This window comes from Diceros bicornis, chromosome 1, assembly GCF_020826845.1.
Source record: "Diceros bicornis minor isolate mBicDic1 chromosome 1, mDicBic1.mat.cur, whole genome shotgun sequence".
NCBI classification, from domain to species: Eukaryota; Metazoa; Chordata; class Mammalia; order Perissodactyla; family Rhinocerotidae; genus Diceros; species Diceros bicornis.
Window position 1 is genome coordinate 68,053,964 of NC_080740.1, and position 71,173 is coordinate 68,125,136.

A 71,173-nucleotide genomic window follows, 5' to 3' on the forward strand; every position below is an offset into this window, starting at 1 on the left:
ATGTGGTTTGTTCTGCAGGCACCTGGGTCTTAGTGGGATTGTTACAATAGTCTCCCAACTGGCCCCCCTCCTTCGTGCGTCTTTCTTTTTTTTTTTTTTATAATTTTATTTATTTATTTTTTCCCCCAACTATCTTTTGCAAGTAGATAGTTGTATGTCATAGCTGCACATCCTTCTAGTTGCTCTATGTGGGACGCGGCCTCAGCATGGCCGGAGAAGCGGTGCGTCAGTGCGCGCCTGGGATCCGAACCCAGGCCGCCAGCAGCAGAGCGCGCTCACTTAACCGCTAAGCCATGGGGCCGGCCCTCGTGCGTCTTTCTTAAATGCATGGCTGGATGCGTACCTTCCCCATCCAAGAACATCCAAAGGCTCCTGGGATATGAGATAAAATCCTGACAATCAAGGTCCTCTATAATTGGATGCAAACTCCCATCTCTAATCTTGTCTACCTCACCTCACAAACCCTGAGGGTCTCCCTCCTACTACTGACCAATCCCAGAACACAGCCCACCTGAAGTGAAAATTAAGTAAAAACTGCATGTTGATGGATTAGATCAGTGTCTTGTACATTGCAAGTGCTCAGTTTGAGCTATGCTCGTTCCTGGTTTCCAGGAATTATGGAAATTCCTGGTTTCTCCGCTTGTGTGTTCCCCTCAGCCTCAGGGGGCCACCCTACTCTATTCCCTCAGATTCTGTCACTCTTTCCTTTCCACTCCCGGCCTGTTTTCTTTTGGTACATATTTTTGTCTGTGGATGCCTGTGTGATCTGCAGCTGATTAACTCGAAAACAAAGCTCGGAAAACATCTTGGGAGCCACCTTTCAGCTCCTACAGTGGGGCCCGGCTCAGGGCAGGTGTTGCCTCCAAGCCGGGCGGGCCCGGCTGAGCACTTCCGTGCATCATCTCCTTTACCCCACAAAGGCCACGAGACAGGTAGAACAGGGGCCCTGCTTTTACAGATAAGGAGACTGAGGCCAGAGAGACAGCACGCTCACGGTTAGTTAATCGCAAAAGTCTGACTCCTCAGCTCTCAACCATTTGGTTAATTTATCTTTCGGTTAATAGTTAAGTTGGGCAAATACCCAAAAAAAACTCTCAGCTGACCCTCATGGGGTTTGTGCTCACAGCCTGGAGGAAGGAAGGAAGTGGGGAAGACACAACAAGGTAAATTATCTTACTTTCAGACTCATTATGTCAGAGATGAAGACAGGGCTCTTCAAAACTGTTGGGTCCAACCCCTCACTGTACAAATGGAGAAACTGAGGCCCAGCAAGGGCAGTGGCCGGTCCAAGGTCACACAAGACCAGACCCAGCCAGCAGCACCCCCTGCCCCATGTTCCCTGCACAGCTACTACAATAACACCTGGTGAACTGCCAGGATAGGTCAGGTCAGCCGGGATAGGGAGCAGAGTCCTCCAGCCAGCAGGCACCCTCAGGCCAGGGTCACTGGACAACTCTAGATCTAGGTATCAGAGCAGAAACAGAGCTGGGGGAAGGGAGAGAGAGAAACTGCAGTTGAGTCTACTGCTTATCAGTGATCTTCACGAAGTGGAAACTTTCCACAGGCCTCCCCAGATCACGATCGCATCTGGTGCCCTTGAAGAGTTCAAAAGAGGAAGTCTGGGTTTGGTTGTAATGGATGAAGACCACACAGAGAAACATCCAGGCAGCAGACGGAAGAGAGGGGACCTGAGACCCAGAGCAGGCTGGGCCAGCCTTCCCAGGCTGGATGTGAGCTCTGACTCTCATTCGGAATTCCCGGGAAAGAGTATGAAGATAGTCGTCACTCCTGGGCAGGTTAACACCCCATGGGGACAATCCAGGCTGCAGGTTCTAGGTCAAAAACACAGATCCCCATTGGAAATGTGCTTATGTGTTTGTATGTCTCTTTTTATTTAAAGAGAGAAGTGGAAAGGAATGATTCAGAGGCACATCCTAGAGTCAATGTTAGAAGAGAAAGCCAAGATCTTTTTGACCAGCTCTCTCATTTTGTAGATGAGACAATAGACTCGGGGAGGGAAAGAGACTGGCCCAAGGCCAGAAAGCAAGCCTGTGGCAGATGCAAATCTGAAGCCAGGTATCTGGACTCCCGGTTCAGTGCTCTAGCACAACAACCTGGATGGAGGTGGGTGGTGAAATGGCAGGAGGATTGTCAGTTGGCCGGAAGACACTTACTCCTCCCTCCCCTCCCCCAGAACATTCAACTGGCACCTGCCACCACACCCCGCCATTCAAAGCACATACATCACTCACTTCACAGACAAAAGGCTCAGTATGTTTTTGGATTTGACAAAGCCCAAACCAGGGCAGGGGCTGTTGCAAGGGAAGGAAGCCGGAGAGGGCTAAGGAGGAAGATGGGGAGTGGAGGTGGACGGGATCTATGGCTACGGTTCTTCGGCTGCTCAGACGTGAGCAGGAGTGACCGCACTGGGCCCTCAGCGGCCCGTGGTAGGTAGTGAGAGCCTTTTCTAAACCCCAGTGGAAGCCAAAAGCCCACTCCCTCCCCCTCCCCCCACCCCATCCCTTCCTTAGTCTCCGGAGCTGGAGCAGTCAGGCTTGGTCATGGCGGCTGGTGCTGCTGACTTTCTCGGCAGAGGTGCCCGCCAAAGCCGGTGCCCTAGTCCTCGCCCCCACAGACAGCCAGCAAGGCCTTCATGAAGTCTCCGGAGGTGTCTCCCTGGTGGGGGCAGAGGGAGAGCAGAGTGAGTAAAAACAGTCCTGATGGCCTCCAAGTCCCCTCCTCCCAGCTGCCGTCAGCCTGGATGTCTCCCTAACACATACATGTGGCTACGTCCCTGCCGTGCTCCCCATTACCCTCAGGAAAACATCCAGGCTCTCAGCCTGGCTTCAAGGCCTTCTGTGGTCTGACGCCCGTGAAGCTCTGTGGCTTCACCTCCCCGCTTCCTTCTGGGAGCATCTTGGTCATCTTTCTACTTACCATTCCTTCGTCCAGTACACCCTCTACACTGCCCCCAAATCCTGTCCCATCAGGTGCCCCCTCCTCTGTGAAGTGTTCTTGCCCTCTATTCTTGCCTCAAGCATAGTGAATTCCTACCTCCCTTGACTCCCTTCACTCTGTTATTACCCTCCCCCCACGACCATTAATACATGTGTTACCGGATTCCTCATTCGAACAAACATTATTGAGCACTTACTGGGTACCAGGCCCTTGCAGGAATTAATGTGAACATCATTGCATTTATGACACATCATAATGTCTGGCATATGGTAGGGCTTGGGGAGCAGCCAGACTTTCTCCTTCCTCTTAGAGGTGCTCCTGTCATTTTTATGATACATGGTTTTTAAAATTTTTTTTGTTTTTGTAATTTTTGACATTTGACTAAAAAAATACTGTATCATCATTATAAGCAATTCAAACCAAAGGAAAGATTATACAATAAAAGTCTCCCTCTCATCCCTGACCCCTAATTACTCAAATCAAGAGGTAGCCACTGTTACTACAGTCATGTGTCGCTTAACGATGGGGATACGTTCTGAGAAACATGTTGTTAGGTGATTTCATCGCTGTGTGAACATGACAGAATCTACTCACAGACAGGTAGATGGTATAGCCTGCTACGTACCTAGGCTATATGGTATTAATCTGATAGGACCATCATTGTATATGTGGTCCATCATTGACCAAAAACGTTGTTATGTAGCATATGACTGTATTTTCTTGTATGGTTTTCCAGCAATAGTCTCTGCATACACAAATATGTCTATGTGTATAATATCCCTTTTCTACACAAATGGACACACAGCATTCACACTATCCTGAGCTGTACTTTTTTGACTTAGAGAAGATCCCAAATCAGCACATAGAGGCTCCTCATGCTTTTTCATGGCTGTATTGTATTCTATCATATGGATGTACCGTAATTTATTTAACCAGTTCTACATGGAGAGCTTCCAATCTTTTGCTACTGTAAACAATGCTGGCATAAATATTCTCTTATATGTTTTTGGGAACACGTGTGGCTATGTCTGTAGGATAAATTCCTATAAGTAAAATTACCAAGTCCAAAGTGTACACATTTTAAATTTTGAAACTACCAAACTAGCCTTTAAAGATGTGCTACACTTTACATCCCTTCTAAGTCTGTGTGAGACTGCCTGTGAGATTTCCCACAGTCTTGTCAACCAAGCACAGTATCAAACTTTAAGATCTTGGCCACTCTCAAAGATTAAAAAATGGGCTCCAAGTGAAAAAAGTCAGACATGCAAGATTACATATTACATGATTCCATTTATATAAAATATCCAGAAAAGGCAAATCTATAAAGACAAAAAGTCACTTGATGGTTGCCTAGGGCTGGGGGTAGAAATGGGTAAACAGGTACAAGGGATCTTAATGGGGTGATGGAAATGTTCTAAAACTGGGTTGTGGTGATGGTTGCACAACTCATTTCATTTACTAAAAATTATTGAATTATACCCTTACAACAGGTGAATTTTATGATATGTAAATTATACTTCAATAAAATTGTTTTAGAGACTAGGCTCTTGTTTTATTTGGAAATCTTTAATTATAAACCTTTGATCCATCTGGAATTTTTTTTAGCATAAACAATGAGACAGGTCTCCTTGCATTTAGCATATCCTGGCTGTTCTAACAGGTAACTCATTGAGAAGAAGACTGGGAATAAAAAGGACTTCTTATGGTTAGGGGTCTGACACTCACCCCCTTCCCCACTGACCTCTAACCCCTCCCCTTACCTCAATGGCTTGGTGGAGAGACTTGTCGTATTTCTCAATGAACTCCCGCCGGATGTTGAGAAGGTCGATCTCACTCCGGGAGACCATGATCCTGGTGAGGGTCTTCTCATCCGTGCCCGCACCCTGGTGGAGCCGGGTGAGAGGGAGACAGAGGACAGAAGGAGGAACAGGGCCAGGTCAGGCAAGACGTAGGTGTCCATCTGCCCCTTTCCCTTTTCCCGCCGAAACCAGGGTGGGATATTCTGCCTCTGTCTTCCACAGACAGTCCTGACCCAAATTCCCCTGTGCCTAGGACTGGCCAGAGAGAGGCAAAAACGGCCTGTATGAGTTGAACAGTATGCCCCCAAAATTCACGTCCCCCTGGAACCTTACAATGTGATCTAATTTGGAAATAGGGTCCTTGCACACGTAATTGGTTGAGGTCATACTGGATTAGAGTGGGCCCTAAATCCAACGACTGGTGTCCTTATAAGAAGAGGACATATGGACATACACACAGAGAAGGCCACATGAAGATACAGGCAGAGGCTGGAAGGATGTATCCACAAGCCAAGAAACACGGGATTTCTGGCAACCACCAGAAGCTAGGAGAGAGGCATGGGAGAGCTTCTCCCTCAGAGCCTCTAGAAGGAGCAAATCCTGCCAGCACCTTCATTTTGGACTTCTGGCCTCTAGGGCCATGAGAGAATAAATTTCTGTTGTCACTCAGTTTGTGGTACTTTGTTACAGCAGCCCTGGGAAACTAATACAGGGCACGAGGAACAGGCACGGGACATGGAACGTGTGGGCAGCCAGGGCCCACCTCTGCCCCCAGGGAGCTCGGACACCAGCTTAGGAGTCAGAGCTGGCACATGGTAAGTGCTCAGAAATGGCTGTCATGTTTGGGGACTGCAGGCTGAGAGGGGTGTCAGGCTTGCTCCCACCAACCAGCTGCCCAGGCTGTGTGAGAAGCTGAGACTCCACCTGCTGGGCTCAGAGGGTGGCCAGAGTGGCCTGGGCTTTCATGAAGCCAGGGCCAGTCCCAGAGCTGAGCACCTGCGACCTTTTGTGATCATTTGTCATAGGAGATACTGTGTCACCTACTAGAACGTGAGCTCCGAGAGGGCAGGGACTGTGTCCTACTCAGCCCTGCGTCCCCAGAGCAAGTTTCTCAACCTTGGCATGTGGGGCCAGATCATCCTTCATTGCATGGACTGTCCTGTGCATTGTAGCATGTTTAGCAGCATCCCTGCCCTCTACCCACCAAATGCCAGCAGCACACTCCCCACGTTGTGACAACCAAAACAATGTCTGAACATTCGCAAATGTTCCCTGGGGGCGATGTCACCCCTGGTGGAGAACTACTATCCGAGAGCCAGGCATGGGGCCGATGTTGATAAATATCAAATGGGTGGAAACAGCTGCACGAGTCCTGATCTGGGGGATGACGCACGTGTGCGTCTGTGGGTGGGCGGAAGTGTTTGGAAGGAAAGGACCAAACGAGCAAGTTTTCTTACCTTCATAGATTTGTAAAGTTTGTCGGCAAAGAAGAGAGGCTTGTTCTTGACACTTTGAACTGGTAGGAAGAGGAGAGAGATGCAGGGAACTTGGTCAGAGGAGGCGTGCCTAGACTATGGCCTGGGTTTCCTTCTCCCATGTCCTCTCCCCGCAGCCTAGGCCTGCAGGTCACTGCCAACCCCAGGGTCATACTCGGGGCCTGACACCTTGACTCTCCCTGACACCTTGACTCTTGCCTTCCCGAGGCCACCTCCTCTGGCTCTTCCCTAGGCCTGGCTCTCACTGGGCTGCAACTTACTTCCTGCTAAGGTGCTCGCAGCAAACCAAGAGGACTCATAGGGAAGAAATCCCCCATGAACCCAAGGCGGGGGGCCTCAAACTGCTAAGTGCATCAGAATCGCCAGAAAACTTGTTTAAAACTCAGGTTTTAGGCTCCACCCTAGAGACTCAGACGCAAGAAATATTTCGCGCAGCAGTTCTCAAAGTATGGTTTCTGGACAGCTGCATCAGCATCATCTGGTAACTTGGTAGAAATGCAAATTCTCACGCCCCGCCCCAGATGTGCTGAATCTGCAACTCTGAAGGTGGGTGATCAACTTGCTCCACTTTGCCTGGCACATTCCTGGTTTTAGCACATACCAGGATGGTTAGTCACCCGACTCTGGTGCAGCCTAATTTTTGAGAACTACTGATTTCGAGAAATACTACAGCAAAGAATGACTTGGGTATAATTTAAGGCACCGTGCCAATCCCTGGGGCTGAGGGTTGCCCCAGAGCCTGCACACGTGTGCTGCATTGGCAGCCCCTGCTCCCCTCTGCCCCCACCCCCGATAATGCCTGCCAGGCTGTACCAACCCCAGCCTTTCTCAAGGCCTGGGAGTTTTTAGCCCTGAGCAGCTGCTGGACTCCAGAGCCCACAGGGAGGTGTCTCAGACAGCTCGAGGAGGAGGAATGAGACACCAGGACCAGAAAGTCAGAATGTCTCTGGATATTAAAGTATCTCTATGAGGACAGCAGTGGGCAAGAGGCTGCAGCTGCGCCTGCCAAGGGCACAGTCATGCAGGAGACAGTCATGCACCCGCCCCTGCGCAGGCTCAGGAACCTGTGGGAAAGATCACATCATACACCAGCCTTCCCAGCTCCTTACGCAGCTCCCTTCCCCTCCCAAACAAATCCCAAGCTCCTTGGCCTGGAAGTCAAAGCTCCTGCCTCCCTTTGCTATCTCATCACCTTCGCTCCCCCATTTTTAACAGAATGTAAATTCCTTTGTCGTCCTGGTACAGAGCCTCCGCTACTTTACCTCCCCAAACCCCACCATCCTGCAAGGCTGTACTTGATGTGCACGTCCCCAGTCATGTCACCTCCTCCAAGAAGTCTGCCCCGACTCCAGGACTAGGGCTCCGTCAGTCTGGTTAAAGAGCAGACTGGGCATAAACTTCCATCCTCTGCAACCAATCCCGAAAGCCTTCTCCAGAACCTGAAGCCTGCCCATCTTCCTCAGAGGACCCCGGGGCCTGCCACGGATGAAGTGATGTGGAGTGGGGTGTGTGTGTGTGTGTGTGTGTGTGTGTGTGTGTGTGTGCGCGCGCGCGCGCGCGCGCATTCCAGATGGGAGGAGAGAGGAAAGAGGGAGAAACACGAGGGCAGGATCTGAGAGTGTCTCCAATTACCCTGGTGATGGCCAGCATGAGCTCTGGGCTCAGGCAGCCTCTGGGTTGAGTCCTGCCTCCACCACTGACACTTAACTCTCTGAACCTCAGTGTCCCACTTTGTAAAATAAGCTGATAAAGCACCTCGTGAGGATTCAACCAAAGCTGTGTGCAACTAACTTCACACAGGGCCTGGCAGGAAATCACAACAAAAGTTAACATTTATCCAGTGGGCTTTCTGTGCCAGGAGGTGGTGGTCTAAGTGCTTTATGTAAAATTAACTCATCTCTTACAAAACCACCCTACAGGCTGGGTACTATTATTATCTCCCTTTTAGAGACAAGAAAACTGAGGCACAGGGTTTTTGTAACTTGCCCAAGGACATACAGCTAGTAAGTGGCAGAGCAGGGATTCAACCTAGACTCACTAGGCTACACTGCCCCCTAGGTATTGTCCCATGTGGAAAAGGCCCTTGAATGCTAAATAACAACAGCAGCAACAATATCTCTATTTCATCTATTCTAAAACATCTTTTTAACATCCCTGAAATCAAGATTCATCTTATAATTGATGGCACTTTTGTGAAAACCTTTCATTGACACCTCTAGGTAAGATAAAAAAACATGTGCACCAAGGCAGTGCATTTTATAGTAATAAAATGAAATACTACTGATCATTAATACTAATAAGAATAAGTTGAACCTTGGCCCACATCTACTCTTCCATATTTACACATGGGGAAATTGGGATCCAAAAGTGGAAAGACTTTCTCCAAGTCAAGAACTCAAATTACGTAATAAGAGAGTAACCAAAGAGATCCTGGTGCTGGAGGAGGAAAGGGTGTGTGTGTGTAGTGTGAGTGTGTGTCTGTGTATAATGTGTATGTCTGTGTGTAGTGTATGTAGTGTGTGTACACACCCAGTCTTGCAGGACACTGTGCCGCTACCCAGCCCTGACATCGCCCTCCTGGTTACTTCCCCAGGGAGAGCTGTTTCCTCATCCTGCCCTGCAGCCTGGAATAAGCCCTCATGTTACCCCGCCAAGCACACACTGGCAGGGCCTGGAGTCAGTAAGTGGCAGTGTTTATTTTCCAGTTCTAGTAGCTTAGGAAGCTGTTAAGGCCACACTTGTCCAGGGAATCTGGCCATGTTCCCAGTGCTCCCAGCCCTTTCCCTTGACCTCCAGCCCTTCCCTTGGTCCCCACCAATTACCAATGGCCACAAACGCATCCCTGACATCCCCAGACATCTCCTTCTTGATGGTGTGCTCCACGTCATAGTTGGTCATCTTGACGAACTCCTGAAAGACTGGCCCCAAGAGAAGCCCAGAGGTGGGGGGTTAGCTTCAATTTAGGGGAGGGGGGAGACCACCCCTCCCCATCCCACCCAGCTCCGTCCACTGGCTGTGCCCCAGGAAAGTGGCAAGGGGCAGCAGGCATGGCCACAGCCCAGGCCTAAGTGCACTGGGCAGGATCATTGTGGGAGGGAAGTTCTGACCTCAAGGCTGCTTTGGGCTCAGAGCCAAATCTGTGTCAAGTCAGACACTGCCCCGGAGCCTCGGACAAGTTCTAGGAACCCAGGCGAGGGTGGCAGAAGGAGCATGGGTCCTAGTCACAGCTCTACCCCCAGCTCACTGAGTGACCCTGGGTGAGCCCCTCCCCATTGCTGGGCCTCCCCTTCCTCGAGTCAAGGTTGGGATAGGGATTAATGTCAGTAATCATAATGATAACACTGAGGATGTCACTATGTGCCAGGCATTGTGCTAAGTGTTTTCTGTGCACTATATGTTTTGTATCCTCACAACAATTATATGAGGTAGAACTAAAATCCCAATTTATAGATATGGGAATTAAGGCACAGATATTCAGTAACCTGCCCAAAGTCACAGGGCTGTTAGTGGGAGATTTGAATCAAGCCCATCCAGCTCCCAAGCCCACTCTTTCAGCCAGTAGGCTAAAACACCTTAAGTATTTTACTGAAAGGCGCCATGCAAATGCAAGTTAAAAGGTAATGTCCTAGTGGAAAGGGCACTTCATGATCAACTATGTCAGAGCCACACAATACAGTGTGCCCTGTGCACACGGCGGCCTGTGGCTCAAAGACGTGTGTGGTCCTTGTGCCGTCACCACCTTCATTGCTTCGTTCCTGGCAGACATCACCAAAGGACCGTGACACAGAACCTTCGAATCCTCAGCACAGCCTTCTAGGCAGCCACTACCCATCCAGCGGAGCTGGCCTTGGAGGTGAAGGGAGTTGGCCCAAGGCTGAATGACATGTTAGCGGTAGAGCCAGAACTAGACCCCAGGGTTGTCGAGGTAAGTAGATAGGTGGGCAACTGGCTCCTCCTGGAGCTCTCAAGAGAGGCTCTCATCGGACCTGGGGATCTTCCTGCTGAATTGGGAAGGGGAGGGTCAGGCCTCACCTCTCCGGAGGTGCTGATAGCTACGAGTGCACAGGATGGTCATAAAACGTGTCTCCAGAGAAGTTTTGTCTCCACCAGATGTGTCTGCTATTTCCTGCAAAGCCCAAGTGGAGGGAAGACACAAGAAAGCCTTGGGTATTATTCACTTGCATGTCGTTGCCTAGGCCGAGGGCCGTTAGAAGCTGGGCTGACCCAACCATCCAAGGAGGCTGACGCTGACCCTTCTTCCTTCCTTGGCCTCCACATTCCCCCTCCAGTTCCCAGGGACCCTGTGGACTGACACAGAGGGGCTTAGCCTGGGCACTTCCACCCTGACCTCAGGGCCACATCCTTAAACCCCCTGAAAGTCTCCTTCCATTTTTAAGCCCCCCAGAAAGCCCCTCTGGGGAAGCGTGTCTGTGCACATGTGCAGGGAAAAATAGCCTAGCCAGTGTCTCCCCAACTGTGGTAAACGGGCACACATATTTCAACACACCACGCATGTATGTTTCCACAGTCATCTTCTAACCAGCTACTAGTTCTATTTACACTGATACTAAATTTTCCTCTAAAATAACTCATTTCAGGTTTTAAAAAAAGAGTCGATTTAAAGAAAAATAGCCACAGCTGGTGGTATGTGGCACAAATCATGCAGAAGGTGAGTGGCTGAAGTTTGAGAAACACCTGCCTGGCCTGTTTTCCACCTAGCAGGGTTCTAAAGAGGCCCTGAAGGGGAGAGAGAGAACCTGCGGGGCGAGCCTCCCAGTCCCTGCCTGACTCTGCCCCACTCAGCCCCACCCAGAGGCACAGCCAGACTCTCACGCAGAGAGGCCGTTAGAATCCACGAGAAGAACAGGACGCTCACCAAGATCTCAGCAGCCACCTGAGAGCAGGGAGGAGAGAGAGGAGGAGAGAGGAGAGGCAAGAGTCAGAGGAGGCCGGGAGAGGGTAGCTCTGGGGGCCCTGGGGTGAGGGTGACGGGGCCCGGCTCAGGGTGGCAGAGGTCCCAAGAGGACCACATGGGGGACAGGCAGGAGGAAAACCTTTGGGCTGGAACTCGATATGGGGACAGGCCTGGGAATTAACTACAAAAGCCTTCACCCGAGGGGAAAGGGGGGACACAGAACAGGGCACTCTACCCATCGTCACCCCCGGCCACCTAGGGCGACTCCACACCTCAGTGTGCTCACTCGTCTCCACAGAGCCCGAGAAGTTAGAATGTGTGAAGTGCCGAGTTCCCCGCACCTTTGACCGCATTTAGACTTGGAGGGTCCTCGGGAGACCTGTCATTTTACCCTATCATGTTACAGACAGGAGAGCTGAGGCCTGGAGGGGAGGGGACTTGCAGGGGGCACACAGCCAATCAGGTGGGAAAACGCCAGCTGTTCAGTCATCTTACAAGGGTGAATTTTAATCACTGCCTTATGCCGAGCACAGAACTCTGTGGTTAGGATACTATATTGCAAGGTGAGTAGCTGTGACCTGGAGTGCCTGGGAACAAACACAGCCAGCCTGTGGACCCTAGACTGAGTTTCGCCTTTTGCCTGTTACCCTGAAACCCTGCTGACCACTTTATTCTATTGGGCAGACGGACACCATCCTCTTTATAAAGGCTGTCACAACAGCCTTATGCTTTAGAAACCTTCTTTTTGTTACATAAATTGGCAATGTCTATCAAAATTTAAAATGCAAGTGCTGTTTGATCAAGCAATTATGTTGTTAGGAATGTGCCTTACAGATATCCTGGCAAGTCTTTCGAAATAAAACACAAGGGTGTTACGTGCGGCATTCTTTGTAATAGAGAAAAACTGGAAGCCATTAGTAGATGGCTTGTTGAACAGGCTATGGTTCATCCAATAATGGAAATCCACGTAGCTATTAAAAAGAATAAGACTGGTCTACAGTGATAATAAGGAGAGTTTCCATTTAAACTAAGCAAAAAAGTAAAGTATAGCATATTGTGTATAATAGTGTTTCTTTTATCAAGATAAAAAAAGATAAATGCATACTTGCTCTTACATACTTACTGGGAAGTCATATGAGAGGGATAGTCAAGATACTGTTGACAGTGGTTACCTTTGAGGAAAAGGACTATAGGGGAAAGCTTTTGCATTTTATTTTATTTTTCCTGAAATTTTATGTTTACATTTTTTCAACATGCAAATACGTTATTTTTCTTTTTTATTTTAAGGCCAAATAAGAGTTATCAGGGCTACTAGGATTTTGGGATGCTTCTGATTTTCATTTATACTTTTTTTTTTGTGAGATCAGCCCTGTGCTAACATGTGCCAATCCTCCTCTTTTTTTGCTGAGGAAGACTGGCCCTGGGCTAACATCTATGCCCACCTTCCTCTACTTTATATGGGATGCTGCCACAGCATGGCTTGCCAAGCAGTGCGTCGGTGTGCTCCCGCGATCCAAACAGGCGAACCTTGGGCCGCCACAGCGGAGCGCGTGCACTTAACCGCTTGCGCCATCGGGCCGGCCCCCTTTTTTTGTGTGTGAGGAAGATCAGCCCTGAGCTAACATCCATGCCAATCCTCCTCTTTTTGCTGAGGAAGACTGGCCCTGAGCTAACATCCATGCCAATCTTCCTCCACTTTATGTGGGATGCCGACACAGCATGGCCTGACAAGTGGTGCGACAGTGCGCGCCGGGGATCCAAACCCGGGCCGCCAGCAGCAGAGCGCACACACTTAACTGCTACGCCATGGAGCTGGCCCCCATTTATACTTTTCTATATTAAAAACAACCTAGTTGAACCTTGAGGACATTATGCTAAGTGAAATAAGCCAGTTACAAAGCGACAAATACTATATGATGGCAATTATATGATGTACCTAGAGTAGTCAAATTCATAGAGACAGAAAGTAGAATGGTGGTTTCCAGGGGCTGGGGAGAGGTGATGGGTAGTTACTGTTGAATGGGTACAGAGTTTCAGTTTTACAAGATGAAGAGAGTTCAGTGGATGGATGGTGGTGATGGTTGCACAATGTGAAGGTACTTAATGCCAATGAACTGTATACTTAGAAAAAGGTTAAGATGGTAAATTTTATGATGTGTTATGTGTATTTTTATTTTGTGTTATGTTTTATGATGTTATGTGCATTTTACCACAATTTTTAAAAAGTTATGCTAAAAAAAATGCCTAGTATTATTATTTAAAAATATCTGAAGTGCCAAACATTCTTCATTTCTTTGGATCAGAGAACCCTAGACATATTTGTTTTTTCAAAGCATCGTGAAGACAATAATACTTGTAATATGAAAAATGCAGTGGGTTACTAAAATAATTTTCCAGATACTCAACACAAAAGTTTTTCCTTATTAGCCTACCTACTTCATGTAAAAATTAACCATAGAGTTATCATATGACCCAGCAATTCCGCTCCTAGATGTACACTCACGGGAAATGAAAACATATGTGCACAAAACACAAAAACTTGTACACAGATGTTTATAGCAAGCAGCATTATTCATAACAGCAGAAAAGTGGAAACAATCCAAATGTGTATTAGCTGATGAATGGATAAAAAAAGTTATATATCTATACAGTGGAATATTGGTTGGCAATGGAAAGGATATGTACTATAACAGGGATGAACCTTGAAAATATCAGACTCAGTGACAGAAACCAGTCACAAAAGGCCATGTATTATATGATTCCACTTATACAAAATGTTGAGAAAACGCAAATCTGTAGAGCCAGAAAGTGGACTAGTGGTTGCCTAGGGCTAGGGGGTTGGGAGGAAATGAGTAGTAATTGCAACACGTACAGGATTTCTTTTCGGGGTGATGAAATGTTCTAAAATTGACTGTGGTGAGGATTGCACAAGTCTGTAAAGATACTAACAACCACTGAATTCGTATACTATAAATGGGTCAATAGTATGATATATGAATTATATTTCAATAAAGCTGTTATATTAAAAAATAATCTGGGGACTGAATTATCTAAAAAGGGCCACAATTCTGCATTTCACTCTGACTCTGTAAGAATTAGATTATCTATATTATTTATTGCTCAAACTGGAACACTGAGAGTGAAAGGGAAGCTATTAGCAATTCCTGTGGGGTAACAGGTGAACACTGGACATATGTCACCCTGTTTATAACAGATCCAGACTTCCAAGAGCTGGAGGGTCTTCTGCACGCCGGGGGGAGGGTATGGGAGCAGGAGTAGGTGTGAAACAAGCAAACACATATTGCTGAGCACAATGTGCATTCTCTTTCTAGGACGGACTTGGCTCTGCGTACCAAACGCCTTCCCTTTTTGTATACATGTTCCTCCAGCATTCCCATTTCACGTCTAGAAATCTATTCTCAGCAAAAAAATCATGACTGTGATAAGACTTGGTTACTAGGGAGAGGGCTTGTTAAATAAAGTTTGGTAGATTCTTAAATGGAATGGCATATAAGCCATTAAATGATGCTGATTTTTAAAGATAATATGCAACAGCACTCACCGTTCATTTTTAACTGTTATAAATCAGGAATTCACTTTTATATTTACATAAAAAGACAACTAGCATGATATATTCCAAAACATTAAAATGGTTATTACTAGTAGGTTATGGATTTTTTTCTTTTTCCTTGTCCCTATTTTCTAAAGTTTTTACAAAAGAATATGTATTACTTTTGAAACGAAATATTTCTAGTTATAAGAAAATGAGTCCACGCTAAGGTCGGGGTCTATCACCTGTGGGGCTGGAAAAGCAGCTGAGCTGGGCAGAGCTTTAGCTCCCTCGGCTGTTTCCACCCAGGTTCTCTCTCACCCCTTCTCTCCTGCAAAGTGGCTGCCAGCGAGGCCCACCACTGCCCCCTGCTGGCAACACTGGAAGCATAGCTCATAGGTAGCAGGCACCAGGCAGAAGCGTTCCTAGGAGGATGAATTTTGAGGTGGAGGATGAATTTGGGGTGATCTCTAAGGAGGAAGGCCAGGTTTAAAGAGCACAACAGCACAATGGGGCTGCTCATAGTAGTACTTAATATCTGTCGGACGAGTGAATGAAGCGTGGCCTCAGCACACCACCCTAGGGGCTGGTTCCCAGCCTAGCCCCCATAAACGTACCCACAATGCAGCAGGAAAACCACATTTGAATGGAACCCTGCAGCTTCGGAGGTCTGTGTTCCAAAGCAGGGGCTGGACAACTGGACACCAGCAGCTTCCTGGTTTGGAAGCTGCAGGGAAATTACTGCACTGGGTCCAGGAGGATATTAAATGGCATTCAGTATAGGCTTTGGAGTCAGGTGGGCCTGGGTTCAAATTACACCACAGCCACTTAGAACCTGTACCCTTGGATAGGTAAGGAGCTTCATTTTCCTCTAGTAACCAAAGGAGGCATAATCAAGTATAAGATAGTCTTAGCATCATGCTCGGTACTTAGCACACATTCTAACAGTTTTGTAATTGTCAAGTTACAGCTAAGATCCTTCCAGCTCAGATGCTGCTGTAACATTTCACAACTCTGTTGGAAGAACTGGGTACAGAGCTGGTGGCCCGACTCCAAATCCATCAGGGCTCTTTTCAACCCACCAACTGTAAAAGAAGAGGGCTGGATCGGCCATCTGTGGTATCTATGCCTGATACCTCAACCTAGAGCTTTTGAGGGGCTGGAGATGGGGCAGAAGAGATAGAGACCTGCGCCGGGCCAGAGGGTGCTGGGAGCAAGGCACAGGCGAGTGGGGACCCTGCAGATGGCTTCAGCAGGGACTACCCAGCCACAGGGACCCTTAGGGACAATGGATTTGGGGTTGTCCAGCCTCCATGAGAGGTCATCTGCAGACCTCAAGCTGCCCAGCTGAAGAAGCAGAGCAGCCAAGAGACCCTAGAAAGCCCCTTGCCCCTTATTCATTCAATAACAAATATTTATTGAGCTCTGGCCATGTGCCACTCTGGATACATCAGTGAGTAAAACAAAGATCCCAGCCCTTGATAAACTCACTCTTTAGGTTCTCCCAGGACACTCCCTTTGACCTTGGTCCATTTCATAGATAATAAATTGAGACTTTTTTTTTAGCACTCAGGCCCCCATCCCAGCAAGCTCCCAGACCTGCCCTCCCGGGGTCAATTCCACCTGGGGCCACTGATTTGCTGCGTGACTTCCAGAAGTCATTCACCCTCTCTGGGCCTCCATTTTCCCACTGTAACATGCAGAGTTTGACCTGGATGATCTGTAAGTCCTTTCCAGCTCTGAGAGTCTAGGGCTCCAGGCCTACTCTTCACACAGAAAACGCCAGTAAGATCAGCACCACGCTCCAGAGTATCTTTCTGAAAGCTCTGGAAACCTGCATAGCCTCACTTCTAAGGGAAGAGAGGTGGGAGGGGCCCAGAGTCTAAATGTCTGTCAATCAAACCAGCCAAGTCCCTGCCAGGAGCCTTCCCCACTCCCAGACAGCCAGGGCCTGGCATGGGCAGACGTCAACTGGCATTGCTGTGGAGTCTCACCTTGGCATCTTCCCGGGCCTGGTCCCGGTCTTCTCCTCCCTCCTCACGGTTGCCCTGTAGCAGGACCAGCGAGAAAGTTGAGTCCCCGAACATCTCCCTCTGTGTCCCTCAGCAGCCAAAGGACCTTCCTTAGCCACTCCACCTCCCTGAACCCGTTCCCTCAGCTGTTACGTGGGACCAGTAATCCCGCCTTCACAGGGCAGGCTGTTGTGAGCATTAAGCGTGGAAGACACTTAGCCCAGGGCCTGACTTGACACAACGAGCCTGCAATAACTGTGCATCAGGGCCAGGCATCTGGGTTGTGGGAACTCAAGAGACAGTGACAGAAGCTCCCTGGTAACAACACAGGGAAAGGTCACCCATGTGGCTTTGTCCCAAAAAGCCAGGCTGAGGGTCTTCAGGGAGGGCTGCCTGGAGAAGGTGGCACCAAGCCAGCTTTGAAAAGTGAACAATGGGGGAAGGCGTTGCATGAGGCAGTGACGGCGTCAGCGGTAGGACTGAGAAGGCAAGAGGGAAGACACCCTCTCTTCACCAGGAGTGGGCTCCTAACTCCCTGCCCTTCTCTGCAACAACCCTTCCCCATCCCAGGCCCCAAGAGGACCAAGCAGACCTGGGGCCATGAATTCACTCACCGTGGCCAGAGAGACGAGGATCCTCTTGAAGTGGCCGGATGTGTCTGAGCTCAGAGCATCCTCCAGGGACTTGTGATAGTCTGAGACAGAGAAAGGGAGTGTTGGCAGCTACCGGCCAAGAAGGACTGGATGGGGTGGGAGGGATGGTCCTAGAAGCTCAGACCTGAGCCAGAGCAGTGTTGGCAGAGGTGGTGGGGGTGAGGGAGTTTGTAGCTGGTTGCTGGGGGCATCCAGCCATCCTGCTGTTGATCTTGACACTGAAACGCCCATCAGGCCATCACCTCCCTCTGCTCCTGTCCTGGCTGAGGTCTTACTGCATCGTGCCTCCCCCATACAACAGCCTCTCTGTCTCCAGTCTCCTTCTACCTTCCCTCCTGCATGGTAGTTGCCAGACCCAAAAGCACAGCTCTGACCACGTCTCTCCCCTGCTCAAAAATTCTACCATTTTAAAGCTCCTTACAAGGGAAAAAGTTTAAATATTTTTGACCAGTACTCAAAGTTCTTCAGAATAATATGGGGTCATGCATCAAAAAATGATTAAGAATTTCAAGATGGTGATAGGGTAGCATGCAACCAAGCACGGGTCATCTGAATGTGGGGCCCCGTGTGACTGTACAGGTCGCCCAGCCGCAACACGGCCGCCCTTCTCGCCAACAGCCGGGATGCTCTCTCCTCCCACTCCCAGCCAAACTCGCTTCCACCTCCAGGTCTTTGTCTGGCTGTGACTCTGGGTCTGGGGCACCCTTCCCCCAGATACAGGGCAGGACACACCCGAGGGGCTTATCAGAGCTTCGGGGCCTGAGAGCAGGGAGACGGGGCAAAGCTGTGACACGAGGTCAGAAGCTGGGGGACCTGGCTCTTCTCCCGCCCACCTCCCAGTGGTGCTGGGCCCCAGGCCTCCCACACCCACCTTCCTTATAGGCCTGATTGATGGCCCGGATTTCAGCGTTGGTCCGAGTAGCCAGGATTTCGATGAGAGCCTTTTCATCTGTGCCGGCTCCCTAGAACGTCAAGACAAAGATGATCTGAACCACAGCCCTGACCCCTGTGCAGAGGCCCAAGGGGCCCAGGCTAAGGAGGACCTGCTCCAAGAAACAACCCAGGAGGTGAGCACTCAGGCCACTAGGCCTTCTGGGACTTTCTCCTCACCCTCAGACGTGGCCCCCAGACCTTGGCACAATCAGGGCTGACCATGCCAGCTTGTCAAGATTTCCAGAACCTTCCATGAGAAGTACTTTGGCCCCCCCAAAAAAGAATATATGGCATATAGGTATATGTATTAAAAAAAGCATATACACATACATATCTGAATATAAATATTTATATGTAAGTATCTAAGAACAGAGGACATGCATCACAGTATAACAGTGACTGTGGTCTCTGAGTGTGCGAGGGATCACAGATGATTTCTATTTTTTTTTTTGTTCTGTGTATATTTTTTCCAAGTTTTCATGGTGAACACGTATTAGTTTGTCAGAAGAAAGAGAGTTTTGTGCTTTAAAGAAAAACACAAGGTATACTTGCATATATCTGGATTTGATCAGTGATGCATGGACTGATGCAGTAGGTGTCCTGGGCTGAGGCCGCCAGGGGAAGCTGCTACTCAAAGGTCCCCACTTTGGGGGAGGGGAGTGAGGCGGACAAGACTGGTGGATTGATAGATTCAAGTATCTGTTAAAACACCTGTTCTGTGCCCGTCACTGAGCAAGCGCTGGGGCTATGACCATAAGAAAAGGCGAGACACGTTCTCTGCCCTGGGAGGTTACTGCCCTGTGGTCAACAGGTCCCTGATTCTCTGAGCTGAAGGAGATTGAGGCTGACTGAGATCTTCAACAGTCTTTCTATTAAAAGCTGGTGTGTGGTGAGAACAGCTGCATCCTCAGAGCGTCCCGAGACTCAGGGTCTAGCCCCATCCTTCCTCCAATTCCGTGTCTTTAAATCATTTGCTTTCTTGTCTAGGAATGTTAGAAGGACAATAGTCTCAATTTGCTTTTCCCAGGAAATGTCTGTCTTCCTCTTAATCCTTAAGGGGCCAAAAGCTCCAGTGGTTTCATGTGGCTGTCAAGTCAGGCTTTAGAGTCAGACAGGCTTGGTCTGAACCCCAGCCCTGCGACTTCATGGTGCTGTGACTGTGACCAAGTAACTTAACCTCTGAGCCTCAGTTTCCTCATCTATAAAATGGGGACAAAATAAAAGCCTTGCCTCATGGGTTGATGAGACAAGTAACTGAGCTAATACACTGAGCCCAGGACAGGTGACCGTGTGTTCTCCACAAGAGTAGCCCCTGGTGCAGTGGGCGCCTTGGGGAGCAAAGCAGCTCCAGCAACAGCTGGGCTGAGACGTGATGCTCTTTCTTGCTAATCACAGGGTCAGGTCTTCAGAGTTAACAGTGCCCTTCACACCTGAGGTCAGGTGACCTCACCTGACCCACCAATGTTTGAAGGGCAGGGATGACTGTTTCCATTTCACAGCTGAACGCTCAGAGGCTTAGAAAGCGTAGGTGAACCAACATCACACAGTGAGTTAGTGGCAGGGCTGGACGAGAATACAGACTCCAGCTGCTATTGTTTTCCTCCCAGATCCATCCTGCTTCCTCCAGCTGCTCCACGAGACCCCTCTGACCACTCTGGTCACTGGGCATGTGACTCCTCTTGAATGAACCAGAGTAAAAGCCAAGAGGTTGGTGCAACTCCTGAGAAGAATGAACTCTCCACCGGAGGTGCTGGCTGGTCGGATATACACAAGCCATACTGCTACCATGGGGTTTCTCCCCCTTTCTGGCTGCCTGAGTGAGGCCGCCACAGAGGAGGGCTGAGCCAAGGCAAGGGAGAGGCAAGAGTCCAGGTAACATTGTTGAGTGCTCAGATTCAGCAGATCGGGCCCTGTCCTTGTCAGTTACAAGAGCCAACATCCCCTTTTGTGTTCATGCCAGTTTGAACTGGGTGTGGGAGGGGCTCTACCAAGGAGTTACAGCCAACCCACCTGGGCTATGGGGAGCCCTGTGTCCCCCCAGCACCCACACAGACTGGACCCCATCCCTTTGGTGCCCACACCCTACCTCCATGGCCTTCTTCAACTGCTTGGCATCGTAATGGGCAGGTGGCATCATGAGCCCCAAAATCAGCCTCGCCAGGTCTCCAGAGATCTCGGACTTCAGGTCAGCCATCAAGTCCTGCAAAAGGCAGAGCCGAGGTCACACCAAATCAGCACTTGGCCACGTGTGACCAGGACAGGAGGAGATATGGAATGAGGAAACAGGGGCTCCATGTGGACGCAGGGGATGGAGGGAGTCTGTGTCTCTCTTTGCTGATGTTGGGTTTATTGTCTAGAGGAAGCCAAAGAGGGTGGGGAAAAAACAGCCAGGAGGAAGAGCTGCTCTCCCTGGAGACAGAAGACAGGGAAGGAAAGGGGGCAGCACCATCTCCGTCCTGGGGGAAACTCGCCAGCTGAAACTAGATGCCACTAAGATGCAGTGATGACTGACACTCAGCCGGGGAGCTTTGCACCTCTGCACAGAGGGAGCTGTGAGAGACCCCAAGCACTGCATGAAAACATCTTGTTTCCCTGATCAGCCCCAGGCTGAGCCTCCAACTCCTCAGAGCCGTTCACACAGTGTTGCTGATCACAAGGAACTGGGGGAGTAGAGAACTGTGTCTGCAGGCAGCCCACACCCAATGCTGGAGTCACTCCAAGAACATGTGACCACATGGGGCCCCACTGCCATGAAGACCCAGGGGCCCAGCTGTGCGGAGCTGGCTGTGAAGGCAGGGCTCCCTCAGAGGAGGAGGTGGATGTGGGGCCCGGGGCCCAGGCTGAGGCCCTTACCCGGCCGAAGTGAGACTTGAAGGTCTGTCGGATCTGCTGCCGCTGGGCGTTGCTGCGGTGCGTGATGATGTCGATGATGGTGCCCTGGTCAGTTCCTAAGGCACCAAAGCCGCATGGCTCAGAGGAAGGCCTGTGGTCCAGCTTCCCCCACGTTCCCCCACTAATGGGCCCTGTCAATCTTTTTCGGGGTAGAAGCCCAGCTAGGCAGGCATATGCCCCGAGCCCCTGCAGGAGCCCGGCCTCTGGCCCCAGCCACTAACTGCCCTGGGATTCCTCCCTGCATTTCCTTCTGTCGTGTCACTGGCGGAGCAGAGAGCACCGGGTTGAGAGTCAAGGCCTCTGAGTTCTAGTCCTGGCTCTGGCAGTGGCTGTCCCCTTGGGTGAGTCCCCTCCCCTTTCTGGGACTCAATTTCCACACCTGTAACGTGAAGAGGCTGGAGTAGTTACTAAGGGGTCCTTCCAGCTTGACAATCTAAGTCCTGTTGGGCACCCTATGTCCTTTCTCTTCAACTCCCTGAAAGCTGGACTCCAAGCCCCTCTAACCACAACAGGTGGACTCTGGAAGGCAGCAGGATGCCACTTCCTGCCTCTCGATTAATGCCATCCACCTCAGACCAGGCACAGGACTATCTTTCAAAAGCATTTTTACACCTGTCATCTTATAGTCCTAGATATCATCATTCCAGTGAGACAAATGAGAACGAGGCCCAGAAGGTGAAAGACTTAACCCAAGGGCCCCTGGGAGGTGCCGTTGGGTGGATGGGGGGAGAAAGGGCAATGGAAGCCAAACCCCAGATGCTCTGTCCCCACGGGCCTGAGGATGGGCCATCCACCCAGTGGGTGGTTCTTCCCACTGGAGGCCTGGAAGGAGGTGACCAGCAGGGGGCGCCCTGACTCCAGAATTGGGGCTCTTGGATTACAGGGTCCATATTCCTTATCTTACACATGGGAAAATTGAGACCCAGACAGGTTAAAGGACTTGCCCAAAGTCACACAGTGAGTCAGTGGCAAAGCCAGGGCAAGAACACAGGCCTTATGAGCTAGTACTTTCTTCTGCCGCAGGACACTGCTGCTGAGGGTCTGGGGACACCTTGGTCTCCAGGAAGGGCTTGTGCCAAGTTCCTTACAAAGCCCCTCACCCCCTTCTCCCTATACTCAGGGAGCTGGGAGGCTCCTCAGGTGGGTGGAGACTCAGGGTAAAGTCCTCCTCATCCTGCCGACCCTAGTTTAAGGCCTCAGCTCTTGCCCCTGCCTGGCCCACTGCCAAACCTGCCACATGGGCTGTCCTAGAGGCCAACCCTGCCCCTTTCACGTCCCCCTTACCAAGTCCCTTCATGGCCTTCCGTAACGCTTTGGCATCTGCATCAGGGTTGAAGTCACTGGCTGGGCGCACGGTTCCTCTCAGCTGCAAGAAGCAGAAAGAGACTCAGCGGGTGTCTGGAGGCCCCCCGGGGGCCAGGCCAAGACAGGAGCATGCGAGGGAGGGGAGGCTTCCCCACGAGCCCCAAACCAAGCAGCTTGGGGGGACAGAGGCAGGGGTGATGGCACAGCAGACAGACCCCTGCCCTAGAGCTGAGAGAGGGAGAGACACACCCAGGCCTGGGAGCAGGGCAAGTGCTGGTCACGGGAAAAGTGCCCGAGCTCCTGCCCCAGCAGTCAGCTTTGTCTTAGCTCCACTGAGGCCTCCCCAGTCCCTCAGAATTCTGCCCTGTCCCCAAGGATCTCTGCCTCTTAAAGAGCCACTTCCTCCAAAAAGGCAACCAAAATGTTCTGAAATACCAGAACAGAGTTTCCCAAGTTTCAGTCACTCCTAAGTGACCTTCACCATATTTCCATATTTGTGTATGTCCTATGCTATTTCTTAACATTTTTACTTAATTTAACTTCTTTTCTGTTACTTAAGTGCATTCATTTTGTCCATTTTGTTCTTGGATATATCCTGAACAAAGTAAGCGTAACACAGAGTAAGCACTCAAAAATATTTATTAAATAAATTAATAAATGAAAATAATTTTATATCAGTATCATGAATAGAAAGTTGGCATCATGTGCCATGAACAGATGATAACCCATGAAAATAAATGTAATAGAAATAAAAAGCCACGTTGGCAAATATCACCAAATTTAACTAGATCCCATTGCTTGTCAAAAGCTCTGAACTTGAAGCTGGCTCTCTCAGCTCTGTTTGTGAAAAAGGAAAATCAGCGATTGAGGCACCAAACCAAGACTCTCTAACATAATCAGTAAGGTTGATGCAATCGAAAAGGAGTAGCTTTCTCACTCTGTGGGCTTCAGTGGTATTTAATGCCATGGAGGCCCCCCTCCCCCAAAGTGAATTCATTTCTTATATAACTTAGGATCATCTGCAATGACAGCTCTTGCCTTGTAATTTGGGAAACACTGTCCTAGAACATCAGAGCTCAGGAGCACTTCAAGGGCACTGAGATTGCCATGTCTAACACCTTCATTTTAAAGATGGAGACAGAGAGGGGCAGGGACCTGCCAAAGGTGGCACAGCAAGTAACAGAGAGAATCCAAGGGTCCAAATATTTTTGTGTAGACCAAATGCTACCAGTCCCTGGAATGCTTTGCCTCAAAAGTACTTCTGTGAACCCTGGGTCCGCATTCTTGTCCTCTGCAGACCGTGGGATTGAGGATGGCCAGGACGACCTTGACTCCTCCAGTGTACCCAGGGGTGCCCATCTGTTCTCAGCTGTCATGCCTCCGAAGCCCAACTGTTGGACCCAGGATGGGATAGGCCTGTCCACAGAACCAGCCAGGTCTTCATTCAGCAAGCCCTGTTAGTGGTTAGTGGGCCAGAACCCTCCCCAGCGTGTTAGAAGTCAATGCAGGAATCAGATGCTCACAGCAGCGTGCCCGCCCACCAACGCATCACTCCAAGGAGAAAAGGAAGCTTCAGACGGGAGAACCAATGTCTCAGATTGGCCACCAGGGGGCAGCTGGGTGCCAACCAGAGCAGCAGGAAGGTGCGAGCAGAAGACTGGAAGCTTGTGGTCAAGAGGTCAAGCAGGAGGTGGGGAGGGTCTGACCTCTACTCGGGCCACTGCACTAAGCTCCCACATCTGATAGGCCACCTGCGCTGCCTCCGGGAAGAACTGGCCAGCAGCACTGGAATGGAGGGGGTTGGGGAGAGGATAGGAGGGAATATCATCGTGGGTAACACTCCACACATACGACACACACACGCACATACACATGCACACACGCACGCACACACTTGGAGAAAATCCATCTGGCTTCACCTTCCCCCCAGCCTATGCCTCATCCATTCACCAGAGCCCTCCCTCAATTTCTGAGAACCTTCTATCCTCTCTTGAGACCCCTGCAATCTGGCTCTACCCAGCAGCCTTCCTGGCCCAAGGTCCCAAGCCAGACAGGATTTCTGTAATATTTCAACCTCCTCTTTCTTCCTCCTAATTTGAGTGATATCTATCCAAGTCTTCCAGAAGCTCTCAAACAAGTCGATGACCAGCTTATGGCCCTGTCATCACTATATCTTCCCCTGCAAAGCTTGTGTGTGTCAGGTGTTCAGTAAATGTCTGGTGAACAGCATCAGCCCCTCAGGTACTTGCCAAAGGTGAATAGGAGGCTCGCACATCCCTTATTAACTGGATTCTTATAAACTCCAGAGAAGGGAAATCTGAGTACTAACACGCAAATCTGGTCAAGTCATGCCCCAATTTAATCTCTTCAGTGGGTCCCCACTACCCTTAGGTGAGGTTCACATGCCAGGAGGAGGCCCCCAGGCCCTCCCCACCTCTCAGCCTCCCTCTCTCCCCAGGATTCTACAAAAGTGTGACCTCGGTTATATAAATGAACCAGGCTGTGCCTTCTCATCTCTAGGCCTTTCCTCCACCCCAAATACTCTCCTCCAGACCCTGTATTCACCTCCTCATCCCCTTCCTCCTTGGGTCTCAGCCTCATTACCTCCAGGAACCTCCCCTAGTCTGGGATAGCGCACCTATATGTGCCTTCATAGGCAAAGATACTCTCCCCAACCACAGGATTGCCCTGTACGCACGCCCCGGTCCGTATGCCTTTCTGGGCTGTGTTTTTATCAGGGGCTTTCCCACAATGCCTGCACACAGAGGGCACTTCATATCTATGAATAAGTGAGTAGGCAGAGCAGGCACCTGTATTTTTTCCATTTCCATTTCTATTTAACAGATGAAACTGGGAAGCAGCTATGAAGTAGCAGGGCCTGGACCCTTATATCCTGATTCCTGGTCCACACCCCAGACTGACTTTCCAAATTCACAAGAGCAGATATCTCCATATACAGGAGACCATCCTCATGTTCACACCCACACAAGGACACTCAGACACACAGACCTGCAAGCATAACAGATATCCGCAAAGGCCATCTTTCATCTGTGCGGTGCTCCTGGTCCCGAGGAATCCCGGAGCTTATCCAATCCACCCATCCATCAGGATGAGGGCCAGGAGAGCCCTGGCCTGCCACTCCCCTAGGCCACTCTCTCCAGCCCGGGGCCAAGAAGCCACTTACTCATCATCTCCCCCACACAGCTTCAGCAGAGCCTTCTTGTACTCGCCAGAGGTGTCATTCTGGGGAGAAAGAAAGAGAAAGGTTACCTCTCACCCAGCCCTGGGCTCCTCTCAGGCAGGGAGGGAAGGTTCTGCAGAGCCTCAAATAGGGAAGGCTGAACACTTAGTCCCAGCAGCCCTGACACTCCTCCTGTCTGGAGGTGGCTGAGACCCCCAAACAGTGGTGTGCTGGTAAGTATTTAACAACTGGCTCTCTGGGAAAAAAAAGAAAAAAACCCTGATTTATAACATTTGCCAGTTTCTGTGGTGTAAATACCTCCACCAATGGATAATTTCAAACTACCAATATGATTTCCCTGAACGTGAAGTCGAGAAGAGATGCTCACTGCTCTTCTGAGCCAGTGCAAGCTGGGCCCAGCACACCGCTGCCACAGAGAACCCCCAGCTCCACCCTCCCAAGGGAAATAGTCCATGAAAATAGGGCTCTGTGAACAAAAACATTGGGAGATGCCAAAACCAACAAAAAATGTACATTTATTTTATAAAGGTGGCACATCCTGTATCCTTCTTGGGGCTTCATAATGGACTTAATATACTAAACTCTGAGAAGTTCTGAGGTAAAGAAATTGGTATGTCTTTGCTCATTCTAGTTTTTTCCAAATATTTCCCGTGAAACATTTTTGCACATAAAACCTATAAAATTCCTCTTCGGAAATACACTTTGGGGAATACAGTTTGAACTCATAATGCTTTATCCCATTCACCCAAAAAAAGGAGGAAAAAAACAACTCGACACCTGTCTCTTGACCACGTCTCGTGGGCTGGACACCCTAGAGTCATCACCCAGCCCAGGGCCAGGGCCAAATTCACTCTCATTTGTGTTCTCCACGCCCGGCTTCTTCCAGGGGACTGAACTCTCATCGCCCTTGGGGTGGAGTCCTCATCCCGGATTCAGCCTGTGTGCCTTCAGGACCCAGCCCTGCCTTCCTCTAAAGCGGTGCCTCCTGTCTCACAAGCACCCCGGACATTTGTTTCCCTGACGAGTTGCCTTAAATTCCCTGAATGTGCCACAACGCAGGGCCTCCTGGAATTCCCAAGAGACTCCCAGCTTTCTAGGAAGCTCCTTTTCTTCGGGGAGTGGTTCCCAAGCCCTCTGTCTCAGTAGAAAGCTCTCCATCCCCATCAGCTCCGCTCACCTTGATCATGCTGTACAGGGACTTCTCATACTTGGTCCGGAATATCTCCCGAATGTCGAGCATGTCCAGCTCACTGCGGGAGACCATGATGCGGATCAGCGTGTTGTCCCGAGTGCCTAGGCCCTGGAAGACAAGCGGGTTTGGGTTTGGGGGCAGGGAGCTGAAGGAGGCTAGAGGGCTGGTAGCCCCCAGCTTGGCTGAAAATACAATTTCCACAATAAAATGTTAAAATTAAAAACAAAAGAAGCAGAACACTGCTGTCCCCTCTGAAGCTCCCTGGGTGTCCCTCCTACTTTCATCTCCTCCCCCCTCATACATCAGTCCCATCCTTGATTTCCCCTATATTTCCCTAACTTTGTAACTCTACGCAATACATTGTTTAGGTTTGCACATTTTTGGAACTTTGTAAATATACCACTATGCTTTTATTTTGGACTCCTGATGGATACTGAGTTGTTTCTGGATTTTTCCTAATATGGACAGTACTGCTATGAATGTTCTTATGAACACATGTGTCCAGACAAACATCTCTCCAGGGCCAAGCTGACCAACCTCACTGTGGACTGGAAGACAGAGAATGGGCAACAGTCCACTTGCCTTTGTGGGATGGTCCCGCAGGGCCATTGGGCCTGAGGTCTCCAGCCACAAACAACAGCATCATTTGCCCTGGTGCGCTGTGGAAACTCATCAGTGTCTGTCTCATGTGTGTGAAATACTGGGAAGCTCTGTTCTCAGTACACGCCCAGAGAGGAATCACTGGGTCACAGGGATGAGCATCACAAATCTCAGCAGACAATGGCAGACTGTTTTCTGCTTACCTATACACACTATATATAAACATTCTGGCTAATTAATATTTTTTAAGAGCGTGGGCTTCCAACCCATCTGGCTGGATGGATAGAATAGAGGCTGTCACTGCACCCTCTGACCAACCACGAGGTCAGGGCAGGTATTTGGATGGGCAGGTGTGTGACCAGGCAGCATGGCAGGCTCTGGAGCTCACCTGGGACCAAGCGCCATCACTGTCCTGTGGCCAATCCCTTGAAGGCTCTCTTTGGCCAGTGGACCCCAAGGTCATGCCAAAGAGTCCAACAGTGCTGTGGGGGTGGGCAGAGACCCCCCCCAACCTCGTTCACACCACCCCACCACGCACCTTCATGGCCTTGAAGAGCCTTTCAGCAAAATACTCGGGGGTGCTCCGGATACACTTCACTGAGGAGAGGGAGGAAGAGGTAGTCATTCTGGCTGCCTCGGAAAAGAGGATGGGGTGGCCTGACCCCTTCTTTGTCTCCATTCCTTGGGAGCCACTAAGTTCAAACCCAGGAAGAACCCTGGCTCCTGATAATCCACAGCTCCAGAGCACCCCAGACCCACCCACTTTTATTACAAACCCAGGGGATAAAGAAATCAGGAACCTGGCCTGTTGTAAGGTGGGCAGTGTGTTGCAAAGACCCACTTCACTTTTCTAGTCCTTTGCGGTTTCACAGGAAACTGCGCCAGGTGGGGCATAGCTCCCGGAGTGGAGTTGGGAAAGGTGTTTCTTTAGATTCTGCTACACCAGAAAGGTGCTGGTTGCCGAAACACTGAGTCCTACTGGCAGTTGGGCTGGAACATGACTACATGCATTAGGGGTGGTAGGGGACAGCTCTGGGCAGGAAGATGAGGGCCAGGCTGTAGCTCTCCCCTGAGAAACACAACACATCACCACCCCAGGCTCAGACATGCGGACTCTTGGAATGTCTGGCTTGCAAGGGCCTCTGGGTCAGGCAGTCTATCTCCCTCCCCTCATTTATCAGATGAGGAAACTGAGGCCCAGCGAGGATAAGTGACTTGCTCCAAGTCAATCGCAGATTTGGGAAAAGCCCTGGGTTTGAATCTTGACTCCACCATTGACTAGTCAGCTCCTGGCATCCCTCATGCCCAGAGTAGCCCCAATTCATTACAAAACGTCCCCTCGGTACGTGACGTGGCCTCTGTGAGATGCGGTTTCCCCATCTGTGGGATGCAGGTAAGGAGTGCCCACTCCCAGGTCTTTTTAAAGACTAGGCACTCAGCATGGCGCCTGCACACAGTACACGCTCCACACAAGCCAGATCTCCTGATCGTTATTTCCCAACCCTGGCTGGGTGCCTTCTGCCCAGCACACACAGAGGGGGGAAGGCAGTGCCTGAGGCTCAGCCCCTGCCTCCCAGGCCTCAGCCATGCCGCCCTGGCTAAACCTTTAGAATTCACTGCCCATCTGTTTTCTCCTTCTCACCTCCATACCACATAATTCCCCATTTCCCTTCTTGGCCCCTTGCTCCTGGGCCAGAATCCCTGGAATACCCTGGGAATGCCATGTCAGGACGTACCCACAGCCAGCATCAGCTTTTCAAAGTCCCCAGACAGCTCCCCTCGGATGCTGGCTTCGATTGGCTTCCCCGTGGTCTTCAGATACTCGTCAAACACTGAGTCAGACAGAGAGACAGGGATGTTGCGAGTGCCCCATAACACCGGGAGGAAGCAGGGGCTTCAGGAGGGGAGGGCGCAGTGGCTAGGACCGGAGAACCAACACGAAAGTCGGGCTGGTACTTTGGGAGGTGGCAGGGAGGCCACACAGCACCAGCCACTGTGCGGTCATGCTGCGTATGCTGTGAGGAACCGTGAGCACCTCACGCTCCAACGTGAAGACAGGACTGGTATTAGACGGAAGGGCTGAGCGTCCTGTTAATGACCCTGGTGAGGGACTATACAAACCACTGTCTAATCAGATCAGGACACGTGTTTGGGCTGCGAATGAAGCAGCTATCATGCTCCACTAGTAGAAAAGGAAAAGAGAGAGGAATTCTTGGCACAACCCCCAGGGGGCAGCCATAGGTCGCTGGAGCTTACCCAACCGAAGATGCTGCCTGCTGCGATTTCCCAAAATGTAAATGAACTGGGCTTCATCTGTTCCCCATTTTAGTTCTCCTGCCTCGTACAGATCCTGAAGGGGAAGAATGGGACTTAGCTGAAAGAGGAAACCTCAGGAGACAGGACTCCTGGCCAAACCACTCAGAACTGCTGCCAGAGTCCTGAACAAACCAGTAATTGTAGCCTCAGGACCTTTGCCTACACCTGTACACCTTTCTCCCTTTCTTTCTGGGGAAACTCCTACTCAACCTTCAAAGCCTAGATTAAATGTTCTATTTGTTCTCCAGGCACCTCCTGATGCCACCAGGCAGAGTTATCTTTCCCTCCTCCCTCTTATAGGTTCCTACAGCTTTCTGCTTCTTTATAGCTTTGATCCACTGTATATTACAATGATTTCTTTACATGCCTGACTCCCCACTATTACATGGGCTCAGGAAGGACAGGGACTACGTCTTAGCATGCCCTGTGTCTGTCCCCACAGTGTTACCGCCACGAAGTGGGGGCTCAAAACACCTGGAATATATGGTATAATGATAGAGGTGTTTGTGTCTCTCCCAGTACTGTCTGATTGTGTTCATTAGTGATTCCTCAATGCTTGGCAGAGTGCCTGGCACGCAGTAGGTATTCAATAAATATTAATTAACTGAATGAATAAATGAACAAATGAGGAAAGCGCCAAAATACATGTCACCAACTTTATACATGTTGTGTACCTTTGAAAGATAAGTTAAATCCTTTCTGCAACAAAAGACCGTATAAATGATGGCTGTGAGTCCGTTACTTCTGATATTTGATGCAAATTACTTCGCCTCCAGCCCTTCCCCGGATCCCCAACCTCTCCCCTCTCTCAGGGCTCCTTTGCTGCACCTTGGGGACCTCCCTCAATGCTTGTTTACCTGGACATCCTGCTGCACCAAGTCCTCACTCACTACGTCGTCCTCCTCCCTGGTTCCCTGGGCAGAGAGACAAGGGACATCTGGTTCAACTACCAGAGCCAGGGGGAAAGCCTGGACACTGGTGGTGGAGACAGGGAGGACTGGGAATACTGTGCTGGCCCTGAAGTGTCCAGGAGCAGTGACTTACAGCTGCCACTGGATCAAGACCACAGCATCTATTTTAGAGGGCATCATAGGGTCCCTCCCATTCGCTTCTCCCTTCATCCTCGAAGCTGGGACCAAACAGCAGTGTCTCGGTGCTCCCATCTCAGAGGAAACCAGAGCCTTGTACTGAGAACATCTCTGAGGACATGGCACCTGCCACAAGTCCTGGCATGGCCCACGATGCCCCCCAATAATATCACGGGGGTAAAAAATCTGCACGTTTGTGTTCCATTAGGGGCTCCCATACCTTAACCCAAAGAATCCACCAATGAGAATTTGGAACTCAGGCCCTGAGATCCGAGCTCACAAGCTGTGAAGGCACCAAATCCTACTGGTGTTTCTGTTGCTCCGCCCATGCCCTATGCCCCACCTGACAGAGGAGGACCCTCACAGGGGACAGGTGCAAGCCCTCCCGGCTCCTTGGTATGTGAGCAGAGGTCAAGCCTATGCTTATCTCCTCTTTCCCCTCGATTGTGCATTTCAGGATCTCAAACCCTTGGTCCTCTTTGGGACTGAGCATAAGAAGACAGAGCCACAGGCTTACAATCTGAGCCGTGTCACCCTGCAACCTGGTGTTAGATGTTGAGGAGGCAACATCCTTGACTCCAAGATTTGGGCAGGAACTCTTCTCTCCAGAACAAGCAGCTTTGAAAATGGGGGCAAAGGTCACACTTCTCCACTCCTGACATTTCTGATAATTCTGCTTAATATGGGATGTGGATTGTTATGGTAATTTGAAGAAAAGAACTGGGAGCAGCTGGTATAAAATGTCTGTGGGGGAGGGGAGTGAAAAGAAAGAGGTGGTTTAATTTATATATAAAGTATCATAGAAGTTTGGTTGTTGGTGTTGGGTTTGAGCCATCTCAACGCCTGTTCCCACGGGGCCCGTGGTCACAGAGATCCCCGTGGGGCCGGGCAGGTGAAGGTGAAGAGGCAGAGGGGGACACGCTCTCCAGCCCGCTGCAGTCATGCAGAATGCAGTCCTGCTGTTGCCAGAACTTTCAATTATTCAAAAGAACCCAGAAACCAGATTTTTGAGCAAAATCTCCCTATTTTTAAATATCAGTAACTAACTCAAAGTGTTTTTTCAAAAACATTGCATGGGAACATGAACAGAAAAAACCCCAACGTGGCAGGTTGAATTTAGCGGAGGACACCAGCATGCAGCCTCTTTATGGCTGATTTTTTATGTAGCCGTGGGTGGGAGGGAGGGTAGCAGGGCTTCGCTGTGGGAGACGCAATGCAGGGCAGTGCAGGCAGCCCCAGAAATGGCACGTCCCTGCTGGTGTCCTGAGGTACGTGCTGCGGCCAGAGAAGCAAAGGCAGGAGGGAGGCCCGGAGAGGAGCGGGGATGGGTGTGAGTGGAGAGACGAAGGAGGTCACAGGATACGATATTCCTGGGCACAGGGGAGAAGGGTGTGTGCAAAGAGAAATGTGGGTCACGTGGACACACCTGCCTGTGCAAACCAGGGGGAACAGAATAGACCCCTGGACGCACAGATTCTACACCCAGGTGAGCCCGAGAGAAACCATCTCAAGTTCGAGGATAAAATGGGCAGTTGGGGGAGGGGGTGGCCACAGTATACGAGGAGGACTTTATACCTGAGGAACCCCCAAGGAGCCCCTCACAGACCACCCTGTCTGGGGGAACAGGGAGAAGGTGCCCACAGCCCTCAGCCTGTACTCGGGTATGGAGCTCGGGGAGGGTCTTGGGGCCCCAGGGTGGACTAACCTGGAGCAGGACCACGAGCATCTTCTGGAAGTGGCCAGAGGTGTCACCAATGACATCAGCCTCCAGGTCTCGCTCGTAGGCTGCAGATCAGGAACACAAGCTCTAATCCCATCCCCAGGGGACCCCGGGGATCCAGGATAAGGGTCCCTGCTGCCCCTAAAATGATCAATATTTGTTACAAATCCCAAACTCAGTCTCCACGACGTCCATGGCAAGACCCAGGGTGTATTTTCACAGTTCTTTGTGCTGAGCCATGATACGATGAGATGGGATCCGCCCCCTTCTCTCTATCCCCATCTGTGCCCTCCTACTCCGGGCACCATCAGCACTCACCTGGACAGTCACCACAGACCTCTGACTGTTTTCTCTGCTTCTGCTCTCAGTCCCTCTCCAATCCACAGCCACAAGGGTGACTGTCTTAAAGCTCATATCTGATCCTGGGCTCCCCTGCTTCCCACGAGGGCCTGTGTATCCTGCCCTGCCCTCTACCACTCTCGACTCACACTGGCTACCAGGCTCATCGCTGCCCCAGGGCCTTTGGACTTGCTATTCCCTCTGCCTGCCAGGATTTTCTCCCCACTCTTTATACAATTGGCTCCTTCTCATTTCCTCCCAAGAAAGGCTTTGCCCAACCACCCGTCCAAAGCAACGTCTGCTTCTTCTTATCTTGTTTTTTTCCTTCATAACACTTATCCACACGTGTCGTCACCATGTTTACCTTGATTGTCTGTATCCCTTGTTACCTCATAGGAGGCAGGGACCACGTGGGTTTTGCCACCACCATATCCTGAGAACCTAGCACACTGTCCAGCACAGAGCAGGTACTTACAGGGTGGATGGACAGAGATCAGAGGGAAGGAGGAAAGAAGGTGGACGGATAGAGTCTTAGGGTCCCCACCCTTGCAATTTCCCTCATTCCATATCTGAAAAACCTGAACGGCCCCTCCTGCCCCTCTCACCATCTTTGTATGCTGCCGCCAGCTGGTGGATCTGCTCATTGGTGCGGGAAGCCAAGATCTCAATGAGACACTTCTCATCGGTGCCAATGCCCTGGGACAAGAGAGGTGGCACATGAGTCAAGGGCGGGGATGGGGAGCCACCAGCCATGGGTTGGGATCCTGGAGTGGCCAGAGCTATGAAACCCTAGCACTCAGGGTGCTCCAACCACAGCTCTTAGGCACCGATCTGGAGCTACTGCCCCGAGAATCAAAAGACATGGGTTCTAGGCCCGCCTCTGCCCACAGCTTGCTTTGTGACCTCTCATTAAGAAACTTTATCTTTCTGGGCCTCCGTTTTCTCCATCTGTAAAATGGAGATGATGCTAGTTGCTCTGCCAAACTCCCAGGGAGATGGAGAAGGTAATAATCTCTCACATTGCTAAGTTGATCAGTTTATGAAATGAATTCATGTTTGACAGCTCATCTGAGGCAAAGATCATAGCATGTTATAAACTGTAACGTGCTAGGTACACTTAAGGGCTTTGATCTCTGCCTGCTTCCTAGGGAGCAATCCTCTACCTCAACCAGCCCTCACACCCTGAACACAGCTCCACAGCCTCTCCTGCCATTTCTTCTCCAGCCTGGAACAACCTTCCCACTCTGATTAACCAATCCTCTCCAAGCTTTTGGGCCCAACTTGATCCTCTCATCTTCTACGACACCCTCTCAAGCCTGGACCCAGGGCCCTGCCCTCTAACCTCCTTTAGGATGCCCTTGGCCTTTGGATGGTGGGCACAATTTGTCTCCATATCCCTGTATCCTGCTTCCTCAGGTCTGTAGGCTGCCGGTGTGAGGGTCTGGGCCAAGGGCCCCCTTTCACGGCACGTGCCTCATACCGACATCTGGAGGAGACCCCCGGTGCCCCTCTGGGACAGGATTTGGGCAAGCCACCTCTTGAAGCAGGGCATGTCCGCTGGGTGGGAGCAGGGCTCACTGAACACTTGCCTTAGAGGCCGGAATCTTCCCATTAACCATGCCCCACCCCCAACACACACACACACACACACACACACACACATACACACGGGCCCACACTTACCGAGATGGCGTCTTTAATCTCTTTGGCATCACAATAGGCAAGCGGCCTCATCAGACCCACAATCAGTCGTTCAAACTTCCCCGTCAGCTCATACTTCAAGTCAGCAATGAGGTCCTGGGGGAGATGGAGGAGAAAGGGGAAAAGCAACTGTAACGTAAGAATTACATGTAACGAGCACTCACTCTGCCAGGCACTGGGCTAAGTAATCTCACTTAATTGTCCCTCTTGGGGCAACGTACTCGCATCAACCCTAAGAAATGGGCTCAGAGACATCAAGTAACTTCCCAAAGTCACGCAGCTAGCAAACGGTGGTGCAGGAGTCCAGTCCACAGCATCAGGCCTCTTCCTCACTGTTGTTTGTTTAGTTGTTTACTGTTCTCTCTCCACTATCTGTGGGTCCCCAGAGTGACACTGCACAGGTCTCATTCTCCTGCGTGGCCCTAACCCCAGCACAGTGCGCAGCACATAGCATGTGCTCTAGTCTATTTGTGGCTGTTTGTCCCTGACTGAAGAGAAGAGAAAAGGAGGGCAGAAGAGCCAGCACAGAGGCTGACCTGGAGTAGAATACTCAGGAAAGACCCGGAATGCACACACAGTGAATGGGATTATTCCCCCGCCCCTGCCCCCTGTGCTCCGGTGGCCACGGTTACCTTGCCATAGAGGGACTTGTAGCTCTGGATGATCTCCTGCCTCTGCCTATTGCTCCGGGAAGTGATCAGATCCAGAATGGCCTCCTTGTCACTGCCTGGAAGAGGGGAGGCACCTGTCACCATACCCCAACCTACCTCCAGGAAGCCCACCAGGGCTGCTCTCTGCAGTCCTTGGCATCAGCCTTCTGCTCACTAGGCGGTGGCGTCGTGAGGAGGATCTGTGGGGACCTGTCAAGCCCCCCTTGAGAGGGATCACAGTACACACAGCATCTGAGCTCAGAGGGCCCAAGATCCAGCTCCTCATCACACAATTAAGGAGATGGAGGCCCAGAGAGGGGCAGGGACTCAGCCAAGGTCTCACAGTGAGCCTGGCTCAGAAAAACCCAGGTGTCCTAGCACCCAGGACAGGGTTCTTTCAATGACAAGAAAAATAAAAGAGAATGATAAGTTCCAAATTCAGGATGGTGGTTACCCCCAGAGGAAAGGCCGGATGGGGACCTGTCAAGGAGGTGTCCGCTATATGAGGAGGCAAGTGCTATTTATCAGCCTGGGTAGCAGGTCTACAGATGCAACTTCTACTGTTCTTCAGACCTTTCTGTTGGTCTGGAACATTTCATTATAAAGTTATACAAAATAAAAAGAGGAGACAAAAAATAAGTGAGTACATCCCACCGTCTCACTCCCACCCCAAAAGGGCTCTGGGCTGTGACCACGTATGGGGACCCCCCCCCCAAGCCCCAGTGACTCCTGCTTCCTTTCCTGGGGCCCCCACTCCCGGGGCTGAGCACCCACCGAAGCCCTTCATGGCGGTGTACAGAGCCTCGGCATCCTTGCTGGGGTCGAAGTTCGGGAAGTCGTGAACAGAGCCACGGTACCTGGCACCCTGTGGAGAGAAAAGCAGAGGGTGAGCTGCTGACCCTGACCCTGAAGAGGCTCCCAGCCCCAACCCCGGGTCACACTCCTAACTCTGGCCACAGGCTGAGTCCAGCTGAGCTCCCTTCCCGTAAAATCGAGCACTGACTACAGAAAGCCTGATCCAGGGTAGAGACGACTCTCCTGGTACCTCCTGCCACCACCTGCCCCGAGGCTGGTGCCATTTCCCCACGGGAGGGTGGCTCAGCCAAGGCCACAGCCCTGCACCACTTTCCCAGGACCCAGGAGAGAGAAAAAGCCAGCTGAGTGCAGGGGGTGAAAATGATCCCAGCAAGAGGAACAAGAGCCTCGCGTATTTTAATGGCACTTTACAGTTTACAAAGCCCTTTTGCCTCCATTAATGTGAGTATTTCAGCAACTTGCAGAAGCTCTTAAGATGATCTCTATCACAGAAACAGAGAAACTGAGCCAAAAGAAGGGAAGCCACTTGCCGGGGGTCACACAGAACCCAGATCTCTGGCCTGTTCCCCTCTGCTCTCCAGCTCCAAAAACCTTGCAGCTGCCAGCTTCTGAGGGTGGGGGCTTGGCCCAGGGAGACCCAGAGCCACCCCCAGATTCACGGCTCAAGACAAGGTGCCACCCCCTGGGCCAGTAAACTGAGCTGTGAACTGGCATCTGAGGACAAGCTGGCTGGGTCCCTGGGGTGAAGGAGAGGAGAGGCGGGGCCAGAGGATCTTAGACATGGAACCCAAACGCACAATGAGCTGGTTCACAGAGAAGTCGGACGTGGGTCAGCTACACGGCCCTGAGAAATATGAGGCCTGGGACAGCGGTTGAGAGCTGGGAGAGCGGAAGATGCCAGAGCTCAATGTACTGAGCACACAGCACAGTGACAGGGCACTCACTCAGCCTGTGCCAGGCCCAATGCTAAGCGCGGCAGATTCAGGGAGAAAGAAGACCCAACCCTGTCTTTCAGGAGCTTCTGACCCAGTGGAGGAGAGACAAGCACGCAAATTACCATAAAGCTTGCAACAAATACCCTAAGACAGAGGCAAAGTAATGTGGGAAAACAGTGGAGGCCGATTCCAGCTGGGGGAGGGAACCAGGAAAGGCCTCATGGAAGGGGTGGGGGTGGCACATAACCTGTGCCTTAAAGGAGTTAGAAGTGGACAGGCGAAAATGAGCCTCCGGCCATCTCCTGTGCCTCCCAGCACCTGCCCTGCCTGGCCAGGCATTTGGATGCTCTTTGGTTTATGTCTGCAGTTGCTGGCTCCTCCGAGGTATGCATGTGTGGGTGCAGGGCTGCTATTTAAAGTTCTGACAGGGCCAGTGACCAGAAAGGGACACGGCCTTCTTCTCGTCACCGTGAATCCCTTGCAACCTGATCACACCCCTGGGCAGAGAAGGAAAGAGCAACAGATGCCAACTACCCAGACCAGGGAGCCTCGCAAGGAGCTTGGTGAGCAAGGGATGGTGGCTTGACCGCCAGAGCGTCCCTGTGCCTCACTTGACACTGCACGGGCTGGGGCCGGAGAAACCCTTGCTGAGCGCACCACGTGGGGCAGGAAGCTTGATACAGAGACCTGGAGGGCAGGCACCAGGTCCATCCTGCCCACTGCAGAGACTGAGCAAAGGAGGTACTCAAGTATTTGTCACATGAAGAGATGAACAAGAAGACAGAACAGCTGGTGTCCTACAGGAATTTGACTTCCAAACCCGTTTGTCTCTCTCTCTGGACACCCTCAAACCCAGCAGTATCCAAAAGCAGAGCAGACAATACTAGTTTCTAGGACGGATGGAGAAACAACAGGGCTGAGAAGGTCAGAACTACAGAATTATGGCTTTGCAAGGGTCCTTAAAGACCCTTTAATTCAGCTTCCCACTTGGTTCTTAACTCCATGGGGTGCAGGGGCTTTGTTATGAATAAGACAAATATTGATGTACCTGCAGCACCTAGCAGAGTGCTGGACACAGTGACTGAAAGGGGCCAAGTAACCATGACAGGGTTGAGGGAATGAATGAAGAGCCCGTGATGGCCAGGCTCTGAGATGGAGGATGCTAAAGGGGTAGGTGGTGGAAGGGAGCCCTTTCCTGGGACTGGATTCTCAGCAGTGCTCTCTCCAGTGCCACTGACTCGTGGGACCAGCATTGGAGTACACAGCTTCGAAAGGTGCCAGGACAGGCCAGGTCCTCGAGGGTCTGTCTGGGCCCTTTTCCAGGCTAGCCTGGTGCTACAATCCACGGTTGCTTTTCTCTCTACCTGTCTGAGCCCCCGTCCTAACCCACACACACTCCAGCCTTCAGTCCACTCCGCCAGTGGTAGGATCTGCCTCCCAGTGCTCACTCGGAATAAAGGAGGGAAAGCATCTTGAGAGCCACATGCTGAGAACCACATGAGACAGGCTGGTCTTACTATTACCACCTGTGTCCCAACAGACCTCCAAAACAGAGAGGAAAGGTGACATATCCAAGACCACACAGCAAGTCAGAGGCCTAGCTAGGAAGGGAATCCAAGGCTCTTTCTAACAGATCAGGCTCTCTCCCTCCCCCCCAGATTCCATCCAGGTGGGGCCATGAGTGGGGAAGCGACAACATCACACAGCCCAGGGCTTGTCCCCTCACCAGTGACGTCCACCTGATCGTCCCTTTGGATCTTGCACCACTTGCCTCCTCTGCGGGAGCTGGCTCCCTCTAGGCAGGCCCATGTCCTCTCTGTGCCATTCTGAGCCCATTTTCAAGGCTATAAAGAGGCAGCAATGCTGTCCAACCCATGAGACCCTAAGTGCTTCTCCACCTCTTGGACACTCAGGCTTCCAGGCAGCCAGGGCCACCCTGCCATTCATTCATTCATTCATTCATTCAAGCAAGCAACGTTTACCAAGCATCTGCAGAGTACTAGGACCAGGGACCACTAAGAGCTCATAGCCTGGTCAGGGAGCTCATGACAATTCCAACCACAACACGGTGTGGTAAATACTATGCTAAGGGTGACACGGGAGCCAGGAAAGAGAAATTCCCTCTAGAAAGCTCTGAGTGTCTGCCTTGCTCACCGATGAATTCTCAGCCCCCAGCACAGGGCGTGACACAAGCAGGCACTCACTAAATATTTGTTCCGAGATGGATGGGTGCGCAGATGGATGGTGACTGTGAATATATTCTGAGCAGATCAAAGAAGACTTCTTGGAGGTGAAGTCTAAGCTGTGTCCCAAAGGATGAGCAGCAGCTGGCCCCAAGGGGTGGGGGGAGGGAAAAGGCTTCACACAGAGGGAACAGCATGGCGAAGGCCAGGAGGCAAGAGCAGGCAAGCAACATGCAGGGAAGCCAGCCCAGATTCTTCAGCGTTCATTGAGGACGCAAAAGTCGCCAAGATCGTGGGATTGTAAATTGCCAGGAGAGAACGAGGAGCAGAGGAGAGGGTGGAAGCGTGTCCCCAGGAGGAAGGGCAGAGGTCTCGGCAGCAAGTTGCTCCACCTCCGCTCTCTCCCTCTTCACACAGTGCGGTGGTTGGGGCAGTGTTTGGCGAAGGGGCTGCAGTTGATAGAAGATGAGGCAATGCCATGCTGGGGGAAAGGAAGTCTACTGACTGAGACAAGACTTGATCAAACGTGCCCTCAGAGACAGGCTTAGTGAGCAGCGAGGCTGGTCTCCCCTGGGGGTCTTTGCACAGGATAATAAAACCTTCCAGGGAACAGGACCCCACAGCATGACAGCTACTACAAGAGCGGGGTGCACAGGGGCCTTAGCAATGGTCTCACTTAGAGACACAGAGACGGTCCTTCAAATCACCGGGGCCCACGGTTGGTCATTCTCACACCAACTTGGTAAATTTTGCATCTCCAAGTGCCACCTGTGCAGCTGTGCCGCTGTCCCTACTTCTCCACCTCACCCCGGCTGCCTGTCACTCGTCCGGCAGACAGGTTCCTGACCTCAGGCACCCATGATGGAGAGCAGCGGAGAAGGGACTTTCCACCCTGAAATATTCAGCAGGTCACAGTGCCAGCTGGTGAGCAGCTGGCGCCCTGGGGCTTCATGATCTTGGGCCCCACCCAGGCTGCTGCTAGAGCAGGAGCCCCGAGGCCTCTGGGGAGCAGAAGTCACATCACCCAAAGAGATGGGTGCCCAGCTAGGGCTCCAGCTGAGCGCCGCCTTGCCTGGGCCTGATCCAGGCCTCATCTCTGCAGCTCCTGGAGTTCCAGGCACCACCAGTGTCCCTCTTGCCCTGTCCTCAAAGTGTTCTTCTGCCCATCATCGCGTTCAAACCCCCAACATCCCTGTGAGGCTGAGGCCACAGAGCCTCATCTCCAGGACCTCTCTACAACCTCTCTGACATCACACTACGTCGTCACGTCTCTGGGCCTCAAGTTCCCCTCTTCTGGAAGGAAAGACAGAGAGCAGTCATCGCGAGGAATGCAGGGGTGAAGTGGACCAGAGAAACCAGTGAGTGGCTTGCTCTGTGCTTGTCTGTGTGTTGGGAAGGGGGAACTAGAAGCAGAACTGCACGCTAACACTGGGAGCAACAGAAACAAACTTCAGCCCAATGGAAGGAAGATCTTTCCTGCTCTTCTCTGGTACTGTCTTCTCTAGTACCTCCTCCCCACCCTCAAACCCCTGCCCTCCAAGCATGCCAGACTACTTTCCCTGCCCTGAGCACACTGCACTCTCTCCCCTCTGGCCTTCTGTCCCAGCATCCGCTCCACCTGGACCATCTCAGCTGCTTGCTCTTCCCCAGCAGCGCCCTCCAGGCAGCTCCCTGTTCCCTCAACCTTCGTGCCCCCAGAGCGCCTTTACCACCCCCTCCAGAGCATACGCACTGTGTGTGGGGGATTCCAACTCCTCCCATGGGACAAGGGACTCCTAACATTCTGCCATCTTGCTTGGGACTCGTGCTTACAGGACGTCTACTGGCCCCTGGTCCACGGCAACAAGAAACCACAGGTCAGCCAGGCAGACAGCATGGTCTGGGAGCACTGGACCAGGAATGCAAGGATCTACACCCTAGGCCCTGGCCCCTGTGATCTCCCAGGGCCTGATCTGTCCACTTTGGGCGCCTAGAACCCTGTAATTTGAATGCCTCTCAGGAAGTAGATCTGGGATGATTATATACGGGAAGTGGGGAACAGCAAAAGTTCCACTTTGGCTCTTTGCCCATAACCGCTAACACGCTCTCCTCCTGGTCAGAGAGGCCACTTGTGCAAAGTAGCTCCTCAGAGGGTGAGAGGGAGGCCACGGCTAGGATTCTTGAGTACTAATCCTATGTCACATAACACACTGCGTTCTTCTAAGACTGTGACTAGATACCCTTAAGGCCCTTGTTCATCTGGTGGCAAGTCATGAGGACAAGGACGAAGTTTAGTTTTCACTAAGTTTAATCACCTCATAATGAAAGCTGAGGCCCAGAGAGGGTAAAGAACTCACCCAAGATCACACAGCTCCTGTATTATGTCTGTTGGCAGGAGCTCTGTGATTGAAGTGAGGGACAAAAGGGCCAAGCCAGCCAGCCCTTAGTTTTATTCTCCCTTTCCAATCTCATCATCACAGCGACCACATCTCTTTCTCTAAGGCCAGCCAACAGGGACCACTCTAGGCATCACAGAACGATGCCTAGCTCTGACCAAGGACAGAACCCAGCTCTGGCCACACACAGGTACCTTGAATTCCACTGCCCAGCAGAGTTGTCACACAGCATGGAAGATTGGAGTCTCCCAAGTCAGGGAAATTCAATCCCAAATGCATGTGACATGGAATACGTCCATCTCCAGAGCAGAGAGGACCCTCTAATGCTTTTGCCTGTCCAGTATCCGTCTCCATTCCTGGGGGCACCACTCTTGGGCCATTCAGTTTAGGTGGGACCGACTCCACCACCCGGCTCCAAGTTACCCAGGCCCAGCCAATGAAAACCAAACCTGGGACTTACACTGGAATCATTGGGAATAAGTTATGTTGTTACTCTCAGAGTGTCAAGACAGTGGAATGGAAGCCTGGAGCTGCTAGTGGCTACTGTGCCAAGGCAGGGAAGAACCTGCCCAAGAATGAAGCCACAGTTCACAGAGGCAGAATCCTGACAACATCATTTGGGCCCCTGGATCCAGCCAGACCTGAAGCCCTGGACTTCTCAGTCATGTGAGCCAATGCATATCCTTTATGCTTAGGATGCTGTGTGTTGTCATTGGTCACTTGCATCTCAAAGAGCTGTGACTAATAACAGGAGCAAGCAAAGCCTAAGAAGTTATCATGCTCCTTTCAAGCTGAAGGCACCAGGCATCTCTGTTGTAGGCCTAGTGACTCAAGGAGGAGTCTAGGCCAAGGGAAGGCAGAGCACGGCTTCAGAGGGCAGAGGCTCCTTACCTGTCCTGGTTTGGCCATGGTCTCAGGTTTTGCAGCAGAAAACACTGTGGAGAAGAAAGAGATCCCATGAGATTCCTTTGCACTCTGCTCCCTTCCTTCTTTCCCCCACATTTCCTCACCTTTCCTTCCTCCCAAGGGAGTGGATGCTCCCCTTGCTGTTTTCCAGCTGCCTCCAGCCCTTCAGGTTAAACTACACCCAAAGACCTGGCTAAGGGCAGATGCATTTTTTGGAGGACAATGCCTAGATAGTCCAGACACCCATACCAGGATAGAAAAGGGACTTGCAACCAAGAGGGGGAGAGGACACGACCACTGACCACTGACTGCACGACTCCTCCACTTTCCCCGATGCTGTCTCCCTTAATCCTCAGAGCCATCCTTCCCAGCATCAGATTCCCCTTTTTTATAAAGGATGCAACTGAGGATGGGGGTCAGGGGGTTAAATAATTTGCCCAAGGTCACACAGCTTAGAACTGAACTCAATAATGTCCAGATTCCAGAGTCCATGCTATCTGCACATGCATGCTCTCTTTCCAAGTCACCAAGGATGGTTTCAGAACCCAGGGCTTGACGGTCTGCAGATGAGAAGACTCAAGGGGCTGCAGGTCCCCTGGCGCAAATATCTGAAGGGCTACGGTTCCTGTGTAAGTCAATGACCACTTCTTCACCATCTGCTCCAAGTCAGGCACTGCTCTAGGCCCTGGGCGTACAGCAGTAAATAAAAGAGATTTAAAAAACCCTGCTTTTCTGGGCTTACTCTGTAACGGGGAAGAATAACAAATGCATATATCAGGCTGTGGTAAGAACGAAGGAGAAAAGATAAAGCTGGGTCAGGAGCGAGTGACAAGGGGCAGTCCCGGGGGAGTGGTCAGCAGGTCTCACCAACACGTGGATAGCGGGGGGGGGGCAGCGCCATCAAGGAGCTCAGTGTGGCTGACGTGCAGCAGAGGATGGGGCGGGGACACTGGCGGGACGTGGGTAAGGGGACAGTCAAGACTTTGGACTTTTCTCCGACGGGACAGAAGGTCACGGGGGGGGGGTGGTGACTGAACAAACAGGACACATGTCTCACTGAAGGGGGTGTCAGGAGACAGGGTCTACAGAGAAGGAGTGAGAAACGAAGAAAGAAATGAGAAAAGGGATGTAACTGGTTTGGAAAAGGGGAGAGCAGGGGGAGGAGGTGGGCTCATGAGAACCCTCAGCAGCACGGAAAGATGTGAGTGAAGCAGTCTTCTCGGGGTAACAGGAGGAGAAAGAAGGACCTTTTAGTGCTTTCCACTTTAGTCAGGATGGCACAATTTCATCTTTTTAAACCATGTCTATGTATTACTTTTTTTTTTTTTGTGAAGAAGATTAGCCCTGAGCTAACATCCATGCCAATCCTCCTCTTTTTGCTGAGGAAGACTGGCCCTGGGCTAACATCTGTGCCCATCTTCCTCCACTTTATATGGGACGCCGCCACAGCGTGGCCAGAGAAGCGGTGCGTCGGTGCGCGCCCGGGATCCGAACCCGGGCCGCCAGCAGCGGAGTGCGCGCAGTTAACCACTACGGCATGGGGTCGGCCCCCTATGTATTACTTTTTAAAAGTAAAAATGACAAACTCAATCAGACTTACTCAGTAAGACCCACAAGGAGCTGAACTAGGGGAGGGGACAGACCAAGGAGGCGTCGCAGCTCAGCTTTCCAGTTCTCCACATCCCCTCCCCCAAAAACTTAGGGGGAAATCGGCCCCCATTATGACCTCAGTCCACAATCGTGCTCTCACTCTGGGGTCACTGGAGACGGGGCGATGCAGTGGGGAGAACACAGGATTTGAAGTCAGACAGACACACCTGGATTCAAATCCATTTGTCACTTATTAGCTGTGTGACCTTGGGCACATTGCTCATCTCGGAGTTCAAGGTTATCTCATGGGCAAAATTGGGGCTTTTCCTTTCCTGCCCTGTAGGGTTGTTGGAGGATGAGCCATAACTTATGTCAAGGGCAGAGCACACGAGGCCCCGCAGAGAGATGTTCTCAGTCAGTGGTAGCACTCACTGTGGGAAATTCTGAGGACAGGACTTCGTCGGGTTTGCCCTTGTGTCCCCGCTGCCTGATTCTGAGTCCCCTAAACTGCAGCCAGCAGACAGACATGAGATGGGGCTGGGAGTGAAGTGTAGAGGACAGAGATCTGCCTGCAACCACAGGGGAGTTCGAGGAAACACTGCTGTTTCCCTGACAACCAGGGGCCCCTTGGTGCAAATGTGCAGCCCTCACCAGGAAATGGAAACTCCCCCTGACAGGGAGGGGGGCCCACATCTACTCCACAGTCCGGCAGGGAGCCAGCTCTGGGTTTCCTCAGGCCTGGGGCAGAGGGTGAGAGAGCCCCAAGGCCAGCAGAGAAACAGGCAGCTAAGGAGGCCCAGGAAGTCAGCAAGGGCCGGGAGACAGGGCTGAGGCCTGTCACCTGCACCTCCAGCCTCAAAGCATTTTCCTTTGGCCTTGTTGCTGGAAACTTCAGCTGCTGGCTGCAGCCCAGGCCCATCTGGATGAGAGCCGCTTTCCAAGGAGAGACAGCTCAGAGGAGGGGCCTCTGAATCTTGGAGAAAAGACTCTCAGCTCTGAGAGCAGTTTATGTGAGTCTTGTGTGTACATGAGAAGCAAGCTTCCTCTAGAACTAGATGTTCAGACTGCGGTTCAGGGGGACCGATCTCCCACAGCCCCTCCTCTGAGGGCTCGGGGAAGCTCTGGAGCTCATCACAGCGGCGCCTTCTACCCTGGCTTTACAAGGGGCTCTGATCCCTCCCAGAGCACCCAGACCACACTTCACAAATTGGCTGAATAAATGTTTTACATTCAATGTTTCAGAATCCCAGAGGGCCCCTAACGATCCACTACTCCAAGCCCCTTATTTTCTAGATGGGGTGAGGCATATCAGGGACGATAAGCAACTTGCCAGGGCCCAGACAACGGCCAACATCTCTGCCTCCGGCCCCAGGTCATAACAAGCCCCCACACAGCCGTGGGCCTGGGCTGCAAGGGGACATGAGGAAGAGTTCAAAGGAAAAGACCCAGGTTCTGGTTCCCAACCTGTCTGTAACCTCAGACAAGCCAGGTTCCCTCTCTGGACCTCCGTTTCTTCATCTGTAAAATGGGGATACTATCACTCCCTCTTCAGGAAAATCCAGAGTAGATGTGAGAGGCTTTTATAGATTTCGACTAGAGATTCTCACAGCAAAATCTCAGAATATCTGTCCTAGGAGGGTCCCCCTCCATCCCGGCCATAGGATTCCTATCTCCACCCCTACCCCTCCGCCAGATATTCAAGTTTCATCATCTTGGTTGAAACAGCTTCTCAAGACTGGCAGGTACGACCACTGTAGACCTGTGCTTCTCTCCTCCCAGGAATGCTGAATCTCTTCTGACCTGGCTATCCAAGAGGGCTGATCCTTCCAGAATCCATTCAAGGGTAGAACTGCCTAGTGGCTTTTGCAGCTGTGGCCACGCCCTACCTTAGTCCCTTAGCCTGCAGGCAGTCATGCTTCTTCCTTCCCCTTTGGGAGCTCAGGACTGACTCTAGGAGGAAGCTCTGGGGTAGGCAACACACCAGAGCTGGAGGACCTGTGGCTCACCACTGCCCAACCAGAGAGCTGGGGAAACCGAGAGCCGGATAGGGGAAGGGTCTTGTCCAAGTCCTACAAAAGGCATGGGCTTGGAGGTCAGACCTGGCTGAGGGCCACGGCTCTGCCTCCCATCAGTCTGTGATTTAGGTAAATTACCTTAATTGAATCTCAATTCCACATCTGCAAAATGCATATTAAAAAATATCTCTATGTACTGAGAAATGAAATAATGAAGAGCCCTTATCACAGTGCCTAGCACAGAGTAAAAGCTCAATAAACGGTAGCTTTTACTATGATCAAGCCAAACATTGCCAAGGGAGGTAGCGTGGCATCGGAATAGGGAACGCAGGCTTTGCAGTCACGGCCTGAATTCAAATCCTGATGCTGCACATTCCTAGTTCACGACCTGGGGTGAGTTATGTCATTTCTTCTGACTCAGTCTCTTCACCTCTGAAATGACAATCTCATAAGATTTTTGTGAAAATTCAATAATGTATTGCAGGTAAAATACTTAGCATGGCCAGTTGCAGATCAAACGTGTAATAAGTGGTGGCTTCTGTTAGTTATCACAATCATCATTTTAGAGCAGCGGTCTCCAATGTGGGGTACTGAGCACAACAATCCATCGGGGTGCAGGACGAGAACATTACAACTTTCTAAATTTTTTTATCCTGCCCTTGTATGTGCCACTTTTGGTGTCTGTTATACAACATTAAAGACACATATTAGGGGTTCGGGCTGATAGAAGCACACAATCAAGAATTTGGACTCAACGGAATGAAGCAGAGGAAGGAGGAGGGAGAGGGGACGTCAGGCAGAACAGAAACACCAGCATGAGCAAAAGCATTTCTGTCCTCAAAAGGTAGCTTGTGGGCTTTAGAGGAATAGAACACACTTTTAGGGAGGGAAGAGATGTTGAATGTAAGGGGGTGAAACCAGGTGTGTGTGGGGAGTGCAATTCGAGAAAAATCAAAACATAACCTGGAAGATCATGCACAAAGTCACCCAGACCTCTGTGCCCCAGGAGTGCCTGAGGGACTCTGAGTGAGCTGTGTCATTGCTTTGTCCACTCACTCATCTCCAATGGCCCCCTTGTTCAATGCAGCATTCAAAGCCCTTGGTATCCTCTCTGATATATCTGCCCTCCACTCCCACCTCTTCGCTCACCACCACATCATCTCCCCCCTCAAAACAGGAATCTCTTCCACCAGCATTTTCTATCCTTCTAGCACCAAAACCAGTGCTTTTCAAATCTGCCTTCATTAATACCACCTGGGGACTTTTTTTTTTTTTTTGGTGAGGAAGATTAGCCCTGAGCTTAACATCTGTGCCAATCTTCCTCCATTTTGTCTGACGAGTGGTGTAGGTCTGTGCCTGGGATCCCAACCTGCCAACCACTCGCAAACCCACGAACCCGTGAACCACCCACAAACCCAGGCCGCCCAAGTGGAGCACTAGCGAAATTTTAATCGCTTGGCCACAGGGCCGGCCCCGACCTGGGGAGTTTTTCAAACATACCAAAGCGTAAGGTCAACCTCTAGAGATTCTGATTCAACAGTTCTGAGGTGAGGCCTGGGTTTTTGTAATTTTTAGAAACTTTTCTAGGTGATTCTGCCAACTCTTCTAGGGAGCCAGGAGGGACTTCCCCTTCCTTGAACCCTCCCCCACCCCCCGCCCAGTACTCTGAAACCACCTACACTTGACTGGCATGGGTCAACCATCGTGGATTTATCATTCCTCTATTAGATGGAGGCTGCTTGCTTCCAGGGGTTGTAGGAAAAAATCTGTACTTCCAACTCTCCAGGTTATTTGATTCTAGTCTTTCTTTGTCTTTGAGCTATTTTACGGTTTAGTAATTTGTAGATAACTGATGGTAATGCAAAATAATCCTTATAGACGTGCTCATTCTGTCCTGTCTGGTAAAGGCCCAATTGACTTCCCTCCCCCTCGGGTGGAAAAACCAGTTTGCCTCCATTTGGATATTCTTTTCAATATAAAGGTGTCCACTGATTCTCCTTTGAGCTGGTTTTAACACCTGCCTGGTCCAGTCATTGATTAATCAGTAGAATAAAATCTTTAGCACATGGTCATTTTTATATCTGAGTCATTATTTTACTTTCTTGAAAATTATCATACGTATATGCTTCTTGGTTGCATCCCTACCACAGGGCGTGGCTCATAAGGATTGTTGGGTGAAATGCACTGAGTTGTTTTAATGCTTTCTTTAGCCATCCTCTTGAAAAATTACAGAATAAAAAGAACCATCCAGCCTAATGGTTTTCAAACTATGCTTTATTCCTCATTATACAGCCAGGAGAGGAAATAACTTGAGGGGCTCAGTAACTTGCCCAAGGTCACAGAGAAAATTAGTGATTAAGCAGGGGCTCATTTTTCAAAAAATATGTTTTGAGCAACTCCTACACACCCACCAGTAGGAGCTGGGGGTAGAACAAAAAAGGAGACAGATGAATCTCCCACCCCCACGAAGCTGGCAATCGAGTGCGTTAATCCGCAATTTTTTTGATCCTATAAACCACAAGTAACAACAGGAAAAAAACTGAGCATTCATCATGATAAACAAAAATATACTTTTAAGCATAAAATTAAAAGCACATATAAGAAGAGGTCTAATAGTTTCTTCCTGTCCCCCAGGAAATCATCTTTAGCACCCTCTAGGGTGTGTGCAGCCCATGTCAGAGGCCCCTGACCTATACAGTCTAGATCCTTCCCTTTCCCCTTTCCTGATGGCTCCTCCCTCTGCCCGCGGGAAGACACCTGGGACCAGACCCCTGCCCTCCAGGAGCCTCGCCTTTGATGAAGCCAGAGTAAATGCCATTTCTGGCGCTGCGCCTGGGCCACCGCAAGATCTAGGCACTCGGGTTTCTTAGAGAGCAGCGTCCTTCCCTCTCCTGACCCAGAACCATTGATCCTCAGGCTGGATAAGGCCCCAGGAGATCATCGGGCTGCCCGGGGTTTGAATCCCAGCTCAGGTCACTTGTGTGAGGGGCAGCACAGTGCCGTGTCTCACAGTGCAGAGGCTGGAGCCAGCCTGCCTGAGATGGAAGCCTGACCTGCTAGGTGGGGCCTGTGCGGCCCTGGGCAAGTACTTAGCAGCCTCACATGTAAAATGGGGGATGAAAATAGTGTTACCTCAGAGGAGTTGTGGTGAGGATGAAAAGAATTAAGGCATTTCTAGTGCTCAGAAGAGGCCCTGGCATATAGGACACACTACGTAAGTGTTAGTATTATTTCTTCCCTAAACTTTTGATGGCTGAGTTTCCACATCTGCAAAATGGGCATAGTAACAGCACCTAACACATCAAGGGTGCAGCCAGGGCAAGTTGGAAGGGTTCCATAAATAACAGAGGTTTCCATTTTATTATTATTTAGGGAGTACCAGCACATCCGTTTTACAGATGAGGAACCTGAGGCTCAGGTCACCTGCCTTCTCAAGCACCACACCCTTCTGAGATGACAATGTAGCACTTGCTTCTTTGTGCACAGCACCCTACAGTTTAGAAAGCACTTTCACATCCGCCATCTTATCATCTCATGAGAGTGGGTATCAACCTCATCCTCATTTTATAGATGAGGGGGCTGAGGCTCAAAGAACCCAAGGACACTCACTCCCCCTTAGCCAGCGTCTGTGGGGGCTTCCCATGCCCAGGAGGAAAGGAAAGGGAGTGTGGCTGGATTCCAAACTACAAAGTTTATAAGCATAAAGGCATCCCCCCACACACACACTTCCTCTCCTCTGTTGCGGGGTTGAGGGGGGCAGACATGCATGTTCAGAAATCAAGGTAGAGACCACATCCTGCTCTTTGTCCACCACCCCAGGAAGTATCTTGGAGAGGCTGGGTGGGGTGGGGCTGGTGACACCACTGGACCTCCCCAGAAAACCCTAGAACAGTACAACAAGGAGAGCCATGCAGCCTCAACCCATTTTTACCAGCTGGGTGCCCTGGGCGCATCCTTTAACCCTCTAGAGAGGAAGGAACTAAGGCCCAGGGGAGTAGGAGTGTGCCTAGGGCACCCAGCTTGTTACCAGCAGGGCAGAGGCTGGGGCTCTGCTGCAGCCTGATGGCTCAGGGCTCCCTCTGGGTGCCGCAGTGCAGATGGTCTAGACACCAGCAGCTACCCAGCACTGCAGAGCTCCCCCACCCCGTCCAGGAATCAGCCCCAAGAGGCCAGGTCCCCGACTTCCCAGGCGCAGCCCCCTCCTCTGCACACTTGCATCCATATTCTGCCCAGCATCAGCTGGAGCCCTTAACCAGGAACCACAAATATTTTCTGTATCCCAGCAGCCCGCGCTTTGGGAACAAAGGGCGGAAGGCAAAGGAAGATGAGTGAGTGACTGTCACAGCTGCAGAGGGGCATAGAGGCCTCTGCTTCCCTCCCCAGCCCCACCCAACTCTCAGAATCTTAAATCTTAGAACAGTTGCATCCTAGAATACCAGCGCTAGAAGTGGCAGCAAGTTGAGCAGACTTTGCTACAGACGGTAACTAAGGCCCAGAGAAGGAAGGGGCTTGCCCAAGGACCGCCAGCACCTGGAACTGTGACCTGGCTTTCCACTGACCCCCAGGCCAGTGCCCTCTGCACAGCACAGGGCCTGCCAGCCACCAGGGCAGAGTCCGTGGGAGCTGACACTGGACCGGTCATTCACCTTGAAAGGGAAGGGCTAAGCAGGTCAGGATATCCCCCCCAGAGTCAGTGGCGGCAGCAATTTAAGTTGTGGTTTGGGCAGGAGAGGAGGGGGAAGTGAGGGGAAAGGGCAGACTTGGGAAACCAGAGTCCTTTCTCAAACCCAGCAGCCATATGTCCAAATTTGGAATTGTCTAGAAGACCCACTAGGGTCCAGAGAAAAGGAGGGGGAGGGAGGGGGCAAAGGCTGGATTGTCCACCCAAAGGACCCCCTGCCCCTTCCCCTTGGAGGACCTACAAGGGTAGGCCAGGTTTCCTAAGCCTGTAATCATTCCTTGCAGCTGACAAATACATCAATTTTCACAGCCATTGTTTCACCTGAGATGGGCTGCATTTATCAACTCTGGACTTGGAGAAGGAATTGAGGCTCAGAGAGGGAAAGCCACTGACTGAAGGTCACGCTGCAGGTCGGTGAAGCTGGGATTCGGATTCGGGGTATTTCACTCCCATGCTGGTATTTTGGGAGTCATCTGAAGCCCCCAAGTTTTGTGAAGGCCTAAACTGGGCTTCCGGAGAGCAGCAAGGGTGGGGCCTCTGCCCCACCACAAGGCCCTTGTAGCCCAGTTGGGAGCCTCCTTTATAAGCAAGCAGTGGTCCGAAGGGGGCAGGAGAGTCCACGGGGCCCTGAGGTGTGGCCAGTCCTTCATCAGTGTGCACACCGAGGGCTCTCCCCCCAACAACTCACACGAGCCACTTCATACGCGGCTGGAGGGTCTGACTCTTCATGCCCTCTGTCTTGGGCCTCAGCCACACCCTTCTCTGCGGGTCCTTAGACTCCCATCCAGTTGCCCCCAACCCCAGGCCTTCAAAGCCCCTCCAGCCCCTCTCTCCTCCCAAAGCCAGCAGCCCGCGCTGCGTCAGCCCCGGGGCCCCCCGCCCCTCGACCACACCCTCTGCGGAGCCGGTCCCCCTCTCTCGTCCCCTCCGTCCCTCCGCCCCCAGCCGCAGCGCCGTCCGCCTCCGCTTCTCCGCCTGCACCCCTACATCTGCACTGCGCTCCCCCGGACACACCCAGCCGCGCCCCTCTCGGGTTACCGCGCCCTTGGTTCCCGCTCCCCGCGCCCCTCCCTGCTCCCGGGCGCCCCCTCCCCGGAGCCCGCGGTCCGCGATGACGGGGCGTTTATTGCTCGCCCCCGCGTCCCTGCAGCCCCCGGGAGGGGGTCCGCTTGAGCGATCCCCTCTGCAGCCTCAACCCACTCACCGCGGGCGGAGGCCTCCTGTCGCAGGGGGGCAGACGGGCGCGCGGACGCGGAGCTCGCCGAGTGCAGCCGGTTAGCCGAGCAGCAGCAGCCGCAGCGCAGGGGCGGGCCAGGAGGACAGCCGTCGGCTCCCCCCGCGACACGTGGCGGGCAGGGGCCAATCGGGCTCGCCCCGCCTCCCTTGCTCCACCACCACCCACACCCCCGCCCCCAAAGTTCCTTCTCTCCTGGAATCTTAGAATGTCACCAGCTGGGAGGGGCCCCGCCTGAGAACCGCAGTCAGTGCTGGGACCCCGGACCTGAGACCTAGAGAGGGTCGGGGGATTTGGCCAAGCTCATGCGGCCATTCAGGGCTAGAAGTCAGGGCTCCCGATTCCCAGTTCTGAACACTTTCCCCCGAATTACTACTACATTGAGGCTTGACAAAATTGAGACCAAGCGCTTTATCTGCCTGATCAGATTCCATTCCTCAATAGCCCCATCAGGTCGGTGACACGACTTACTCACTTTCCAGAGGAGGAGAGCCCAAAGAAGCCCAGTTCTTTGACCAAAGTCACACAGCTAGTAAGTTGTGGAGCCGGGATTCGAACCTGGGTCAGGTGACTCCAGAGGGATAGTATTCCTGCTTGGCTCTGGGGAGTGCATAGTCCAGAGGAAAGGCAAAGAGACCAGCAGTTACAATCCAGGGCGATGGGAAAAACACTGGAACATAAAAAGAGATAAACTATTTGGGAAGCCAGAGGAAGCGGAGAATGATTCTCCCCCGGGGGATTTGTAAAGACTTCCTGGAGGAGGTGGTGCTTCAGTAAAGGTCAGTAGTACCTCCCACCAATCCCCCCCTTAGAAATTCTTGGATGAAAAGATGGAAAGACAGCCACCCTGGGCTGCCACTCAGCTGCTGAGTTTCCACGGGCAAGACACTTAACTGCTCTGATTGTCAATTAGTTTATCTGAAAGATAGGGATGCTCAAAGCTTTTCCAAGGCTTGTCCTCCATCTGTCCGTAGTTCAGAGACCTCTCAGCTTCCTACAGGCAGACCTGGTTGGAAAGTACGTCCTTTCATCTATTCATTCCCCCAACAAACGTTTAGCATCGAGCACCTGTTGCTTGCCAGTCACTGAGCTGGGAGATATGTGAGCAAATGGGAAGCGGGGCTCTGACCTGCCCTCGCGGAGCTTCCACTCTCATGGAAGACAGAAGGGCGGGTCATCGTCACGATACAGTTTAGACAGTTGTAATCTGGAAACTATGAAGTGCTGTGATGGCCCATGAAGATGGAGCCAGCCTAACCTAGGCCTCCAAATGAGAGTGATGTTAGGTTGTGACCAGAAAGACAAATGGAATTTGGTAAGAGACTAAGAAGAAATTAATTACCTTAAGGTGAGGTCTGCTGTCAGTTGAAGCAACACCTTCTGAGATAGACTGTGGGGGGCTGGCCGCAATGAGGATGGTGGGCTCTCCTCAAGCATCCTAATAGTGGCTGCTATTTATTGAGCATTTTCTCTGAGCCAGGCACTGTTGTCAGCGCTTAACTTGCAGTGTCACATTTAATCCTCACAATTCATTAATAAATATTTATTCAGCACCTACTATGCGCCTGGCACTATTTTAGGAGCTTTATCAGCAAACAAAGGGAAGATCTCTGCCCTCGTGGAGTCTGCATTCCAGCAGAGGGGAGATAGACACACAATAAGTAAACAGGACAATATGTTTGTAGGTGACAAGTGTGAGGACAAAAAGAAGAAAAAGCAGATGAGGAGTCCCAGGCTGACGGGAAAGTTGTTATGTAGGGTGTGTGGCAGAGGGAGTGAGAGAGTGGGATTTGAGCAAAGGTGTGGAGGAGGTGAGGGACGTAGTGAAGCTGCACAGAGATCTGTGGGAAGAGTGTTCCAGGCAGAGGAAACAGCAGATGCTCCATGGCAGGAGCAAGCTTGGAATGTTCTAGGAACAGCAAGGAGGCCAGTGTGGCTGGAGTGGAGCGAGCGAGAGGGAGAGTAACAGGAGGGTAGAGATAAGGAGGGACCAAATCGTGTGGGGTGGAAGGGGCCCTTGGGGGCCCTTGCAAGGACTTTGTCTTTTACTCTGAAGCATTGGGGGAGCTGTTGCAGAGTGTTGAGCAGAGGAGGGACATAGCATTTTTTTTCCTCCTCATTTTGGATAAAATTCACATAACATAAAATTAACCATTTTAAAGTGAACAATTCCCTGGCATTTAGAATATTCATATTGTTGTGTATCCACCACCTCTATCTAGTTCCAAAACATTTTCATCACCCTAAAAGAAAACCCTCATTACCCATTAAGCTGTCACTCTCCATTGTTCCCTCCTCTCAGCCCCTGGCAACCACCCGCGTGCTTTCTGCCTCTGTGGGTTTACCTATTCTGAATTTATCATATAAGTGGGATCGTACTATATGTGGCCTTTTGTGTCTGGCTTCTTTCACTTAGCATAATTGTGGTAGTCAGTGTTCTCCAAAGAAGCAGAACCAATAGGATATATAGAAATACATTTATAAGAGGAGATGTATTATAGGAATTGGCTCACGCAGTTATGGAGGCCGAGAAGTCCCACAATCTGCTGGGGGTGGGGTGTAAATCCCGAGTCTGAAGGCCAAGAACCTGGAGCTCCAAAGTCTAAAGGCAAGAGAAGGCAGATGTCCCAGTTTGAGAAGAGGGAGAGCACATTCGCTCTTCCTTCTCCTTTTGTTCCCTTCAGGCCCTCAAAAGATTGGATGATGCCAGCCTCTTTACTCAGTCGGCTGAATCAAATCCTAATCTCTTAGCTAATCAAATGCTAACCCTCACAGACTCACCCAGAAATAATGTTTTACTAGCTCTCTGGGCATCCCGTAGCTCAGTCAAGCTGACACATAAAATTAGCCGTCACAAGAATGTTTCTGAAGTTCATCCATGTTGTAGCACGTATCAGTACTTCACCCTTTTTATGGCTGAGTAATATTCCATTGCACAGATATACCACATTTTCCTTATCCATTCATCAGCTCATGCACATTTTGATTGTTTCCTCTTTCTGGCCCTTGTGAACAGTGCTGCTATATACATTTGTGTACCAATATTTGTTTGAGTATCTGTTTTCAGTTCTTTTGTGTATTTACTGAAGAGCGGAATTGCTAGTTTGTATAGTAGTTCTATATTTAACGTTTTGAGGAACTGCTGAACTGTTTTCCACAGCAGCTGCACCATTTTATATTCCCACCCGCGATGCATAAGAGTTGTCCACATCCTTGCCAACACTGGTTATTTTCTGGTTTTTGTTTTTAGTGCTGTCCTAGTCAGTGTGAAATAGTATCTCGTTGTGATTTTGATTTGTATTTCTCTAAAGACTAATGATGTTGAGCATCTTTTCATGTGTTTGTTGGCTGTTTGTACATCTTCTTTGTAGAGATGTCTGTTCAAGTCCTTTGCCTGTTTTTTAATTGGGTTGTTTGTCCTCTTGTTGTTGAGTTGTAAGGGTTCTTTATATATTCTGGAGATGATGTATTTCTTAAAGGATCCCTCAAACCCCCCGTTGAGAATACTGAGGACCGTAGGGGGCCGAGAGTAGAAGCAGGGGGCTGTCAGGAGGCTTTTGCAGTAATCCGGGCAACAAATGCTGGCGGCTCAGGTGGAGTGGTATAAATGGAGGTAGTGAGAAGTAGTTTGAGACTGGATATGTTTGAAGGTAGTGCTAACATGATTTCCTGAAGGATTGGAGACGAGGTGAGAAAAAAAGAGAAGAGTCAAGAATGACTTCAAGGGGCTGAGCCACTGGAAGGGTGGAGTTACCATGACCTGAGATGAGCAAAATTGCAGGGGGAGCAATTGTAGGGGTGGAAGTGGGAAAAAGATCAAGAGTTCAGTTTTCGACCAGTTTGTTTAAGATTTCTGTTAGACATCCAAGGGAAGATGTCAAAGAGGCAGCTGGGTAGACACTCTGGAGTTCTGGAAAGAGGTCAGGGCTGGAGATACAAATCTGGAAGCCACAGGTGTATAAATACTGTTCAAGGCCAGAGAGAGGGGTGAGGTCATCAACGGAGGAGAGAACCCAGGGACACTCCTGCACTGAGTTAGGGAGAAGGACTCAGCAAAGGTGACGGGGAAAGAGCTCGCAGTGAGGTGAGAGGCCACCGGGAGAGTGTGGGGTCTCGGAAACCAAGTGACGCAAGTGCTTCAAGGAGGAGGGAGTGGTCATTTGGCCAAATGCTGCTCTTAGGCCTAGTAGGACCAGACCCAAGAATCCATCATGGATTTAGCAACGTGAAGGTCAACATTTCTCGTGCTGTGGAGAGCAGACTTGGTGGACTGTTGGGGGTACGGGCCTGATAGGAATGGGCTTAGGATAATGAGCATCAACTACTTATTCCAGGAGTTTCGCTGCAAAGGCCAGCAAAACAGTGGGGCATTGTCGGGCAGGGGGATGGGGGTCAAAAGGAGGGCTTGGGTTTGTTTGTTTAGGATTGGAGACATCGCAGCGTATTTGTGTGCTGATGGGAATGATCAGACAAAGAGTGGAACATGGATGATGGAGAAGAGAGAGGGGAGCAACATTTGGAGAGAGAATGGGATCTAGTGTACAAGTGTAGGGGTTATTAATATCCTTAATTTGCAGTAAAGGTAACTGAAGTTCAGAGGAACTATGGCTTTTGCCCAAAGTCAGCCCAAGTGACTGAGGCAGGGTTGTAAGCCGGGTACCCTTGACTGCAGAGACCGGGGCCTTACACCCCGATCTGCAGAAAAAAGGCTAATATGCTGCTCATTTTCTTTGATCTGATCATCTCATTTTTGGGAATCAGTTCTAAGAAAGTAATTTGAAATACAAAGAAAGCTTTTTAGGCCCAATACTGTATTTTTTAACCACAAAAAGAAAACAACCTAAACATCCAGGGGTGTGAAATAGCAAGTAAGCACATGTCACATGGCCTCACTGGCTGCTGGAAGCAAAGCCGGGAGGGAAGCAAACATGGGATGGAAACATCTTTTGGGGGCTGTCCCAAGCCCCTTCCTCCATGGAGTGGCCCTTCCAAAAGAGTAAGAGAGACAGTGTGGTGCAGTGATGCAAGCCAGAACAATGGAGTGGGATTCTAGACTTTCTCACCTCCCTTCTCTGGGCTGTAGTTTCTCTGATTTTAGAGGAGAGAAGTTCAAGATCTCCAGGCTGCCCACTGGGAAAGCTGAAAATGGTCAGATACTGCCACCTGCTGGCAGGTCCCAGTTCTGCCCGTTTTCATCAGGAGAGGTTGCCCAGTGTTGGGCATTCCCAGAGATGGGTCTCATTTTAAGTTCACTAGAGGAAAAAGCCCCGGGTGATGACTATTATACCACCACCAGGAGGACCCCCTTCCTCCAAAACAACTCCCCTTAAGGCCTGTCGCAGTGCCTGGCAAATTCCTCCCTAAGACTTGAGGATTGCTTCTCTCTATGGGAGCAAACATACTGAGTTTCTAACCATTTGGCATGAAGCAGATTATTTTCTGCTATGGGGTCTCAGCAAAGTGAGGACACTTAGTTTTGGGCAGGCAGATCGCTCAGAGGGTGGAGAGATGGAGAATCAGCATACAAACAAAGACAGGCTTAAAAATCAACAGCCACTTTTCTCATGATTTTTATTGTTTGTTTCTCTTATTGTAAAAATAATGTGTTTATTATAGATACTCAAAAGATGAAAAAAATTTAAAGCTATAATCCTACAATCCAAAGATAGCCTACATTAACACTATGTTAACACGTCATTCTTTTATTGTATAACAATAATGATGATGATGATTATAATAATAGCAACATTTATGGAGCACTTATGTGCCACACACATATTTTTCTTTGCAAAAAATTGGAACTTATTGCAAAATTATTATCTTTTATAAACCTTAATTTATTGTGAACATTTTTTCATATGATTAAATATTCTTCAAAACATTTAAAATAACTGTATCAAATTCCATTATATGGTAATAGTATAATTTATCTAATTGCCTATTATTGGACATTTAGATTGTTTCTGATTTTTTCAGCACAGCTTTGAAATTGTTTTCTAAAACTTGAATTCCACATGAAATAGTAATGCATGTTTTTTAAGGCTTTTGATAAATATTGCCAAATCGCCCTCCGTTGAGAGGAAATCGATTCACGCTCTCACACACAAGGTAGAAAAGAAACCATTGAACCTTAGAATCACTGTGTGTTTCATAAATTATGAAACATGTTTGCACCTGTTATCTCTTCACAACTGAGGTAGACGGAGCAGGCACTGTAATCCCACCTAAAAGATGTGGACCCTGGGACCCAGGGAGGCTCCATGATTTAGCCTGCATGCCGTAGCTATTGAGTGCCTGAACTCAGACTGGAACTCAGGTTTCCTGACCCCATGCTGTCTCTTGGATCCCTTAAACAAACTCACTTCTTTTAGGTTTAACAGCACATTTAGGTCTTCAGAAGCCTTCTTTGAATGTGAGAGTGCACTGCTGACCTTCCAGGCAGCTCATCACCCCACTGCAAAGTTGGGCTGTGAGTTTACTCAGGAGGAGAAAGATATTGGAAGGCTGGGGTCACTGTGAAAAGGGTAGGCCTGTAAGCAGCTGGCATTAGAAAAAGCAGAGTAATACAGTGCTTTAGAGCATAGTCTTTACATTAAAAACCAAATAAGCAAAAAAACCCCAGGGTTCTAGTTCAACCAGCATTCCAGCTGAGTGACCATGAACCATTTATTTATTTATTTTTCTGAGATTCTGTTTGCTCAGTTAGAATACATGGGGATTATGAAAAGTATCCACCTCACAAGTTTGTTGTTGGAATTCACTGATCAAATGATGTAATCACTTAGCAGCAACCAGCACATTGTAATGAGACAATAAATATAAGCGCTGTTACTATTATTACTGTTTGTTAAGTGGATAGAGTCCTAGTCTATTAATAAGAATAGGTGAGAGCTAGTTCTGGCTGGGTTATATGACCTTGCTCTTTAGTTTAGTTTTGTTCCTATCTGTACAATAGTAGAGAGAAGGGGATGGGAAGAAATTATCAGTTAAGATTCCTTTTGTTCTTATATGTGAAGACTCTGAGTGTGTAACATTCTAAGATTCCATTTACTGTTGAAGAGTCTGTGAGTGTTTGTTTCAAGGTTCTATGAGATTGGGATTCTGTAACTCTGAGATCCTCTTTCTGAGATTCCAAGATGCCATGACTCAAAATTCTATTGAAAGATTCCATTTGCATGGAATGAAAGTTCTTCTTTTAAGCCTGGCAGAAACTTGCCCGACTAGATTTTACTATTCTTGTGGGTTTCTCCTTAAATAGCACTTCCTCAGAAATTCCTTCCTAATCCTTCCTCCAGTGCACTTTATACACCCCTCCCCAGCGTCTCTCCTGGAATCCTGTTCTTTCCCTTTGTAACACGGTCCTAATTGGTAATTAGATATTTATTTGTGTGATTTTGGTTAATGCCTTCTTCTTCATGTCTCCATTGCTTGGTAAAGTTGATACTCAATATTTGATGAACGAAAAATAAATGAATGAATGAATTCTACAATTCAAAGATTCCTCGAGTGTTTATTCCCAAGGTCTACTATTCTCGACATTCCCCACTCCCCACCCCCACCCCAAGGGCTGACACCTGGGGAGAGAGTGACCTTTCCAATTTCATGATGTTGCCTGGACCTTTTGTGCCCCCCACCTCCGTCCCTCCATTATTTGCCTCTTTGGGAGCCCTTGAATTAGAGAGAAACCTGGGCTGTTCTCTGCTATTGAAACCAGCCTGGAACAACTCGTTCATCCATTCAGCAAATGTTTATCTGGTGCCCACAAAGTGCCAGGCACTGTGCTAAAGCACTGGGACGAAGGGTGAGCAAAGCAGAGCTGGGCCCAGCTTTCACAGAGCTCACACGCCGGAGGGCCGGAGAGGACATTCACGACATAATCACAGGAATTCTCATAAAATTACAAACTGTGATAAGGGCTGTGGGACAGAGAGGAACACAGTGTTCAGAGAGCATATGTAAGGCCGAGGTCTTGAGCCAGGACCTTGGGCTCAAGGCCACAGGGGCATTCTTCGGGGCCTTGGGCTGGTCCCCCACGCCCATTGTCTGGGACACATGGATACTCTCCTTGTGAAATATCTCCCCTGGGGAATGATCGGCTAGAACTTGGGTTCAGAGTGGTCACTTGCCAAGCTCCCAGCACCTCCCTTGAGAGTGTCGTGTCTGTGTGCTGGAAGGTGGACCATCACCTCTCAGAGCCCTTCCCTCCTTGCAGGATTCAGTCGCTGGAAAGAGAATGTTAAAAGCCCTACAAGGCCAGAATTCTAGGTGTCCAACACTCTCCTTGAACAGATGGGGAAACTGAGGCCCAAGGTCACGTAAGTGGCAAAGCAAGAACCAGTCCCCAAGCTCCCAAGTTTCTTGATTTCTGCTGCTTCCCAACCCACACACCACACTACCCCTCTCCTTCCAAGAATGACCATTGAGTTTATACAGAGAGAAGCTTGTTTCAGCCAGAAGTCAGGAGGATTTCTACTGGCTTATACGCAATAGTTAGGATGTAGCAAAAGTCTGCAGGAGAGCAAGAACCTTATGGCTAAATTTGGAGGGATTTGCGCTGTGGTGTTTACTTAGATCACAAAGCTACAGGAGTGAAAATATATCCGGTGACATGTCTGTGTTGAATACCATTCTCTCGTTTAACAAACATTTTCTTCATGGAAATGTAGCTATTCGAGCCTTGAAATGTTAGTTCCTGCTCATTGCAGCATTGTTTCCAATAGCAAAAACTGGAAACAACCTAAATGGAAACAACTTAAATGTCCTTTGGTAAGGGAATGGACACACTGTGGTAGAGCCCATGGGATACTATGTAGCCCTTTAAAAAGTATAAAAGGAGGGGTGTGGGGAAGGGCCAAAGGGGTAAAGGGGTACACGTGTACAGTGACAGATGGCAAATAGAATTTTGGTGCTGAACATGCAGTCTATACAAAAGTCAAAATATAATGATGTACACCTGAAATTTATACAATGTTATAAACCAATGTGATCTCAATTAAAAAAAAAGGAAACATTCATTTCCTTAGAGGGGAGAAATATATATATATATATATGGAGGTCTATATAGGTGGCCAAAGCACATTGTTGAGTTAAAAAAAATCAAGTTTAAGAAAAATATGTAGAGTGTAAAACCATCTACAGAAAAAAAGAACTCACGAAACAATCCTGTTATTTCTGTGGATACACATATGTGTATATAAGTGCAGAAAAGGTCTGGAAGGACACACACCAACAGAAGAACCTCTGAGGAAAGGGGAGGGGCCACATATGGGGGGAAGGGGCTGGTCAAAGGGAACTTAAGCTTCATCTGTAAGTTTTTTGGAGAATGAATTTTATTTACATATTATTTACTTAAGTAAAACTGTTTTCTAGAAATGCCATCCTTTAGAGCACAGGTTGACTAACTTTTTCTGCAAAGGGCCAGACAGCACATCGTTTCGCCTCTTGGGCCACATGTCCCTGCCACGATGACTCCATTCTGCTGCTGTGGTGCAAAAGCGGTCCTAGTGGAACAAGAATGAGCGTGGCCGTTTTCCAATACAACTTTATTTATGGACACTGAAATTTGAATTTCATATAATTTTCATTTGTCATCAGACTTTTTTTAACCATTTAAAAATGTTGAAACCATTTTTAGTTCACAGGCCAGCAGATTCCGCCCAGGGGCAGCGGCCAGGCCGTGCTTTAAGTTCAGTTCACGCCCCTCCCTCCTAGCCACACTCACTTATCTGGTGCTCAAATATCCCTGTTCCTAGGCCTTCCCCATGACCCTACTGTGAACTTCAGTGGCCCCTCCAGCTGCCTCCCAGCTCCACCTGTCTGCCCTTGGGGACCCTCCTCTGCGGGCTGCTGGTCTGTTTGTTCCTGATCGGGGCTCTAAATAGTTCCATTCACCTTGGCAGGGGGAACCCCGAGAAAGGAGTTTTGTTTGCAGTCCTGGGGAGGCCAGGACTCAGAACTCTGATTTGCCTTTGAAATCAGGCCCCCTCCTCTCCCATTCCCAGGGTTCCCCGCCACTTCCCTGCTCACACTCTGCCAGCCCCAACAGTCTCCCCGCTGCAGCCCCGGCTGCCACGTCAGCATCTCGGCTCCAGGTCGTGCCACATGAACCCCCGAGCCCTCTGCGTCCTGTCCCGTTGCCTGCTCCTCTGTGTCATTTCCGGTATGGACATCTCCTTACATCTCCGCAAATCTTTTTACTCCCCTGGGACATCCTGAGGCCCCCCCACCCTTGCCTCGCTTTTCCCAGGATGCCTGTTGACAGCATGGGGAAGGGGAGTGAGCACTGCAACCTTGCTGTCAGGAGGCTGAGTTCTAAGATCAGCTCCTCCGTTTGTCTGCGCCGCCTTGGCGGGGTCCTGCCACCTCTGTGAGCTCAGCTTCCTCACCTGTACTGGGACAAGGATGGACTGCGTGATCTTCTAAGCCCTTTCCAGACCCAACAGGTCTCTCTGATTTGAATGTCCGTGGCTATCATTTTAGGTCTAGTAATGATTTACACTCACGTGGTGGTTCAGAGCATGTGGAACCCTGAAATCTGACAGACGAAGTCCTGGCTCCTCCACTCACTGGCAAGATTTAATAAAACGAAGTCTCTAAATGTATATGAATGTTTGGCCTGGAGCCTAGCACATAAACACTCAATAAGTGGTAGCAATATTATTTTAATTTTAGAGACCCTGAGTTCATCATACCAAGGTTATACTATTGTAGGAGTCTGAGTGTCTATTTCTTGGTTCTCTGACTCTAAGAGTCTATGGTTTTGCTCACAAAGATAAACCGTTTTCGGGCTCCCCCAGGGAGACAGCCTGAAGGAATCCAGTCCAGAACTTGCTAGTAGATAGATCCCCAGGAGAGGCCAAGGCCCCAGTGAGACATCGCCTCCCTCTCTCTGCCTCCAGTCATCCCAGGAAGAGGTGGGGGCTGGACTAGTCTCTAGAAGAGAATAGCTGTGCTTGGAACAGGATTAGAGAGATGCTGTCATCCCCGACTTCCTCTTCCAGACACTGTCTGGACATTGGCAATATTCCCATTTGGTGCTGTCACATGCTCCTCAGGGAGCCTCTGATGGAAGGGAAGGGAACAGGCACCTTCCTGGTAAGAAAGTAGCAGTTCAGCAAAGGGTTGATGGTTGAGATTGGAGGGTTTATTTGAAGGAGACGGCGTTGGAGGATGGGGGACACTGGAGGGGATGTGATTTCAGACATTTAGAACATGGGCACTGAGAAGGGTACTTGAGAGCTCCTCTAGTCCAGGGATTTAAAAACTATGCTCTGAGGAATTGCCCTACTGCCTGCCTTGGGGTAGTCCCTCATCTTTGCACCTCATCTTTGGGGTAAGGGGGGTAGTATGGGGGGTAGTGATTGAAAAGCTGGATGGGTGGGTTTCCAGCCCCCGCCCCTTTCAACCAGAACAATCCTATTTTTTTTTTCCACGCTGGCCTTTCAGTATTTCAAGAAAGGGTCTTGTTATCTATAATCTATCTACTATTGGTTTGTTTTTGAAACTTGAAAAGCTCTGGTTTAGTCCAACCTCTCCATTTGAAGATGTGAAAACTGAGAATCAGAGACAGCAAGAGGTAGTATCAGACAGGATCCCTCTTATTTGGTGACCTTGGGCAAACTGTAACTTACACGACACTCAGTTTCCTCATCTGTGAAACGGGGATGTCAGTGAGAGCTTCCTGGTAGGGGCATGTGAGTGTTAAATGAGATAATGCGTGGAAGGCACTTTGCACAGTGCCTGGTGCCCAGCACTTTTTAGTTATGATGATGATGATCATCAGATCCTGAAATCAAACTTGACATCTTCCTTAAGTTTGCCTAGGTGACTTGTTGGCTTGGCAAACCCAGAAGCTCCAAAGCCGTGGATATCTTGTGATGGTTCCACAGAGCCCCTTCCCCCATGGCCAGCTGCCACTCATCCTGGGAGGTGGAGCCTCTGCTACTAAGATGTATGTGTGGCCACCCTATAAGCAGGGCTTGTGTGAGCTCTGCCAGAGTCCAGCCGGCACAACCCCAGCTCTGGGAGCCACTCTAACTCTGCCCTTGGTGAGATTTCAAATCCAGACCAAAGAGGAAGACCCAAATAGGATTCCCAGAATCCATAGACCTCTTCCAGCCAGCTACTCATTTGAGACAATCAGCCTCTCATTTAAGGCAATGAAACAACCGGTGGGTACTCCTGGCCTCTCTCTTATCCTACCCTCTGATTGGTTTGCTTCTGCTTCATGGAAGGCCTCTATCGATGGAAGTTTGGCTATTGAAACATTAGCTTTATATTTGGATTTTTAAAAATATATTATTTGTGTTAGGCAGAATAATGTGCTCCCAAAGATGTCTGCATCCTAATCCCAAGAACCTTACATGGCAAAGAGGAATTAGGCTACAAAAGGAATTAAGGTTGCTAATCAACTGACCTTAAAATGGGGAGAGTATTCTGGATTATTCATTCAAGAGGGCCCAATGTAATCACAAGGGTCCTTAAAAGTGGAAGAGGAACTCAGAGGAGAGAACCAGAGAGATGGCAACATGAGGCAGACTTGGTCCAACATTCTGGCTTTGAAGATGGAGAAATGGGGCCATAAGCCAAGGAATATGGGCAGCCTCTAGAAGCTGAAAAAGGCAAGGAAACAGATTTTCCAAGAGCCTCCAGAAGGAATGCAGCCCCGCCAACGCGTTGGTTTTAGCCCAGTGAGACCCATTCCAGACTGACTTCCAGAAGATAATAAATTTGTGTTAAGTCACTCAGTTTGTGGCAATTTGTTACAGCAACAATAGGAAACTAATCCACTATTCATGATAACAACTATTTATTGAGCTTCTCTTATATGCCAGGCCCTGTGATCAGTGCTTCACGTACCTCATCTCATTTCACACACAGAATAGTCCTACAAGGCAGGTATTCTTGTTCCCTTTTCCTAAATGAAGAAAATGGGGCTCAGGGAAATTAAATGACTTGGTCTAGGTCACACAGCTGGTTTGTAGCAGAGCAAAGATACCAAGCCCAGCACCACTGGCTCTACCGTCCATGTTCCATTGGCTCCCCCGGGCTCACCACCCCTAGATACCTCCTCAGAGAATCTTTGTTTTCATTTTTTAAAAAAATTATTTATTTATTTTTTTTCCCCCAAAGCCCCAGTAGATAGTTATATGTCATAGCTGCACATCCTTCTAGTTGCTGTGTGTGGGACGCGGCCTCAGCATGGCCGGGGAAGCGGTGCGTCTGTGCGCGCCCGGGATCTGAACCTGGGCCAGCAGCAGAGCGCGCGTACTCAACCACTAAGCCACGGGGCTGGCCCAAGAATCTTTGTTTTTAAATGTTCTAGATCACCTCATTAATATGCTAAACCCAGCTGTTCTCTTTGAGGCTTAATTTCTCAACCTTTAAAAGGGGATAATAATGCTCACTGGGTGCCCTTCTGGGGCTATGACAAGGATTAAACCAGAACGTGGGTGGGAAAATTCTCTGTGAACTGTTAAGTGTTATCTCCATGTAAGAAATTAAGAATAAACCTCCCCCAAACTACAAAACTTTCCCAAACCATTGCCATACCCTTTCCCTCCAAGGCCAGGTGTGGCCCCCAGGATAGGGACCACTAGGGACACTAGGGAGACCTTTTACATTGTGAAATAGAAAAAATATATATTGGTCTCTTGCCCTGATTCCTGGCACAGAGCTCCTAAAACCTTTGTCATTTCCTAAGTGATAAGAGCACTAGGAGCATCTTTTGTTCTAATATTTGGTCTCTGACCCTGGTTCCTGACACAGAGCTCCTAAACCTCTTGGAATTTCCGGGGTGATAGGAGTGTCTCTTGTTCTTATGGGGCAACTCTTGGTGGGCTCCTGGATAGCTTCAAGATGGGGGCTGGTCACCAGAAAGAACAAGTCATAATTAGAAGTTTGGAACTTACATCCCCAACCCCCATCCTCTGGGGAGGAGAGAGGGGCTAGAAATTAATGTTATTGGTTGATCATGCCTATGTGATGAAGCCTCCATAAATATCCCCAAAGTACGGGAGTTGGAGAGCTTCTGGGTTGCTAAACACGTGGAGGTTCTGGGAGAGTGGCGCACGTGGAGAGGGCATGGAAGCTCTGCGCCCCTTCCCACATGCCTTGTCCTTGTGTATCTCTTCCATCTGGATGTTCATCTGTATCCTTTATCATACTTTTTTATGATAAACTGGTACATGTGTTTCCCTGAGTTCTGTGACCCATTCTAGCAAATTATCAAACCCCAGGAAAGGACCATGGGGACCCCGATTTATAGCTGGTTGGTCAGAAGCACAGGTGACAACCTGGGACTCGAGACTGGCATCTGAAGCGGGGGGGGGGGGCAGTCTTAATCTATGGGGTCTGACGCTCTCTCCCGGTAGATAGTGTCAGAATTGAGTTAAATTGTAGGACACCCAGCTGATGTCACACAGAATTGCTTGGTGTGGGAAAAAACCACCACACATCTGGTGTCAGAAGTGTTGTGAGTATGGTAGTAGTGTGAGAGTAAAGGAGCACTGCAGGAGGAGTGTAGTTTTTCTTAACAATTGTGAAAACCAGAGGACTCAGGTTTGAAAGTGGTGGTTTGGTTCTTTTCCTTATTTTGTTGTTTTGTTTTGCCCATTGGGTGCCTGTGTGTGTTGGTGATGGTGGTTTGGGGGCCATAAAAAGGAAGACTGCTAAACTCCACTGGAACCTTTTCTATTACTGCTGCCCACATGCTATTCCAGCCCCCTTGCCCTGATTGGCCCCTGCCACCCCCACCAATGATGGGGTGGCCCAAAGCTTTTGTAACATGGTGGCTTTAAGAAGATCTAGCTGATGTTGTGCTTAAAATAGATTAGGGGCAAGAAGACCAGTTGGGAGCTAGTGATTGTCTGGATGTGATCTGATCAGGGCGTGGACTGAGTGGTATTATCAGTGGGTACGGAGAGAAAAGGATGCATCTGGGAACTATTAGGAAGGGAAAAAAAGAGCCTCAGGGCTTGGTGCAAATCGCACAACCTTCTCTGTAGGAAGAGAAGATTCGGGGCTGGGGTGGCAGGCTGGCAAATGGAATGATTCTGCCTCCTCCTCCACATGGAAGAAAAATTGGATCAGTGCTAAAAGTTGAAGACAGTGGGTCAACATCTGAAGGACTTTCCAGCAGTCAGAGCCATTCGGCCCCTAGATAGGCTGCTGGTGGAATTACCGGGGGCTCTGGAGTCAGGCTGACCTTGAATTCCAGGTCTCCTAGTCCTGGGCACAGTACCTTGGGAAAGTTAGCTTCTGTGAGCCTCAAGTTCCTCATCTGTAAAATCAGAGTAATATTTACTTTGCAGTCATTAAGAGGACGAAATAAGAAAATGTATACGAAGGGGCTAGTACTATTCCAGAAACACTGTAGGCGCCATCAACGGTAGCTATTGGTATAATTAAACACCAGGCTCCCCATCACGAGAGATATCTAAGTGCAGAAAAAGTGACTTCTTTTAGAGCATGCTCTAGAGGGTTTTGAAATATTGGAGGCAACTTGGATAAGAAAATGTGTTTGGTCCTTCCATAGCCCACCATGAATTCCACTTATAAGGAATTCATTCTAAATAAGCAATCTGATTAAAGGTACATGCACCAGATGATTATTCCAAAATTGTTTATTTTGCCTGAGAATGTGAAAAACCCAAATACCCAACAATGAAGAAATAAGTCATGATACACCCCTATCATGAAATACCATGCAAGTCATTAAAAATGTTGGTGCACCTGGGTTTGTTGACATGCATGATAATCACAACATATTACTAAGTGAAAATGCAGACAATTAAATATATGTATTATATTGTTCCATTTTATTTTTTAACAAAATATTTAAAATACTTACATTAAAAAGCCTTGGGAAAATATGCTTCAAATATTCATGGTAGTTATTTCTGGGTGGGAAGTTTTGGGGCAAATTTAACCCTTTTTTTGGTTTATCTGTATTTTATAATTTTTCTCTAATGAGTGAGAATTACTTGTGTAGTAGTAATAAGCATAAAAGGTAACAGATCTGAGGTTCTGTCAATTGCTGGGGTAAGGAAAGGATAGAATTTGAGGTGAATGGTGAAGGCTGGTGACCCCAGACCACCCTGTCTTCCCTGCAGCTGAAATCCAGGAGCGTGGCAGAACTCCAAAGGCTCAGAAACAGAGCGGCCTCGAAGCAGCCAGCTCTGGTGAGGTGAAGCCCTCAGGAGCCCCAGCTGGGAGAAAGCCCAAATCAGACTGGAGCCAGAAGTCCCTGCAGATGAAGATGCCCATGGAGGCTGCGGCCCCCTCCATCCTGACCCAAGTGTTAGGGAGGGGCCGTTTCCAGAAGGTGGGAGACTCGCTGAGCCCGAGGGCTGGGGAGTCCCTGGAGCTGTGTTGCCAGGGTGGGGGAGTGGGGTGGTCCGCTGGAGGTTGCCTGTGTACTTGGAAGGAGGGCCAGGGACTCCTGAGGTATGGGGGTGGAGGAACTTGTATGACTGCTGGGGTGGGTCAGAAGATGTTAAGCAGCAGTTCACAAGCACTTTGATAACAGTTTTTACAGGGATTAAAATGGCCCAGAACTCACACTGGGCATCACGTTACGTACAACTACAGGCACCTAAAAGAAACAGTAAAATAGGCTCACTAAACCCATCAGATGCATAGTGGTTAAACAGAGTGAGAGACAAGGCTTCAATCCTTAGGATGTCAATTCTGGGGGCAGCAAATAGTGCCTGTAGGGAGAAGGGTGGCAACGGTAAGGCAAGAGGCTGACTGTCACACCTGCCTGTGCTTGGAGGTCAGACTGGAGACCACCCTTCCATCAGGGGTGCCATCCTATCGGAAAGCCAGAAATAAAGGCAAAATTGACCCCACCAGCATTACCCACCCCAGTCCAGAAAACAGTCAGGCAGAGGTTGGGATATAAAACTGGGTTCAGGAGATTTGTCTACTTTCTCTCAATTCAGCCTCTTAAAATGAGACTTCTTGGGGCTCTGCCTCCTTTGGCACTGGAGGTGCTTATAGGGCATTTGCTGGCCTGAACAAAAGGACACAAGGAAGGAGCCAAAGACGGCAAAGGAGTTGGGGGATTCCACTTGCAATGTGGGGCAAGGTCAATGGGGAGTCGATGGACCAATTAGAAATTGCGCCTGAGGCCAGTGAGCCAATCAGAAATTGTGGGTGGGGCCAATACAAATCCTGACAGCGCATTTGGGGAAAGGGGGAAGACTGGGTGGATGGGGTGATGAAATTTGGGGAGGAGGACTGTCAGCCTAACAAACTCTGCCCACTAGGTGTCTCAGGCCATCCCCGTCTCTGGCCCGCCCTGTCCGCCCTGTCCGCCCCCCACCCCCCACAACCGTTTTCAGAATCAAACACTTAAGCCAGCGCAGTCAGCTGCAGCTGGTCCACTCCACCAGCGCCGACACAGGGGAAGACAGCTGCTGGGCTCGGCACTGCCAGGACGGCGCGTGCGCAGAAGGCGAAGCCCACCAGGGAAAGACTTTCATCATCTTCACAGGTGCTCTGGAGTCAGCGTCTCCAAGAACCTCAGGACAGGAAAGTCCTCCAAACATAACTGTCTTAAATCTTTCCCGTTAGACCCACCTATAAAATTAGAGTATTGCGCTATTAGTTCTCCAAGATCCTTCTTGTGACATTCTGGGATTCTATGGCCAGTTCCATGTAGAATTGAGGAGTCACAGTCCAACTTTGTCCAACGGAGAAAATAGATGACTCTTCCCGACTCAGCAGTGTCTCCCTCCCTCAAATCCAACCATAACAGTAATGATTACCCAGTATAAAGGTTCTTGACCCTGACTATCCACATCACCTGGGAGCCTGTTAAAAACACAGATTCTTGGGCCCCATGCCCATTAAGTCTGGAAACCTAGAATGCCAGTAAGTCCTACAGGTGATTCGAATCTTCAGGAAGATTTGGGAACCAGTAGCCAGTGCTTCCCAACTCTGGCTGCACATTAGGGTCACCTGCTACCAACTCCTCCCCCCGACCCCCCAAGTAAGGTTCTGATTTACTTGGTCTGGGGGTGGTGCCCAGGAATCGGTTATTTTATTTTTTTGGTGAGGAAGATTGTCCCTGAGCTAACATCTATTGCCAATCCTCCTCTTTTTGCTTGAGGAAGATTTGCCCTGAGTTAACATCTGTGCCAATCTTCCTCCATTTTGTATGTGGGTCACTGCCACAGCCTGGCTTGATGAGCAGTGTAGGTCTGCGCCCGGGATCTGAACACTCAAACCCCAGGCCACCGAAGCAGAGCCTGCCGAATTTAACCACTACACCACCAGGCCGGACCCAGGAATTGGTTATTTTAAAAGTACCTCAGGTGATTGTAATGTTCAGCCAAAGTTAACCACTGCATTTGTCTTAACTCTAGAGCCTCTTCACCCAATACAGAAGCCACTCAACAGATGTGGCTATTTAAATCTAAATTAGTTAAAATTAAATAAAGTTTAAGAGTCAGTTCCTCAGTTGCATGAGCTACATTTGAAATGCCCCACAGCCACATGTGGCTAGCGGCTACCTATTGTGCAACAGTTACAAAACATTTCCATCATTACAGAAAGTTCTACTGGACAGCTCTGCTCTAGAAAGCTGGTCCCCAGATAATTCCTACTCACTGCACCATTGTGCACCCAAGAATCTGACCTGAGATTGTGTTGCTAAAAGTATGTTGAAAGAGTTTGAAGAATGTTTGCCTCCCACAGGCTTGGTGGCTCATATCAAGTATCTCATTTGCTTCTTATCAGCTCTGCAAAGTAGGCCAGAATGGGATTATTGCTCCTACTTGACATACAAGAAGAACCAAGGCTCAGAGGAAGAAAGTGATTTAAGATCCCACAGCTAGTGGGTGGCAGGACTGGGAATCAAACCAGAAATCTCTATTTCTAGTTCAGACTTCCTGTAATATTTTTCATATAGAAGGGCCCTTAGAGACTAAGCAGTCTGAACGCCCTCATTGTACAAAAGAAGACACTAAAGATCAGAGAGGGAAAGAGATTTAAGAGGCACAGCAAACTAATGACAAAGCTGGAACTAGCAGGCTGGTCTTCAGCCCTCCGTCCAGGACCCCTTATGAGAGAGGAAAGAGAATGGGGATGGGAAGGGAAAGTGGGATTTCAA

General features: G+C 49.9%; 1 protein-coding gene across 2 annotated transcripts; it reads right to left on the reverse strand.

Annotated features, from left to right (window-relative positions):
- Positions 1-2,252: 2,252 nt before the first annotated feature.
- Positions 2,253-52,128, reverse strand: ANXA6 (annexin A6). 2 transcript variants are annotated; one of them, XM_058544411.1, is made up of 26 exons: positions 52,027-52,128; positions 42,522-42,565; positions 36,096-36,186; positions 35,304-35,398; positions 34,654-34,767; positions 33,576-33,666; positions 32,617-32,696; positions 30,681-30,737; positions 29,764-29,857; positions 29,244-29,339; positions 28,046-28,104; positions 26,893-27,015; positions 25,698-25,756; positions 24,220-24,298; positions 22,493-22,574; positions 21,170-21,264; positions 20,403-20,516; positions 18,255-18,345; positions 17,345-17,424; positions 16,713-16,766; positions 11,130-11,147; positions 10,286-10,379; positions 9,076-9,171; positions 6,215-6,273; positions 4,719-4,841; positions 2,253-2,676 (listed from the first exon to the last, which is right to left on the reverse strand). In XM_058544411.1, exons 2-26 carry the CDS (start codon positions 42,537-42,539, stop codon positions 2,617-2,619), a joined length of 2,022 nt encoding a protein of 673 aa, XP_058400394.1. In that variant the 5' UTR covers positions 42,540-42,565; positions 52,027-52,128; the 3' UTR covers positions 2,253-2,616. The 2 variants fall into 2 exon arrangements, with proteins under 2 accessions (XP_058400394.1, XP_058400395.1); XM_058544412.1 differs by lacking the exon at positions 11,130-11,147 and having other exon boundaries at positions 52,027-52,127.
- Between the last annotated feature and the right edge of the window lie 19,045 nt (positions 52,129-71,173).

Coding starts and splice junctions, on each gene's coding strand:
- ANXA6 (XM_058544411.1), bottom strand. Junction 30,738..32,616: donor TGCTCGTGGTCCTGCTCCAG/GTTAGTCCACCC, acceptor CTCTCTGCCCAG/GGAACCAGGGAGGAGGACGA. Junction 18,346..20,402: donor AGTTGAAGAAGGCCATGGAG/GTAGGGTGTGGG, acceptor TTGACGTTCTAG/GGAGCCGGCACAGATGAAAA.